This window comes from Gobio gobio, assembly GCF_949357685.1.
Source record: "Gobio gobio genome assembly, chromosome: 24".
NCBI classification, from domain to species: Eukaryota; Metazoa; Chordata; class Actinopteri; order Cypriniformes; family Gobionidae; genus Gobio; species Gobio gobio.
This window is the reverse complement of record NC_137120.1, coordinates 33,061,080-33,133,168: the sequence shown is the minus strand read 5'-3', so window position 1 is coordinate 33,133,168 and position 72,089 is coordinate 33,061,080. Positions and strand designations below refer to the sequence as shown.

The following is a 72,089-nucleotide window of genomic DNA, read 5'->3' as shown; positions in this document are numbered from 1 at the left end:
TTCTCCGTTTAGGATAAGAGCAAATTCAACCCAAGAGCCTTCGATGACGTGGATGATTACGTTACTGTTTATCATCTGTCCATCATCGTCTAAAGCCCGCCCTGACAATTTCATTGGTCCGAACAGTTTCTGTTCGGGCATAATTCCTCCTCTATGGAGCGAGTCCAGACCGAATTGCCCGAGCAAAACAAATTGTGGGCGGGGCTAAATTCGGCTGGCATCCAGGCTAACATCCAATAGATCTCCATTACGTTTTAATTCCTTTAACAAAAAAAGATGTTGAATCACTCTGATCCCAATCATTAGAATATGAAAATATCCTTTACAGTACCCTCTGATCACACGGCAGAAAAGTGATGTTCTTGCTCAGTATTTTTGTCTTGTTTTTCAGTGCTGGCGATTAACCCTAAAACAGGCAACGTGTACCACGAGATGCATACTCTTCAGTGTCTTGTTTAGGGCATAAGAGTCTCTCATCAAATCCTTTTATCGTTTATCATAGACTGGTCTGTCTTCAGTATGCTGGTCACATGATTTGCTTCAAGTTTTCAGTGATCAATTAGTCAGGCTGACCTAAACCTAACATGGGTGTAAAAACTACTGTTTTCTATATAGATCAGCGGATATAACCTGTAAAATGAATGTTTTGCGCTGAGGACGCACACACACGTCTGTCAAAGTTCATGACAGGGTATGTTAAACGCTAATGCATTCGCTTGAAGCTTAAAATAAACAATTCTCATGTTATGGGCACTTGGATCACATACCTTTCCTGCATCAGCTCACTGTGTTTCCACTCCCCTATTTCTAGATGCACATTTTGTCCATAGAAATGCGTTATTCAGAGCTGTAATTTGGCGCGACTGGTGGAAGCTTATCGTGCACAGAGGGCAGACCCGACTAATCGATGATTTTCATTATCGATTTTATCGACTAGTTGTTGCAGCCCTAAATAAAACGTAAAAAGCACCTGCCAATTGCATACATGTGAATGTAAATTTGAATTGAGATGAGAAAACAAGAAATTATTTTCATACAGAAAGATAAAAGTCTACATATATTGATATCTATCACATGCTCCAGGGTTGTTAAATAATGATGTACACTTTTTCACCATGAAAGTACTACACATGAAGGAGAACAGGTGCGATTCTAGGATTTTCATTTTAGGGGGACTAATTCTCACTATTAACTAATAGCTTATTAGTATGCATATTAGGATATTGGATGTTTATTATTACTTATAAAGCAAATATTAACGCCTTATTCTGCATGACCATATTGTACATCCCTTAAATCATACAATGTAGGCAGGTTTATAATCACTGAAATCCCAAATGTGAGGTAGTTAGGGGGGTTCAGGGGCTTGCTCCCCCAAGAAAATTTTGATTTCCATGATCTACGTGTGCATTAAGATATTCTGAACGTCAAAAAATTAGATAATAGCTTGAAAACCATGTCAGTGGGCAGATATGACCATTTTCGTCAGTGAAGACAGTAAACATACGTTTAACTGATATTTATATGTTTTATGAATAATTTGTTAAGGCTACCAGGAAAGCTAGGTAACTAAATGTATTAAATTGATTTACAATATGCACACATTCATTACTATTAATCTTGTGCCTAATCTGATGAAAACTGCTTTGTTAATATTTCTTGTTCGTTAATTACATTATGCATCACTTTATAGGTCTATTTTCAATTCAAAATGGCAAAATTAGACAAAAGTTTATTCATTTGCCTGAATATTTTTGTCATTTGTTTAACATTTCTGACTTAAAGCAGCTGTCAAATATGAAATGTTTAGTTTAGCTACTTGCATATCTTGCACTTTACGTCGAGTCGTGCTGCTAAAATTCGCCCTCAGCATCTGTGTGTACATAAAGCCCGCCTACTCTGATTTGATTGGTTGTGGGATGTGGGAACACAAGCTCAACGAACTTTCAAAAGGGTGAAACAACAGTACCTTTACCCTCCGCGGTAGTTGGTTGGGGGGATGAAGTGAAGAAGTGGCCTCATATCACGTACGGGAGCATTTTTAGCTATTTTCTAGATTCAGTAGCCTGTGATGGTAAGGTGATGAGCAATTTGAAAAGCTCAGAGGCGTATCAGTATCTGTCGGAAACGATCTAAAAGCGGACACAGGGCTCTACATAGCGACCATTTTGGGCGCATTTGCGCCTGAAAATTACTGCGTGCGACTGTGAAAAAATATTTAGGCGCAACGGTGCGAGTGACCCGATCGATTCTCATGAATAAATGTAGCCTTATAATACAATCGGAATAAAAACTACAACTGCCAAAGTGCATCAACACTGACTGAGCAACAGTTGCGTTTCGTTCTGCGATCGACTGCTTGTCATGCCTTCTGTCAGCAGAGCATGTGCAAAAAACGTGTGCGACGGACTACACTTCACAGATTGTTTACTAGGTGAAACAGATGTGACACGGCCATGCGCACTTACCAGACGCCTCGCGCTGATGTTTATTTGCAGCCAAATACAAATTAACTAGAAATACCACATTTGGATTATCATAAACAAGGTCGGAAATTAACGGGGGCTTGGGGCAAAAATGCCACCAAAAATGAATTTTAAATGAATAATTAAAAAAAAAAAACCCTGTATGAGTTCTTGATTTAATCTTTAGGCTATCAGCTTCAGTGCACAACTTCTCATGTTTAAAAATTATTAGATGTATATATGAGAGTACATCATGAATCCATTTTCCAAACCGTGTTTTTATCTTACCCTGAATCACTACGGTACACATATAATAAGCGTTTATATTCAGACTATTTTATTCCAGTTTGGGTCGCAGCGCTGCGGAGGAGCACAGTCCCTGTGTGACTCGCCATAGACACACAGAGAGAAGTAGATCCGGCTGCAGTGTTCTTCCGCGAGACGCATGCAGTTCTGTATTAAGCACCAGAGCACCAAAAGTTACGGACTAATATTGCCTTGTACAAAAGTCCAATAGACAAGCTGATGTTAAGTAACAACGTTTTAGCCACAATAATGTTTATTTCGTGAAAATCAATACAACACCTGTGTTGTGCCACTTCTACAGTGCAAAGATGGATCTTTTGATGCTGATTTAATTAGATTGGTAACAGTCTGATTGTGTCTTATTGCTCTAACTGAATTTATTGTTTAAATTACCATTTTAAAAACAACTTTTCTATTTTAATTGAAGAAATTTATAAGATGATCCATATATTTAATAATATTAGAAAACATTGTCCCTTTAAATTAATGTCCAGGGGCATTTTTACCATTATAAGAGCAAAGATAGTCCTGTAATGGGAAAGTTATAATTGGAATGCGTGTTATTGATCAGAAAGTGCTCCTAAATTTTTGACTGTGCTCCTAATTTTTTTTTAAATTAGGAGCACAAGTGCTCCTCAAGAAAAATGTTAGCGTAGAGCCCTGGGACATTGAGCCGAGCCTGAGCCTACACGTATCCCATCACAAGGCATGGGTGCTAGGATCAGTGACAGGTGAAGTACAGACAGCGGATTGTTCACGTGGACCAGGACTAGGGATGCACCGGTTGACCGTGCAAAAACCGGAACCGGCCGGTTTTCTTTGTATTTTTCTGCCGATTTATCCGGAAGTGCGCCTGCGTGCATATACGCCTATATTGCAATCATTCGCGAACATGTCACTTGTGTGTTACAAACAGAACCTGGAGAACTGAGGGAAGAGACGAGATACGCTGAAGGGAATGAAGAGCCGCTTTCCTGCGCGAGCTGAAGTTGCGTGAGCTTACCTCTCCGCGCCCTGCACAAGCGTAGAGAGTGAGCGTTTGTTCAGCTCAGCTTCTCACGTGTTGGATCGGATGAGAACGAAACAGACTAGCTTGTGACAAAGCCGAAATACTTATTTTTGTAGCCTAAAGAAGAACATGCATGACCTTTTGAAATGGAATACTATCAGTTCTGTAGGATGATCATTTTTATTTGGTAACACTTTAGAATAAGGGTCATTAGTTAACATTAGTTAATAACTACATTAGTTAACATTAACTAATAATGAACTGCACTTATAAAGCGTTGATTAATCTTTGTTAATGTTAATTTCAACATTTACTAATGCATTATTAAAATCTTGTTAAAGGTCCCATGGCATGAAATTTTCATTTTATGAGGTTTTTCAACATTAATATGAGTTCCCCTAGCCTGAATATTGTCCCCAAGTGGATAGAAATGTTGATCGGTGTAAAACCGAGTTGTGGCTGTCTTTCTCTGCCTTTGAGAAAATGACAGGCCAGACTAGCCAATCCTGAAGTCTCCTGGTTTGACGTCCAAGCAGGCACGGTTTCCTCCCTTTCCTCCGCCCAGAGAATCTGGCACGCCCATGCAAACGCTCGTCGAGAGATCATTGCATCATTGCTTGTGAACGAGTGAACGCTGGCAGTTTCTCAGTGTTTGGATGTACAAATGAAAACAGAAGTCTTTTTTCAGTTCCTTCTGATCTGTGATCAGTGATTTCTGATGTGTAGCTAATTATTTATTATTCGTGCACACAATGCGGCTTCTCTCTCTCCAGACAGAACGGTGTTTTCGTGTTTTATATCTTGTGAGTCAGTGTTTTTGTACGTCCTCGTCGCGTCTATCGGTTCTAAAATGTGCATACAGTCATGAGTTTCTGCTCAACATCAGCAGAGATAAACCTCACACACGCCGAAGCTCGGCCTTCAACATCCCCGACCCACAGTACTGCATCTGGCCCACAGCGGAGGCACCAAACGCGGCGTGAGATTAAGCAGACGGGGGGTAAGCTTGAGCATATCCGGGCTAGCCAGCCTATCCCCACAATAAACTGGATTACATCCGATTACTGCTGTTGTGTCTTTGTTTGCGCTGTGTACTCAACGCGCGTCACTGACGCTTTTATTTTATTTTAAAAATAATGCTATTATCAACACTTACTTTTAACTCGTTCATCTCGACAGCTGTAATGGTACTTTGCATGTGTTACAAAGTTGGTAGAATAATGATGAAGAGACGGACTCGGTGTGACTGTTTATTCAGAACTCTCAGATACAAACACAATAAACTCGCGCTGACTGACAGCGCTCTCATAACTCAGTAGTTACTATAAATAACTTTGTTAGCAATCGCTGAGCTCAGTCTCTGATACATTAGTGATGTCCGGTTCGCGAACGATCTTTCTTTTGAACCAGTTCTTTTTAGTGAACCGAATCAGTTCACCAAATCGGACTGAATCGTTCTAAACGGTTCGCGTCTCCAGTCAGCGCTGATCCATAATTTACTAAAGTTACTAACTTTCTGACATGAGTGACAGTCCCTCCGACTAGAAATAGACTAATAACCTAAAGTATATGCTGTAACTAAAACAGTTCAGACATGCTGAGAACTGATGTGAAGTGAACTCAGGTCCATCCGTCTCCCTGGCAGACTCGTGCCTGCTCGTGCCTCGATAAACCACGCCCCCTCCGCTCATATAAAATGCAAAGATGTCAGCCAATCACAACAGTGGGTGTTTTTACTGAAGTCTCACAGCAGACACGCCTCTTGAAGCAGGGCATTCAGCCACAGGGCAAACAGCAGTATAGAAAAAATGCCTTTTATTTCTAAATTATGACATTTTATGATGTAAAAGTCATACTAACAATATAAGTACAGCTCAGGAAACATTATAAAATAATAGAAAAATGCCATGCCATGGGACCTTTAACATTGGTTAATGCACTGTGAACTAACATGAACAAACCATGAACAGCTGTATTTATATTAAAGAGCACCTATCATGGAATTTTGAAATTTACCTTTCATGTAGTGTGTAACATAGATCTAAGTGAACAAAAACATCCTGTGATAGCTTGAAATATGACAGTGCGCCATATATATAGTTATTTTCTTTCAAAAGTAAGAGTCGACTCGGAGTCATTTTTAAGAATCGTTAGAAGACCGAAGCTTTTTCTCTGACTAGATGACGTCAACTTGTCAAGTTATTTGAATACGATACGCCCACTTATTGCGCTCCAAGACGCCAGTGAAAACTAGAAAACATCATGGCGACGAGACGCTGTGTTCTGAAGTGCGACTCAAAAGCAAACTTTTTTCATCTGCCCAAGGATGAGCATTTGAAGACTAAGTGGCTTGAAGACAAACCATACATCGTCGCGATTGAGTGTTTATTATTAGTCGTCAAATGTATGTTTCGCGATCTCAGGAAGCTTTTATTATGGACTTTTATTATGGCACATGGTATCTTCTTCGTCTGTCTGTACCATATATGGATTACATGTGCACAGAGCGCCCTCCGGCTGCCAGTATGAATTGAAAACAACACATAAGAGACTCAATCGCTCATGATTAGGCTATTTCTGCCCATTTTGAGGAAGTATTGAATAAAAAATACTCCTCTGTTTAGAAATTTGACACAGACATATGAGAATCTATCAATATGTCTCCTCATCTGCACACTTTTGAACTAAAAGCCCTGAGGGATGTTGATTTGTCGCGAGTCTTCGTGAGGAGTTTTTTTATGAATGAGATCAGCTGAGGCTCATATTACAATCAAACAGTACCGACGCGGTTTTCATATTCATAACTCCTGACACATATTAACAAATTACTGTCATTATAAGACTTTGATGGGCGTTCCGTTTCCGAGAATATCTGCACAGACTATACCAATCACAACTGACTGGGTCATCTGACCAATCACCGCAGATTAGCGTCACGTAAAGGCGGGGTTTTGAAAAGTGAATCACTAAAGGAATCATTTGAGAATCGCTGTCAAAACAGGTAAAAATAAATGCATATTATAAGAAAACTAAAGTCTTTTTTGTCATTGCATGCATGCAAAACTGTTGTTGGGGACTTCTAAAACAATATTTGGAACATTTTAAATGCCATGATAGGTGCTCTTTAACTAACGTTAACAAAGATGAACAAATACAGTAACAAATGTACTGCTCACGGTTAGTTCATGTTAGTTAATACATTAACTAATGTTAACTAATGACCATTATTCTAAAGTGTTACCTTTTATTTTATCTGAAAATTACATTGACTTAATTTGATTTAAAAAGCACCTACTGTAGCATCTTAGTTTTATTCGTTGCACTAAACATTATTTGATTTAACATTTTGAAACAATTATATACTTTGGTTTTTATTTAATTTAACTGGTAAAGACTTTTTCTTTACACTGAATTTAAAAACAAATGCTGATTTAAGTAACATCTTTGTTTGGATTGCAGAATATGCAGTTGTTGCCTTTAATTTCACCTTTCAATTTAATTTCAATTAAATTTTTTGTAAATTTCAGATTGCGGACTTGTTTTCATTAGCCAAAAGCCAATTTAGCCTGTAAAATACCAAATAAACATATTGTTCATGTATACTTTCATTCTTTTATTGTGTTTAAAAAAAAATAAAAAAAAAAATAAAAAAATCGGGTATCGGAATCGGCCAGTTTTCTTGAAAAAAATCGGTATCGGAATCGGCCATGTAAAATCATGATCGGTGCATCACTAGCCAGGATGCTGTTGTAGTCATGCAGCAGCACTTTTGTGGAATGTCAGTAAAATAAGGACAATTAAGGGCACGAAAATTGTATTGTTTATTGTATTGTGATATTATTAATTAACTAATAAATGTACTAAACTGAAATGTCTAGTGTGTGTCATTCATGTTGCTTCACAGTAACCTTCACTTAACCCTTGCGGCACCATCTGATAAAAAAAATAGTAAAAATGATCATTTTGAAACCTTGCCAATGATCCGAAAAACACTTAGCCTCTTCACTAACTAGCACACAAAATACCATTGGTATACTACTTCCGCCGCCTCACCGGAAGTTGTACCCACGTTCTTTTTTTACAGTAGCGCCCCCCCCCCGGAAACAAGTGGATACTGGGACCAACCACCTGAGGGTGATCGAGACGCTTCGGCTTCACTTTTCAGGACTAGTGCGGCACACTTCGTCCCCTTGGAATTATAAGGTTCTATCTGACATTTTTGTCAAAATTGAGTTATTCACATATTCTTATTCTGTGACAACTCCTTTACATTATGTGATGTTGTTTTTTAAGTTTTTAATTTTTTAAAACTTTTTATTTAGAAAATAAAAAGATTATTTCTACACAGTCAAATGGAATGCAAAAACTTTAAAGCTCAATATCTCCAAACCAGTCAGAATGCAGATAGAACCTTATAATTCCAAGGTGGCGACTTGGTCTACTCACCGAAATACTTATCAGAGGAACCATCTTCATTGAAGACGGTGACTACGCCAGGCCGGAGCACCTGCAGTGTGGGGACGTGGGCCGGCAGGATACCAAAGGCGCCTGTCAGTGTTGGGACGTCAATCTGTTTTACGCTGGCTTCCTTGAAGAACACCTGCAAAAGGCATAACAAGCTTCAACGCACCAGATGAACACAGTTTGAGGACCGCAGAGCAGGCAAGTGGCCAGCGGCAACCGGACGATTCAAAGTGTGGACTCCACAAAGAGCAACACATTAATTAAAAAGACACTTCTCCAATAACTCAAGGGAGATTTATTACAGGTTATGTACTTTAAGCATTAGCTAAAATGATAACTTAATACACAGCACCTGATCAATTGATCATTTCTACAAACTTTCAAAAACTAGTTTGGCTTGAGGCAGATAATACTAATATTATATTTTAATCAGTCCCTCCAGAAAAACGCGATTATGCGATCGCGTGATTTAACGCATAATCAGCCAAAGTCCGCATATTCATGCGGGGGCCGCATTTTTTCAAATACGCCGCACTTTTGCCGCATAAATTGCCTATTTCCGCGTGCAAAATATGCGGGGCTATCATGATTTCATAATCCCCGCATTTTCGTTGCAAAAAAAGTCATATATATTAGCAGAAAGTTGAAACATTTTCGTTTACTTCACATAAGAGCCGCCATTTCCGCCTATTGCCATGGGAACGTTTTGAAGTGACGTGATTACCCGACGCGAACGTCATCGAAAAGCTTCAAACCCCGTGGAGAAACCATAGATACCGGTGAAACCATGATGAAGCACAAACTCCCATTGGCCAACAAAAATAACAGCAAAAGAGCAAAGCAGTTTCCCGGTGTGCTGACTGATTTCAAAACACAGCATCATGAAGCTTTGAAGCGTTATGAATCAATGAGTCGATTCAGTGGTTTGAAGCGTTATGAATCAATGAGTTGATTCAGCGGTTTGAAGCGTTATGAATCAATGAGTCGATTCAGCGGTTTGAAGCGTTATGAATCAATGAGTTGATTCAGCGGTTTGAAGCGTTATGAATCAATGAGTTGATTCAGCGGTTTGAAGCGTTATGAATCAATGAGTCGATTCAGCGGTTTGAAGCGTTATGAATCAATGAGTCGATTCAGCGGGTTGGATCGCCAAAGTCACGTATTTCAGCAGTTTGACACGCGATCTGAATCATGAATCGACTCGATGATTCATAGCATCATGATGCTGTGTTTTGAAATCAGTCATCACTATATAAGTCGTTATTTAGTTTTTTTTGCACACAAAACTATTATCGTCGCTTCATAAAGTTATTGTAGAACCACTGTAGTGAGATGGACTTTGTAACGACGTCTTTAGTAGGCTACCTTTTATGGGTCTTGAGAGTGTAAAATGTGCCAATGGAGGCCTTTCTGAGCCATCGGAATTCAACTAAAATATCTTAATTTGTGTCCAACAACATAAAGGGAAGTCATTAATGACAGAATTTTCAATTTTAGGTGAACTAACCCTTTAAGAGATTGCACTTTGTGCATTGGAAGCACTCAAATGTCTGTTTTGTATAGCGACATCTGTAAAACAGGAAGTTATTTATTAATTTTTTCAGAAGTTGTAGCATATTCCTTTTGTAAAGCTACAGAACTTGATTGACTAAATGTTTTGTAAATTTGAGCCATTATTAAGGTCTTCAATAAAACAAGATGAGAACTTAAATATTCCAGCACTTTCTGTGATGTAGTGCTTTTTTTCTCTCTCTCATCAAACCGCAGTTTTTGCAAGTTCCCGCAATTTTATCGCATAAAACTGCATAAATATCCCGCATTTTTCATCGCATTTTTTAAGAAAACGTGCCGCATAATCAAGGATTTTTGCCCGCAACAATCACAAAAAAAAGCCGCATTTTTCTGGAAGGACTGTTTAATAAAATACCAGATTTGTTTGGTATTATTGTGTGATGATCTTTGTGCATTATTTATATGGATTACTTACTTTTGCATGTGATGTTCTGATTTTATAATCAGCAACCAAATGTACAAATAGTTATTAATACATTTATATTATTCTTTATCATTTCAATTTACAATTTATTTATATTTTACAAGGTTCATTCAAATACACATTCATGTAGCATAATGGCATTTTCTACAAATCACATTTTTTATATGGTTACCCTTATGCCCTTCAATTCCACAAGGAAATATATTAAATACATAATAAAAAAGGTTAATAACTGTCACTGAATTATTATATACATTTTCTTGACTTTTATTGCTTAATTTCAAGGTTTTCTGGGGACCCTGATATTTCCATGCATATATATGCAAACACACACATAAATATACATACATACATTTAATTTCAAGCTTTTATTTCTGGGAATCATTTTAAAATACCCTGATATCTCGGTATTTGATGAGTGTGAACCAATTTTAACGTTGTAAAGACTGCCACAATCACTTGCCTTCACTAAAACACCGATATAACAATATTGTGTGTGAAGTACAATTTGATGGTTTATGATTTCATAAAGAAATTACAAAATACAATATGAGCTGTCCTAAGACATTTAATTGATCCTCCATCTGATCTGTCAAAAAAACAAGTCAAGGTGATCGGTGGCAATGCTAACAGTATGCTAAAGTCATTCAAACTTGTGTCCATGTTTTGCAAACCAGAATTTTTTTTAATTTCTATATATTTGTAAACATTGTATCGTGTTACATTAAATGCATTCGCTGCAGATGCATAGTAATAATCTATACCACAATAGTTTTATATATTTACAAGTTTACCCACGTAAGTAGCACGCGCAACATGCACTCGCCACACAAACCAAACTGTATCTACAATAAAGAGTATATCCATGATACGCTGAATGTAAATCTTGACATAGGACATATAATATAACTGAAACAATCACAGCCGGTGGTTAGCGTGCTAGCAGCCCGTGTAGGCCCGAGGCCGGAGCGTTACCTGTGTCGGCGATGCGAAAGTGAAGGACATCTGAGCGGTGGCCGCGTCGGCATAACAGCGCACGTGCCTCAGCGCAGGGACCGCGCGACGAAGGAGAAACCTCGCTGCCATCATTTTTTTTTTACCACGGAGAAGCGACCCGACCTTTACAGCACGGCAATGCACAAGCCTCGGCTTCCCAGTCCACACACAGGCAGTCAAGTCAGACAGTGCGCGGCTGATAGGACAAGGGCACGAGCAACCTTTCCCGGCAGGCTTTGCGAGAACTGTGGGGCTGATGGGACCTGTAGTTTTCTTTTTTTTTACTGAGCCGGGGCGGAAAATTATTTATTCATATAAGTATCTGGGAAGTTTACATGCCGTTTTTGCATCCATTTGATTGTAAATTTAGGTCAAAATATTTAAAATTGATCATAAAAAAATATTAATTACCGGAATTACACGTTTAAATCTATATTAGACAAGGAGGGAAAATAAACACAAACGTTTTTAATATTCATTGTATCCTAATGTATTTGTAAATCTTTGAAACTAGCATTGTTATTATTATTATTAGTTTTAAATAATAATAAAACTAGCATTGCTATTATTATTATTATTAGTTTAAATATGTACAAATACAGATAAAAATACACAAAAACCTAAAATTTATGTTTACAGTTTTGATAGTTTTCTAACTTGTGAAAATCGAATTTTTTTTCGCAATTCTCAGTTGTGACGTAATTTCCACCAAAACAAACGTGTTGTCCCCCTTTCAAAAAGCTAGTGTCTGTGTTAACAAAACATAGCTTCTATATTCTTTGTCGTTAATCAAATAGACAATAGTGTCGTGAAGAGTATTCTCGAGATCAAATATGAGAGGATGTGTGAAGAAAACAAAGGAAAAAATAAGGTAATCATCACCTGTGAGCAAAATCATTTTATAGTAGGCCTATTGCCAATCCAGTTGTAATTCTGTCAAATTATGAAAATGTGTAGGCCTAGGCCTAGTTTAGGGGACATAATATGCATAAATACTTTAAATTAACCATAGCAAGACTAATTATTCGGTTGTTTTATTGAAAAAAGGGTTAAATGAGGTGGAAATGAGTAACTCTGTGGTGGATTTATATTGTTAAACAATGTTTATATTGTTATAGTACAGAATTCTCCTGTAGTGTGCATGTATGTTCACTATTTTTGTTTTTGTTTTTACAAATACATGATTGTGATGGTCAAACAATTGGTTTGGAATATTACCTTTTCCATTTTTGCTGTATCGTTTCGTGTCATGATTGTTTAACTGTAATCATATATGCCCTGAAACAACCCACATAAACAATACTATAGTATATTATTGTAAAATTACTCTAGTAGATATAGTGTTTTTGAACCATACTATAGTAAATATACAGTAAATTGTAGTATACCTCAGTATTTACTATAGTTTAACAATTGACTGTATAGTTAATTATACAGTAGTATAATATACTACAATATAATTTTCTGTAGTATCTTTACTATAGTATGGTTTTTTTAATAAAAGTAATTGGGGCATGTTGTCACAAACTATATCAATGAGCTGTCTTTGTTCCTTTGTTCGGTATCCTTTATGTATTTAATTATTTTTTGTCTATAACACATTCGTTTATATATATAAATAAAATAAACTTACTGTGAGTAATATTAACTGAAGTTAAAACTAGCCACATTTATTACGATAAGGGTGTAATGGGTGGTACAACCAGGAGGGGGCGCTCAGTAAATATCAATTTAACATATTCATCGCACGAATTGATTATCATATTCGTTCAAAATGAGCATCACTTTGAGACATAATAATGATTCACTTCAAATGGATTTATAGCTTACTGTTTGACATAGCCTGTTGCGTTTTTCTATTCAACATGGACTATATTTAGTTTATTTGAACAGGGACAGTACAAAAAAAAAACGTTTCTATCCAAAAGCTGGAAAATATGCATTGCACATAGTAGGCTATAGCATATGCTAGTTTGCATCTCAGGTCCCCAGAGAGGCTTTTCTAAGAAAACTACTAACTGCTTACCTTATATGTTAACCAAAACTACATTGAGACCAGAGCTCGTGGGGATGCCCGTTACTGAGGATTTTGACTGACTCAAATGGGGGATTACCTCATTTCCATACCATCATCATAGGATGAGGGCGTGAGAGACACACTCGTGATAAGTAACGCTGTACCTCGCTTTGACGTCACACACTGTGCTTCTCACTGGGCGATGGGTTAGTGGGTGTGTTTAACGGGGCACTTCATTCATAAATACAAAAAGATTTAAACCCCCAAATTAAAGAGAAGACCGGGGAATCGTTTGCCTCTTGGATAGCGTTTTGTCTCATGGACCACGTGAATTATAGTTAGGTGAGTTTTGTTCGCTTGTCATTCACACAGCTATTGTTTCCGTGATGAGCAGTCAGTGTCTTAGAATGACATCGTGCTTTAGTATTGGAAACGATGGCAGTCTAAAATGCGGGGAGCATCTTAAAACAGCGAGTTTGGAAAACAGACATGGGTTATCTTGTGTTTTAAAAGGGTATCGATTAGAAATAATAGCCAGGACATCACTGGTTTGGAATTAGATTTAAATTCATATGGGGTTTGTATCGCCTATTTGTTGATATGCACAACAGTAGCTACTGTGGCAAGCGGTTTGAACATTTATTCATGTAGACTAACTCGTTTCTATTTTTATCTTAATAGTTTTTAATTACTAGTAAGCGATCCATCACTGACGAAACAATTTCACTAGTAACTATTCATTTGTTCCTAATGCTAATCTCTGGCATATTCCAGCGTACTTATTTATTAGATTATTGTTTTTAGGCACTAGTTAGCCAACAAGAAATATTTTTCAATCTCACAAATTCTTTTTTTACATGTCATATTCATTGAACACCGAATAGCTTCAGTTACAATAGAAATATATGATTAAATGTTAACAACAACACTAGTCTATCTATCTATCTATCTATCTATCTATCTATCTATCTATCTATCTATCTATCTATCTATCTATCTATCTATCTATCTATCTATCTATCTATCTATCTATCTATCTATCTATCTATCTATCTATCTATCTATCTATCTATCTATCTATCTATGAATTCAGGGTGATTGGGACACTTTTTCCAAGTCATCTCAATGGAATATTTTTGGAATATATTTATATATCTATATTTAGTTAGTATCTATTGACCAAGTTGATGAATGTGATTTGTTCCTGATTCGTGCAACATGTTCCTAGATCAAAATATTTATTGATCCTGGTACAACATTCCAATCGACCAATCAGATTTGAGGGACAAGTTTAGGTTTACAAACAGAGTTGGGTGTTTCTACATCAGTGTTATTCACCTATAATTTTTCTCTTATTTTAGGGATAACTTATGGGTATTGATCGGTTTAGGGGTAGGGATAGGGTTAACACTACATTTTGGAGAGGAATGTTGTTCCAGGATCAACAAAATATGTCGATCCAGGAACGTCTTGGCAAAAAAAAAAAAAAAAAAAAAAACCTGACTATGTTGTAGAAAAACCGCAATTGAACCTTTTTGAATTGTTACAAGTAGGTAAAATATGTAGTACATGATGTATGTATGTGTGTATATATATATATATATATATATATATAGTAGTGGATTAAATACCAGCATCAATTTTAGTACAAATTTAAGTAGGCTACTTGTCTGAATAAATTATAAATTTGAATACATTTGAACAAAATAAAATTTTGCAACTGAACTGAAGAAAAAAAATGCAATTTATTATCAGTAACAATGGAATATTTACTTATTGTTGAAATAACTCCTGCACTGCACAATATTTTTGCCTTAAGTTACCTGGTTGCCTTAAGTTCATTGAAATTAAAAATTTGAGTTAATACAACGAAGATAAAAAGATGTGACAAATCATGAAAATATTTGTTTTGCACAATGTAGAATTTAATGGACAATCAGTAGAGATGATGAAAAAGATACTTATTGGTATTGTACTAGTAATTAATACAAACAAAAATACTAGTACACGAGGATAATACATGACAGTTAGTTTGTTTCAAGGAATAAATATAAATAATCTATAAGAAATGCTTATGGGAGAGATTATTGAATGTGCTACACCTCCGCAGGATCTGCCAGGCAGGAGCATATATGGAGCTACATGTTTCTTCAAGTAACCTAAAATGTAGTTTTATTCAAGCCAAATTGTTAAATATCACCAAATTAACCTGACGACTATAGGCTGCTACACCAACAAAGGTCATTTTAAGGGTCATATCAAGTAAAAACACTCTTATCATACAGCAAAATATTGAATTACAGAGAGAAACCAAAGAAGTGCATTAACAGTAATAAAAAAGAAAATCTGGCAATGACATCTGAAAGAATACTCCATGAATGGTACAAATGGGTCTCCCTTGATTTGTCCCAATAACTATAGCTAATAACGCAGTACATTAGGCGGGAACAATACAGCAGAATGATGCTTCCGAGACGCAAAAGAACAAGCTTAAATGATCTCAGGAATGCCGAATGCTAAAGACTCCAAGAGGGAGAAAGAGAGAGAGAAGCTATGAAAACAGGTAGGTGGGCAGAAGCTGGATGAGTATGCAGTAAGAGCTGAAGGCTTTGCAGTCCGAGCCGTTAAGCACACTGCTATCTCTGCATCTCATGCACACAAACACACACTGCCTTCAGATAATGGGAGAAAAGGCGGCGTCGCAGCATTAAAGAAGCAAGGACTGCTTGGGAGGTGAGTGTGCAGGAGTGTGAGAGAGGTTTTTTTTTTTGCAGTTTAGGCAGAAAGCTGCGGTGTTAATGGCATTAAAGGGAGCATATGCTGCTGGGCCTCAGCCACTGGATCAAAAAGGAAATGAAAAGGGCTTACTTGATGGAAAGGGGGACATTGGATTGCATAAGTATGCGTTTGTATACACGAACTGTGAAGAAAATATGTTTAGAAGGAGATTGGGAACCATACTCTTGTTTAAAAGCTAAGGGAACGGTCATTTGTTTTATTTTCTTTCTAAAAGAGAACTCAAATCCTTCTTTAGTGCCATAACCGGCTTCAAAGCAGCTGCCTGACTTCCTGTAATGTCTTTCTCAGGGGGGACACTCTCTCTGGCTTGGACCATGAGCAATGAGTCTGCCATATGGAACCTAACAGAACACCCCACCGTAAGTACTCCTTCCTGTGCTGGTTACTTTCATTACGTCCATTCCCACTCTTTGCAGCGCTATCTCCAGACATGCGAATCAGAAAATATCCTGTTCTGCATCCCTTGTAATTGGATCCACCGCAAGATCTAAGCAAATTAGCCCTTGCGAGAGAACTTTGTGTCAGACCGAATCCATCGCGCCGTCAGACGATGTGATAGAGCATCAGAACCCAGAGTTACTGTCAGGAACTCCAATTACCGGCATGAGCAGCATCATTCGATTTGATTAGAATAAAGTGATTTATTCAGGAATAGTGACCATTTCCTGGATGTTCTGCCATTTTTGGACCTTATGTAAGGCTTAAAGGAATGATTTACTCAAAAATGATTCATTTACTTGTTCTAAACATGCATGACTTTACTCTTCCAAAAAAGGAGAACTTTTAAAGAATGTCCTAGCTGCTCTTTTCCATGCAATTACAATGAATTGGGAATGAATATTTCAAGCTTCATTTGTGTATTCTTTAAGCAGACATTTTTTCCAGAGAGTCTAGCTTTGTGTGAAGAATGTAGCGATTTGTGAATGAATCATTCTTTTGCGTGTCAGATTTTTTCAATGAATCAATTCACAAAAATTGTTCTTGAAAATTTCTCAATTTTTGTTCCATGGAAGAAAGTAGTACTGGTTTTGAACAACAATTAGTATTGCACCGAATTCTTTTTTTTAACCGAAACAACGTAAAAAACGTTGAAAAAACGTAACTGAAAATAAAGTTTCGGATAATTCAATTTGGGTAATTGAACTCTTTTTGCAGTTCAGGGTGTCATTCGTTTAGGTTAGAATGGAGATTAATTCAGGAATAGTGACTAATTCCAGGATGTTCTGGGAGTTTTGGACTTTATGTAAGGCTTAAAGGAATGGTTTACTCATTTTTTTTTTTAATTTATTCATTCCATACCTGCAGGACTTACTTTCTTCTAAAAAGGAGAACGTTTGAAGAATGTCCAAGCTGCTCTTTTCCATGCAATTACAATGAATTGGGAATGAATATTTCAAAAAGGTTAAAAAGCACCATAAAAGAATCATAAATATGGTCTATGACTCATTTATGTATTCATTTAGCAGACATTGTCTCCAAAGCGACTTAAAAATGAACACGGTAGCTTTGTGTGAGGAACAGAATGATGTAGCGATTGTGTGATTTGTGAATTAATCCTTCTTTCCAGTCAGATTTTTTCAATGAATCTATTCACAAAAATTGTTCTTGAAAATTTCTCAATTTTTGTTCCATGGAAGAAAGTAGTACAGGTTTTGAACAACAATTAGTGTTGCACCGAATTCTTTTTTTTACCAAAATATTAAAAACGAAATTTCAAAATTTCATTTAGTCGAAAAAACATAACTGAAAATAAAGTTTCGGATAATTCAATTTGGGTAATTGAGCTCTGTTTGCAGTTCAGGATGTCATTCGATTAGGTTAGAATACAGAGATTTATTCAGGAATAGTGACTAATTCCAGGATGTTCTGGGAGTTTTGGACCTTATGTAAGGCTTAAAGGAAAGGTTTACTCAAAAAATTATTAATTTATTCATTCCATACCTGCATGACTTACTTTCTTCTAAAAAGGAGAACGTTTGAAGAATGTCCTAGCTGCTCTTTTCCATGCAATTACAAATTAATTGGGAATGAATATTTCAAGAAGGTTAAAAAGCACCGTAAAGAATAATAAATATGGTCTATGACTCATTTATGTATTCATTTAGCAGACATTGTCTCCAAAGCGACTTAAAAATGAACACGGTAGCTTTGTGTGAGGAACAGAATGATGTAGCGATTGTGTGATTTGTGAATTAATTAGTCGAAAAAACGTAACTGAAAATAAAGTTTCGGATAATTCAATTTGGTTAATTGAACTCTTATGTGAAATTATGTAGAATACAGAGATTTATTCAGGAATAGTGACTAACTCCAGGATATTCTGGGAGTTTTGGACCTTATGTAAGGCTTAAAAAATTATTAATTTATTCATTCCATACCTGCATGACTTACTTTCTTCTAAAAAGGAGAACATTTGAAGAATGTCCAAGCTGCTCTTTTCCATGCAATTACAATGAATTGAGAATTAATAATTCAAGCTTTAAAAGGGTAAAAATGCACCATAAAAGAATAATAAATGTGGTTTATATGACTCATTTTGTCATTTAGCAGACATTTGTTTTTCCAAAGCAACTTAAAAACAAAGCCATATGGTAGCTTTGTGTGAGGAATGTAGCGATGTGTGATTTGCGATTGAATCGTTCTTTCGAGTTTTTTCAATGAATCAATTCACAAAATTGTTCTTTGAAAAATTCTCCATTCTTATTTCATAGAAGAAAGAAAGTCTTACAGGTTTTGAACAACAATTAGTGATGCACAGAATCCTTTCTTTTACAGAAACATTCAAACGGAAATTTCAAAATTTTATTTAGCCGTAAAACGTAACCAAGTATTTCGGTAATTAAATGTAGTTTGAGTGACTGGAGCTCTAGCGTATTTCAGGCAGACGACGGCATGAAAGCCAGCTAACAGCTGATCCGTAACTCCTCCCACTATCAATTAAACAAGGCATAAGTTCATCTGTACACTGTATCCTCCATCACCAACTCCTTATGCAGGCACATGATTGCCTTGATGCTTGTCCAAGGAGATCTATCGATCTATCCGGCTCATTGATGCTCAATCTCATTACAGTACTTGTATTGCTTCCGCATGGAATTATGTAAATGTTGCTTTTAAAAATGTTGGTTAACTGCTTTAGTCTCGGGGGGTTTGCAGGTTTGCTTGTGGACAGCTCAGAAGCTGAACCCTTCAGAGTGAAGCCTGCCACCAAATAACATTCAGAGCCTTCACAATAATCTCAATCAAACCAATCTTAATCCTGACAGAAATCACTGTTCTTGGCCACCAATGGGCCACCAAATTGTTCGTATTACTGCTCTAGCATAATTGTGAAGTAGCATCATTTTTGGTTAGTTGTTTTAGCTTATCCATGTTGTGGATAACACTAGAAACGCTAATTTAACACCGCTGCTTCAATCAGTGATTTAGGAATTCAAAAATGTGAATTCAAAGTCCCCATGAAATCAAAATGAAGTTTTTTGACTTTTAGCATGAATTTGTTACTGTCATCTATAAGCTAGTGTGCTCCAAAACAATGACACAATTCGCATTTAGAAGATATAAGCATTCAAAACGTACAGTCTTTCACTTCCGCCATTATGGATCAGTGATTTTGATGACATCACTCTGCACTTCAGCGGCTCATAGGATTTCCTGTCCAATCAAATGCTCTCTAGAATCTAAAGCGTCCCGCCCCCTACATTATAAATAGATAGCTGAAGCTACGGCTTAAATCGGCCACTTGTTAACACATTTTCTATTTTCTACATGGTGAACGACACATAGTTCACTATATAGGGGATAGAGAACGATTCAGACTGTGTTAATATGCTTTCCACTCGGGCAAATGAAGTTGTTTCGCATTAATGTCAGGCGAACCGCCGCAATGCACTCACAGTCTGCTCCGCTCCAGAGACACGACCGCACAGAGCGGATCATATGCGTAAGTCAGCACAGACCACAAAACGTATCGGACTAATTTGTATTCTGCACAGAAAGCTATATATTTTAAATCGGTATGTTGGAGATTAGGAGGAAACTGCGGCTTTACAGAGCTCAACAGCTGACATAAACTAAACCCTATTGGCTATTATAAAAAAGGGGAGGAGCTGTTTGATATGTCCCACTGTGTATTCCTGTTTCAGTGGAAATTGTCAACACATTGAACACTTTTAGCAAAGCTTAGCATAGATCATTAAATCTGATTAGACCGTTAGCATCTCGCTCAAAAATGACCAAAGAGTTTCGATAATTTTCCTATTTAAACCTTGACTCTTATGTAGTTACATCTTGTACTAAGACCGACGGAAAATGAAAAGTTGCGATTTTCTAGATCGATATGGCTAGGAACTATACTATGATTTCTGCGTAATAATCAAGGAACTTTGTTGCCGTACCATAGGTCCAGCGGCACAATGATATTACGCAGCGCCTGAAAATATGTATAATTTCAGGTGCTGCGTAATATCAGAAGAGTCAAGTTTTAAATAGGAAAAATATTGAAACTCTTTGGTAATTTTTGAGCGAGATGCTAATGGTCTAATCAGATTCAATGATCTATGCTAAGCTATGCTAAAAGTGCTACCGCCAGAACCGGAGATCAGCTGAATGGATTCGAAAACGGTAAAACTCTACTGTTTAACTCTAGGGGAGTTGGAAAATGAGCCAGTTTTTACTTTTTACTATTTTCAAAAAAAGTGGAGTGTTCCTTTAAGGTGAAGTTGCATTTTTGACCAAACTTTGCAGGCAAAAAAGGACATCTGTCAATAGTGAAGTGATATATCTGCGCTGGAAACCTTTTTTGGCCCCACGCTGTCCCTTTCTTAAAGGGATAGTTCACCCCAAAAAGTCTGTCATTAATTACTCACCCTCATGTCGTTCCAAACCCATAAGACTTTCGTTCATCTTCGGAACACAAGTGTTCACAAGTGAAACTTTGACTCTTCAAAAAGTACATAAAGAGATCTTAAAACTAATCCATATGAATTGAGCGGTTTAGTCAAAATTTTCTGAAAAGACTTGATCGCTTTATATGATGAACTGATTGAATTTAGTGACAGAATTAAACAAAAACCGATAAATCAGTCTTCCAAACACTTTCATTTACAAAATAATAGACCCGATCTGAATAAACTCTTCCCTGATCTTCAAATGAACAATGTCTTCTGGGTAATTAGGATGTTGTGCGCCACCAATTAAAACTGTATAATGTAAGAGTAATTGTAAGGTGTTACAGATATGGGTCAAAGACTTGTTCAGGCCTTGTTCTTATGCTCTTACTTAGCATTCTTTCCATTGAACACCTCTTCACATACATGAACGAAGATGACAATTAAACAGGTGGCAGGGTGAAAGGTGCTGTATGCCTTTGTGCTTTGAGGAAGAAACCTTCTGTCTTTTTCGTTCTTGTCTCTGTGCCATATCTGCCCACCTCTAGATCTTTCTACCAACTCGTCTTTGGTAAACACTGTACTTAACATCTCAACTCAGACACAAAAGCCTCCACACCTGAAGGTCCACCTCTCCAGAAACTGTGCTTTATGTAATATCGCTAAAAATAAAGGTTCTTTATTGGCATCTATGGTTCCATTAATAACCTTTTAACCATTGGACAAAAGGTTCTTTTTATTAGAGAAATGCCCTTTAGTTCATTCAAATATCCTTGTTCTTTAAAGAACTGTTCATTGAAAGGTTTGAGGAACCAAAATGATTCTTCTATGGCATCGCCCTTTTGGAATGTGGCGGTGCCAATTCTTGCTTTTATGCCAAAAATGTGCATGTGTATGTCAGTAAAATTGTAACACTGAAGGGTTTTTCTATGTTATGAGACCTGAAAACGTAATTGGAGAAACCTGTGTAATGTGAAAATTCAAGTCATGCGGTTTTACTCAGAGAAGGAATTTCCATTTTGACTGGTTTGTTTCTTTCTCTGTTGTTTACCTAGGACGTCCCGTTGTCGTCCGGGACAGAGAATGGCTATGTCCTCCTGCTGGTCCTCTTGTCCATCTTTGTCGGGGGGACGCTGGTCCTGCTCTCTGTCCTTCTGATTGTCTGTCGTCGATGTGAAGGGGACAGACGCCATGCGTGGTAAGACCAATACCTTACAATTTATACATTGATTCCCCTGAAACAACATGCTTAGTTCTGGATGAGCATTTCTGTCAACCAATCAGATTTTAAAGGCCAAAAAAGTGCATCCATCCATCATATGAGTAATCCATACGGCTCCGGGGGTTAATAAAGGCCTTCTGAAGCGAAACCAGGCATTTGTGTAAGAAAAATATCCATATTTAAAGGTGTCATGAACTGGCTTTTAAAAAAATGTATACTGTTTTCTGAGCCAACTTATGACGTCCGCGTGGTTTTTATATTCAAAAACATCATATAAAAACATGTTTTACTCACATTAGTGTGTTGCTTCATTCATTCATGTAATCTCATCCTGTCTGCAAATCCAGTCTCTTGTTTACAAACGAATCCGTGGTTATATGAAGGAACAAACGTGCAATATCTTCTCCACGTGAGCTGGATATTCATTAAAGGGTCATGAAACCGTAAACCAAATTTTCTGAGATTTTAACAGAAGTATGTGAGTTGAACATCATGGAAGACAATGTTACCATCTGTTAGTTTTGATTGTGGGAGACAACTAGTTAATTTTAAACCTTTTTGCTCTATTTTCAACTTCCTGGTTTAAATTAGTCTTCATGTCAACGTCATAGGATGTGACGTTTTCTCGTACTATAGTACGGCGATGAGTCATCTGTGTCTCATAATTATTCATGATACTGCGTGTCTTTGTCCTATGAGAAGACGCGTTGCTTAATTCATGACAGCACGCGCTTAATTATTCATGACAGCACGCGTTGATAGGCATTTTTCTCTGACTGGCGCTTCAAACAGTGAGATCGCACAGTAAGTGAGAGACGCATTAATGGATCAAAAACGAGTGTTTTTTCTGCATTGCCTACATTCTCTTCAATAGATCCTGAGTCTTCACACAAACGCGATTCATCCATACTCTAACCACTCTTTACGGCCATTTAACCGACCAAAAGGCTTATAAAAACTCCATTAAATAAGCCTCAAAAGTTATCAAAGGTATGCAACAGCGTGTTCATATATATTTTCGATGCAGAGAACAAATTGTCATGTCCGGCACGAGTCGGTTGGGCAGAGCTACAGAATCAGGCGTTGATCTTCTTCTGTCGAGGTGATGTTTCACCACACGATGACGTCAAGGTGTGGCATATTCTGAGATCGATCGTTTGCTGGGCCTGGTGTCAATAAAAGCTCTGAAACTTACAGGATATTCTTATATTACCATGACCTTTTATATATCAAACGCTCAATGGAAAGTTGATTTCTCAATTCAGGACCTCTTTAAAACTTATTTAAACGGTTGTTTGTTTTGCTTTCTCCTCTGCGCTTCCGCCTTCATCACCAGAGCTTACGCTACGTCATATGCTGGAACGCCACTCTCTCGTGAATGCGTGTACGACACTTGGCGGGTGCTAGAGATTACAGTTTATAAAGTTTTAAATATGGATATTTTTCTTACACAAATGCATTGCTTTGCTTCAAAATCTCGAACCCCCCCCATTCACTGCCATTATAAAGCTTGGAAGAGCCAGGACATTTTTTGATATAACTCTGATTTTATTCGTCTGAAAGAAGAAAGTCTTTCACATAGACATTCACCTAGTGTAACGTAGTGTACCCTACCCATTCACCTAGTGTACACCTAGTGTAACCCCTTCTGTTCGAACCGCCCCGCTCTAAGCGGGACTCGAACCCAGGTCTCCCGGCATGGGAGTCGAATGCTCTAACAAGGAGGCTAAAGGCTGCAACCCCAAGCATCAGTTGCTAGAGCGTCTCTTGAGATCAGAGGAGTGAGGTTTACTCGCAAAGGGACTAGTAGCTGGCCTCCGGCACACTCACCCCCTAAACCTCACTCCCATCCGGGTCACGGCACCAATGTAACCCCTTCTGTTCAAACCGCCCCGCTCTAAGCGGGAGTCGGACGCTCTAACAAGGAGGCTAAAGGCTGCAACCCCAAGCATCAGTCGCTAGAGCGTCTCTTGAGATCAGAGGAGTGAGGTTTACTCGCAAAGGGACTAGTAGCTGGCCTCCGGCACACTCACCCCCTAAACCTCACTCCCATCCGGGTCACGGCACCAATATAACCCCTTCTGTTCAAACCGCCCCGCTCTAAGAGTTAGTCGGACGCTCTAACAAGGAGGCTAAAGGCTGCAACCCCAAGCATCAGTCGCTAGAGCGTCTCTTGAGATCAGAGGAGTGAGGTTTACTCACAAAGGGACTAGTAGCTGGCCTCCGGCACACTCACCCCCTAAACTTCACTCCCATCCGGGTCACGGCACCAATGTAACCCCTTCTGTTCAAACCGCCCCACTCTAAGCGGGAGTCGGACGCTCTAACAAGGAGGCTAAAGGCTGCAACCCCAAGTATCAGTCGCTAGAGCGTCTCTTGAGATCAGAGGAGTGAGGTTTACTCGCAAAGGGACTAGTAGCTGGCCTCCGGCACACTCACCCCCTAAACCTCACTCCCATCCGGGTCACGGCACCAATATAACCCCTTCTGTTCAAACTGCCCCGCTCTAAGCGGGACTCGAACCTGGGTCTCCCTGCATGGGAGTCGGACGCTCTAACAAGGAGGCTAAAGGCTGCAACCCCAAACGTCAGTCGCTAGAGCGTCTCTTGAGATCCGAGGAGTGAGGTTTACTCGCACAGGGACTACTAGCTGGCCTCCGTTACACTAGGATGGCTTGCGGGTGAGTAAACCATGGTGTAATTTTCATTTTTGGGTGAACTGTCCCTTTAAGGTTAGGATGCTTTCCCACAGGATGTGTGTTTACATTCAGAAGTGTATTTAACTTAAAACACCTCATAAAAACACTGAAACAATGACAGTTTATACAGTAAAAAAGATGAAATGAGAATGCTTTCATTGCGAATATACAATATGACAGATTTCCTCATCGTTGCATGGTGTTTGCATGTTGGTGTCATTTCTGACAGATGATGCATATGATTATGTTTGACGCTAAATTATACATCAAATAGAACCGCGACGCAGAGATTCAACTGGAATAAACAGATGAAGCCAAGGATGCTCAGCCCCGAAAATGTTTTCAGTGCACATTCGTCACAGCTTGGCTCTATTTGTCGGTGGCTGCTGAGAGGTGTAGAGTCTGTCTGCTCTCCAGGCAGCCTGGAGGAGTGCAGGCTCACACAAATGACGAGTATAATGAGATCTCATAGCAGCCATCAGCCACGATAAATCACTCCTGGTGCGGGAGAGAGTGCACTCTAGCCAACACCCACTAATACACACACACTCACAGTGTGGCACCGTGCACTGTGGTTAGAGGACTGGAAACTCATTTCCAGTTTCTCATTACCCACAGTGCCTTATGGCGAATGAAATTGTATATTGTCGCAATAAAGCCGGTGTTGTTATTGTTCCTATCATATGGCATTTAGTTAGATGTCAACGCAGGTGAATGTTCCTATGTGTTTTTTTCTTTTTCTTTTTGAATTATTCCCAATTGGGACATTCTCACAATCTTGCAAAACCCCATAAAATGTTTCCTATTGAAACAGGAAGTTTAGGGCTGGACATCTCAGTTAGTTTTAAATTACATCACAGCCATGAGCTATGATTTACTACTTGTTGTCTGGTTGCAGGTGGCATTAGGGGAAGGGGCAATTTCATTCCAGCATTTGATTGGACTGTAAATTATAAATGTGTATTTAAGTTTTTAGGAACTTTCAGGGGTTAAACTAGCATATATATTACTTGAACACACATGGACTAAAAGCCACTTTAATTTTTCATGTATTTTTATTCTTGCTTTGAGTATTGACTAACATTATTTATCGATTTCTCCTGTGCAAATTTGAACAGGAAGTACTTTTTCACAACTTTTGGATTATTTCAAAATACAAGTTTTTAACATTGACAAAACCAATAAAACCAAATATAGATATTATTGTTACAAGTTAAATATATTACTATTTAATGTGTAATATAACAATATATTAACAAATAATACATGTGCAAAACAATAGAATAAAATCCTTTTATATTATTTAATTTGTAATATAATATAATAACAAATAATACATGTGCAAAACAATAGAATAAAAACATTTCATATTATTTAATACTAACTTAGTGATATAATTTAATAATATAAAATACATTTAACAATAAAAATAAAATGTGCAAAACAATAGACTAGAACCATTTCGTATTATTTAATAAACTTAAAAAAATAAAAAAAATAAAAAATTTCATATAACTGAATCCTAACTAAATATAATTGAATACTAACTAATATAATATAATATAATATAATGGGATTTTCAGTGCTAAATAAAATAAAAAATGTGCGCAACAATAGAATAAAACCATAACTGAATATTAACTTAGTAATTTTGTAATATAATATAATATAATATACCATAATATAAAATAAAATAAAATAAAATGTGAAAACTCCAGGGACATGTTTGTCTCCATATTTTGAGAATGACCCACTTATGCATGCTATGAATGAGATCTACATAAATTTTGAATTTGACTCATTACATGTTTGCATTGAAGGTTCATTGTTTGCCTCAGGGCTAGCGATGACACCGAGAAAAGTAATACCACCTATATTGAGGAGGCCCAGCCAGTGCATGGTAAGAACTTCACTAATAAAGTTAATGTTCATATTATATGTCAACCTTTAAGTTAATGCATTTCCATAAATGTATTTACATATAGGCTTCAGGTAAAATGTCGAGGTCAAGTTTAAGTGACATTTATACTTTATGCACATACACATACATCAGCTGAGGGCATCATGTGAAAAACAAATACGTCCTCTGGTCTAATCTGTCTCTCCACGCACAGAGATTACGATTCGCATTGATGAGTCAGACTGCCTGTCGGCAGCCAGCTCCCACGACATGGAGACAGAGCGTTTCCTTTCCACGGGCACAACCGGCCGCCGGGTCTCCTTCAACGAAGCAGCACTCTTCGATCATAGCAAAAAAACACAGGAGAAAGGTCGAAGGTCAGCCGCCCACTCACTCATGCCGCCCACTCTAGACACACAGAGCAGCTCCTATTCACAGCGCTTACTGCCGCAGCAGACTGCAGCTTTCATTATTCCTTTATGTATGCGATTTACATTTACATCTGTCGCATTAGCTCTATATGAATAACATCAAGATTTTGGGTTAAAATGAATGAGAATGTATAAGGGAAAGTGTATATTAAAAAAGTGTATTTTGTAGTAATTAAGCCATGTCATTTGACAAATGAATATCTGAAAGTACACATTTTTCACATAGTCTCTCATTTATTTGTAACGTCATAAAAATGAATGCACAACAAGTATTAAATAATTAATTGTATATTGCAAATGTGTATATATAATTGCAATTTTGTGTGAATTATTACATTTAAGAGTATTTAAAAAAAACATTTAATTATTTAATTTTAATATATTTAAAATATTTCAATTGTATTACTTTATATGTATACTATATACGATATGTTTCACTCTGTGTGTATTGTTATATTATTAATATGTATTAATTAATCATTAAGTTTGAGATGTACTTCATCTAACACTATTTTTAATTCTTTAATACTTGTACCTAATTTACTTTTGGAAAAAAAAAAGTGTTTAAAATGGTGTTTATTCGACTGGAACGATGCATAAATCTAGCACAGTTAGCTCATCGACATTTTCAGCAAACACTCCCGTGATATATTTGTGATGTGAATCTATAATGAAGTGATAAATAATAACAATGTGTCATTTTTCCATCTCACCTCAGGTACACGCTTACGGAGGGTGACTTTCATCACTTGAAGAACGCGCGGCTCACCCACCTCCACTTCCCTCCTCCCGCCCTCCAGATACTCACCATCCACGAGTGTGAGTCATCAGAGAACAGTATTGCCATGACAACGCGCCCCGTCGCTAAATCCAGCCTCTCAATTTTTCAGGTGACAGTCACATTGCTCTGCTAATACGAGAGTATGATGTCAGTCATAAGAAGGGCAGCATGAGTTTTTTTTTAGATCCGTTTAAAGCATTGAGGTCAGGATGGATTGTCCGTTTGTCAAATGATGTGGTGTGTAAGGAGACTTCCATGCTGTGGAGCAATTGATTTATGTAGATATTGGGGTCATTAATGTTTTTACATGTTAGCTTTTATTCCTACTTTACCTTAGACACGTCATTATGAAGCGACATGAGATAAATCCTACTGTATACCTCAAATTGTATGTTTGAAAAAAGAAAACATTCTTACTGACACCAAACTTTTGACACTTTAGTGTATTTGCATTCATATATTTCTAAGAAATAAATACAGCTATTTTGGAATTTTTTCTCAACTTGTGTAAGAATGGCAGTCTAATCAACTAAAAAAGGATAAAAATAGCAGCTGTTTTATTAATCGAGCTGGAAAAGATTGTGGGGAATTGGCGCTGGAAAAATAGGTTTCATCATCATTACGCTAGGAATCCCCTCCCACAATCAAATCTCATTGGTCTAAAATAATGTATAAGAAACATCAAATATAATCTGATAGGCTGTCGCATTTTAAAAACGCGTGTCATTGTCATTTCACAAGGAAGCCCCTCCCACAATCAAATCTCATTGGTCCAAAATTCCATATAAGAAACATCAAATATAATCTGATTGGCTGTCGCATTTTAAAAATTGGTTTCATTGTCATTTCACAAGGAAGCCCCTCCCACAATCAAATCTCATTGGTCAAAATTCTATATTAGAAACATCAAATATAATCTGATTGGCTGTCGCATTTTAAAAATGTGTGTCATTGTCATTTCACAAGGAAGCCCCTCCCACAATCAAATCTCATTGGTCCAAAATTCCATATAAGAAACATAAAATATAATCTGATTGGCTGTCGCATTTTAAAAATTGGTTTCATTGTCATTTCACAAGGAAGCCCCTCCCACAATCAAATCTCATTGGTCCAAAATTCCATATAAGAAACATAAAATATAATCTGATTGGCTGTCGCATTTTAAAAATTGGTTTCATTGTCATTTCACAAGGAAGCCCCTCCCACAATCAGATCTCATTGGTCCAAAATTCCATATAAGAAACATAAAATATAATCTGATTGGCTGTCGCATTTTAAAAATTGGTTTCATTGTCATTTCACAAGGAAGCCCCTCCCACAATCAAATCTCACTGGTCTAAAATTCAATATAAGAAACATCAAATATAATCTGATTGGCTGTCGCATTTTAAAAATTGGTTTCATCGTACCTGGTTAGTATATGATGTTAGAATGCTTCTCCAATAAAGTTATTCAGTCTGAAGCTTTTGATAAGCATTTGTATATATCTGTACTAGAAAAGTTTCGAATGACTGCATGATTATGTTTGTTTAGGTTTGTTCCTCATTACTGCTATAAACAATTAACACACATTGTGTTTGTCACATGCACAGCCACCAGTATGTTTACTGCCACAGACTGCCCTGACCAGCCGGAGTCTCAGTCCCAGCTCTGCCCTTCCTGGCGATTCTCTCAACTCCACTGTAGACACAACGTTCTGTGAGAGCATTGCAGTGGCCGGTCCTGAGCCCTCCAGTCCATGTCTAGTGAGTCACACACACTGATACACTCACCACCCACTGACGCATAATAATTAGCAACTGATTTCTTCATTGCCGCTATTTTAGAGAGGAGGGCCGATATTTAGCCAGTATACGTGCAGGCATTGACGTTCTCAGTATTTTCAAAATAAAAGTCCTGCTTCCGACACACCGGCCAAACAGTTGAACGTATCGGCCGATGTCGATAATTAGAAAATACCAAATATCGGTCAATATATTGGCCTTGGTGTTCAACATCTAATTATACAATCCAACAAAACAATCCATGCCAACTGACAATTAAAAGTTGATCACAAACTCATGCTGAATACATAACAACAGATCATCTGATTGTTGATCTCTTATAATTTATGTATCGCTATTATGTTATCTTGCGAACAACAGATGGAGGTCAGAGGAGTCGGCAGGAGCGCAGGCATCATGGGTAACGGTAGAGAGGGTGCATCGGCCTCAGCCACAGCCCTGACCTCATCTGGAGGAGCCCCTCAGGGCCCCATGCTGCAGTTCTTCACCAAGCTCCGCCGACACGCCAGCCTTGAGGGAGCAAGTCCCTATTTCAAGATCAAGAAATGGAAATTTGACAGCAGCCAGAGAGCTTCAAGTCTAGACATGAGAGGTCAGTGACACATCCAGAACCAGTGTGAATTTCATTATAAATATACAGACTGTACAGAATGATTTTTTTGTGTTTATAGTGCATATTGTAATTAAATTGCTATATGATTATGATTTGTAAGGAAAACAAAAATTTGACTGTATTTAAAGGATTATACTATAATAATATAGTATAATAATACTATATAATAGGACTCCCTTCTTAAAATATACTATATTCATGGACTATACTGATTATTTACATATTTACATATATAATATACAGATATTTTTAGGTACTTTAGTTAGCTTTAGCTGTTAGAAAGTTGCATTTTAGATTGCTTTACTTTTTTGGAAAATGTTATTATTTTTAATAAGAAAAATAATAATACAAAGGTAACATATCAATATGTGTGTGTGTGTGTGTGTGTGTGGGTTTACTGTATACACACACACACACACACACACACACACACACACACACACACACACACACTCACACTCACACACATATTGATATGTTACCTTTTATATTATTATTTTTCTTAATAAAAATAATAAAATTTTGCATATATATATATACCCACAGGTGTATAAAATCAAGCACCTAGGCATGCAGACGCTTCTACAAACATTTGTGAAAGAATGGGCCGCTCTCAGGAGCTCAGTGAATTCAAGCGTGGTACCGTGATAGGTTGCCGCCTGTGCAATAAGTCCATTCATAAAATTTCCTCACTACTAAATATTCCAGTCAACTGTTAGTGATATTATAACAAAGTGGAAGCAATTGGGAATGACAGCAACTCAGCCACTAAGTGGTAGGCCACGTAAAATCACAGAGCGGGGTCAGCGCATGCTGAGGTGCACAGTGCGCAGAAGTCGCCAACTTTCTGCAGTCAATAGCTACAGACCTCCAAACTTCGTGTGGCCTTCAGATTAGCTCAAGAACTGTGAGAGCTTCATGGAATGGGTTCATGGCCAAGCAGCTCATCCAAGCCTTACATCACCAAGTGCAATGCAAAGCGTCGGATGCAGTGGTGTAAAGCACGCCACCACTACTCTAGAGCAGTGGAGATGTGTTCTCTGGAAAGAGTGGTTTGGTGGTTGCCAAGAGAACTGTACTTATATATATATACACACACACACACACACACACACACACACACACACACACACACACACACACACACACACACACACACACACACACACACACACACACACACACACACACACACACACACACACACACACACACACACACACACACACACACACACAATATTATGTAAAAAAAAACAGTTTATGTTAGATGTGATTAATCGCGATTTAATAGATTTTAACACACACACACACACACACACACACACACACACACACACACACACACACACACACAAATATATACAATACATTACAAACACATCTTGATCCCTGTTTTTGTTCCCTTCTGTTGTGCTCCATGTCGCTGTTTTGGAAAACAAAACCGAATTATAGCAAATTATACAGGACTTCCTCAATAATGATTAGTGGGCTGTGTATTTAGACAACTCATGAAAAGCAGACAATTTTGAAAAATGTTGTTGTACACATTTGTGCACTAGTTTTAGGTCAATTATATAATTGACAATACCGTTCAAAAGTTTGGGGTCAGTACAGTTATGAAATGTTTTTGAATCTCTTATGCTCAGCAATGCTGAATTTGTTTGATCCATAATAGTTAAACAGTAATGTTGAGAAATATTATTACAAATTAAAAGAACTGTTTTCTATTTCAATATATATTCAAGTGTAATTTATTCCTGTGATTTTCAGCATCTTTGAACCAAATTTGAAACATCTGAAGACTGGAGTTATCTCGCCATTTTCTGTTGTCTCTTGATTATACACTTCAGGGCAAAAAAAGAGCCACGCCAAAAATGGCAAAATATTTAATGGTCTTCCAATGGTCTCAACCATTTTAATCCCAAATCACTGGTCAGGAAGATAGCAGGAATTACACAAATACTGTAGATATAGTTTTTCTTTTTTACAGGAAGAAGAGTCAGTGTTGTGTCACTCAATGTTAATGGCTTCAAACAGTCATTGAGTAGTTGACAAATGTCTCCCAGTTCATTTGAGTTTAATGTGAGACAAAATATTCACTATACACTCTAAAAAAAAAGGCTCGTAATCATAGGGGAACCTTTTTTAGTGCTATATAGCACCAATTTTGGTGCTTCAGTGGTTCTTCAGCGGTTCTTCAGAGGTGCTATATAGCACCTTAGTCAAAGAACCGGTGAAGAACCTCTGAAGAACCGCTGAAGAACCTCTGAAGAACCGCTGAAGAACCACTGAAGCACCAAAATTGGTGCTATATAGCACTAAAAAAGGTTCCCCTATGATTACAAGCAAGAACCATTTTTGGTGCAATATAGAACCCTTTTTTTTTTAGAGTGTAGGGTTCAAATCTGGACTCTGACCAGGCCAAAACATGAGCCTAATGGACAGTAACATCTGATCATTCCTCTTTAGATAACAGCTTTGCCATTCTGCAATATTCTCCTGTATCCAAACCATAAAATGACTTTTCATAGTGAAGGATCTCAACAATACCAGCAGCTAAAAAGTCTCCCCACACAATGACACTCTTCCACCATTCTTCACTGTGCTAGAGATACAGTTATTATTATATTATAATGTTCATATTGCTCAGCAGATATTCGAAGACACCACTGCGGAGCATCACCGTGCAACTCGTGTTTCATTGTGATTCATCACTCCACACTCAACCTCCCATATTATGCCATCTGTGATGTTTTTCTGAGATAGCAATGGCTTTTTAAGTAGTGCATTTGCTTAAAGTTTAATTTCCTGACCAAAAATTTGTGGTCAGAATTTAGCCATTTTAGGCTTGGCCCATTTCTTTGCCCATAAATTGACAAAACGCTCTCTGATGCTTGCTGTGCAAGTATGATATTATTCTGGCTAATATTTAAATTATGAGAAAAGCGCACGGTGTAGCTAATGGGACTGGATGAATGAATAAACATGAATGAATAGATTAACTAGAACGCTGTTGTTTGATTATATAAGTTTTACTGTAAAACTCTTTTGGCTCCTTTGTCAGCATGAAAGGAAGTGAGATAACACTCCTGTGGAAAGTACAGACAGTGTTATGAACATGTGAAGCGATCAGTTTCCTAGCCTTAGGGGATGCAAAGCAATATTGAATGTTTCTTTGCTTTTCATTTAGCCCCTGCATTGTGTATTACCTTGGAAAATGATTGAAGACCTTAATAGAGTTTTAGTGCCTTCGTGTAGCATGGAGCAGAGAAACAGTTCGGCGTGTGTGTGTGTAGCAGACTATAGAATATTCTCTCAGCCAAGACGGAGCTGCTGTATTTGTGTGCCAAGACTCACTCTCAAGCAGATGGCCGGTTGACGCAGGGCTCTTCCATTCCAAACTTTTTTTTTTTTTTTTTTTAAATGAGAGATAGCGAAAATGAGCGTTCCAAACGCTCAATGTTTTTTGTTTAATTCTGTGGAACAATAAGGTCATGATTAAAGCAATGCTCTCCATCTAATGGATTTCCATTGTAGAGTGCCCAGGTTAACTGATTAGATCAATATTATATTGTTAATATGTTAATTATGTTTTTGAATGCATTAAAGCTAATGCACTACATTTAGGGCTAGATGTACTAACAGCTTGCACCAAACCCTCTTTTTGGCTTAAAAAAAAAGCATGCAGTGAAACATTTGCGCTGAAAAGGCGTGGACACAATTTTTCATCTGTCCTTATTGCATATGCATTTGTAGGAGTTTCCTGTTCAGACGCAAAATTTATGGGAGGAGAGTATTTAAATGAATCGAAGGTGATTTACCAAGGTTTGCGCTAGTCAATTTACTGGTATTTGCGCAAGGGATGCACGATATATCGGGCACCATATCGGTATCGGCCGATATATGTTAATTTTTTTATGTTATCATTATAAATAATGGATTATTTCCTTCAGCTGAGACACTTCAGGTACGCACTCTTCACCATGATGGTTTTGAATTGCTTGAAATATGATTGGAATCACTTCAAAAAAGGAAAATACAGTTAAGTGCAACATGTGCAGTGCAAGTCTGTCATATAGGCTACATAAAATTATAATAAGAATGTAATTTTGTGCTTGGGACATGGCTTTTAATGGTTAGACTTTTGTTTTTGTAATCAGGCTCTCAAAAAAGTATTTAGATTTAGATTTATCGGCCAGTATATCAGTTATTGGCTTTCAAATGAGAATTATCGGTTATCGGTATCAGCCAAAATGTTTATATCGGTGCATTCCTAATTTGTGCCATCATTTTCCGCCCAAAAAAGCATATCTACCAGACGCTAATTTGCGCTGCTCTTTGGGAAATTGCGCTCTTATGATGCTAATTTGCCCCTTTTTGATAAATCTGGCCCTTAAGGCTTATGCACACCGGGACGATTATTGCATCCGCTTATTGGCAGCTTTTTCGATACTTTTTTCGGCACGTTTTTCTGTTCACACCCAAGCAATTTTCACTGGCGATGCGCTGAGGGAACGTGCAAATTCAGTAGATGGCGCTCCCGGTACACAAGCTGGTGCGGCGCCACTTTACGCTTCTGACACTCGCTTGTCACGCAGAAGAAGAAGAGAGACAATATTTACTTGCTTGCCAAAACTATTCACACACTTTTTGCTAACTGGCAAGCAGCATTAGCAGCTCATCTTCTTCTTTGTCTACTTAATTCCTCTTTGTCGTATAAATGTGTGCTCGGCAAGACCGTTTTGTGCTTGAGTGCCACCAAGTCCTGTTTTACTGTAGCTTCAGGCATGTGAACTAAAGCACCAATCTCATTGGTCGACCAGTTTTTAACATGCCGCATCAAAAAAAAAAAAAAAAACGAACCCAAGGCGTTTTTTTTTTTTTTTTAAATGACGCTTCTACGTCTGCCGTTTTGCGCGTCGGTATGCACACTCACATTGACGCCCTTTGTTTAGTCACGAGGCGTTAAACGTCGGCATTAAAAACACGAGGAAATCGTCCCGGTGTGAACAGGCCTTTAGAATGCTAAAAAGGGCAATTCATTTTCAGATAATTATTACATTATTTTATAATATGTACATTCAATAAATTTAAAAAAATAATAATTGTCAGTTAAAATCCAGTAATTTCAAATTAATAAAAAATGTAATGTATTATTGAAATGTATAATTAAATACAGTTTATTGACAACTCTAATTATATACCAAAATGGAGCCAGACCAATTGCAAGTTTGCTAAAACAGTTCCTAAATAACTTACTGTTTTTCTTTCTAACGTATTAGTGGTCATATTTTTGTTTTGCGTGGATATATTCATACATTAATTTTCCAAAGGATAACGACTAATTTAAAAGGGTGGAAATGTAACGTTGGAGATAGTGGAAAGGTGGCTTAAGTGGTTTGAGAGGAAAGCAAGTTATTGCATTTTGATTAGAGATTACAAAACCTGTGACCATAGTTGGCTAATACCAACAAGAACCTAGTATGTTTGCGAATGTTCATTGGAACTATGGTTTTGAGAAAAACAGAATCGCTGAAATAGGTTGGTGACGACGGAACTTGTGACCATAGTTGGTCAAGAAACAAGAAACTCATTTTGGTGGATCAATGAATCGTTCACAATAAAACCTGGAATGTGTTTTAAATTGCTTTGTGAGACTATTGACGTAAAATTCATGTCGTCCCCAAAGGCTCCCCCAAACGGAGGCAGTTCCAGAGGCAGCGTGCAGCCAGCGAGAGCATGGACCAAGAGGAGCATGACGCCCATCACATCGACCTCATACAATACATCGCTCGCACAAAGGATGTTACCTACTGCCCCACCCGGCCCAGTCCACGCCTTCTGTCCCCCCCTTCCACACCCCCACCCTCCCTCGGCAGGTATCTTTAATTGCCTCGCCCATGCATTCGCTATAGCAACCATCTGCCACGCCACTCCTCATACAGCAGACCCCATTCCATGCTGGACTGATCTAAGCACGCTGATCGCACTGCCTTATCATGGCATCATCAGCTTACAGTGCAAAACGCTTTGCTTTAGAATATGGAAGTTGTTTTGAATGTGGGTATTCCACAGGTGTACCTTTTGGTATTTGTAGCAATTGGTTTGCATATGTTTTGCAAAATGGACCAGGAAGGTCAATACGCATGGTTTTGATCATTAGTATATTTGTTTATATTTGCTTAGCAATTACAACTGACTTTCTTGTATCTGTTGCTGTGCAGTGGTCTCCTCGCATTAACCATCACAGAGTGAGTCACAACCATCTGTGCGTTCATGGAGGCATCTGTTTTAACATCTCTGAATCTGGGCCTCAAAGCTTTAACAGAAAGGAAAAATAAACAAGCATAATATATTTGATATACAGTACCGTTCAAAAGTTTGGGGTCAGTAAAATTGAAATTATTTTTGAAAGACATTAATACTTTTAAGCGAGGATGATTAAAGCGATCAAAAATGGCAGTAAAGACGTTACAAAAGACTTCTTTTCATGAAAGAATCTTGAAAAAATCACAGTTATCATAGTTTCCACAAAAATATTAAGCAACACAACAGTTTTTACCATTCATATTCATACAAAATGTTTCTTTAACTGCATATCAGCATATTAGAATGATTTCTGAAGGATCATGTGATGCTGATACCGATAACCGATAATTCTTTATATTTGAAAGCCGATAACCGATATATTGGCTGAGAAATCTTAATCCAGATTTTTATATAATTTTGAGAGCCTGATTAAAAAAACTAAAGTCTCACCACTAAAAGCCATGTCCCATGCACACAATTATAATTTTATGTAGTCTATATGAAAGACTTGCGCTGCACATGTTGCACTTAACTGTATTTTCCTTTTTTGAAATGATTCCAATCATATTTCAAGCAATTCAAAACCATTATGGTGCACAGTGCGCATCTGAAGTGTCTCAGCTGAAGGAAATAATCCATTATTACTGTTTTTACTGTATTTTAGATCAAATAAATGAAGCCTTGGTGACAATAAGACTTCTTTCAAAAACATTAAAAAAAATTACTGACCCTTATACTTTTGAACAGTTGTGTAGAACCACGCTGACATAAAACATATTAATATAGTAGGGATGGTTTACAGTGGTTGACTACTTGGCTAGTTTAGACTAGTCAGTTAGGTTGAATAGTTTACCTTAGTTTTTATTTATTTATATTTTTAGCAGTGCTACTTTAATTATCGTGCGTTGCATTTTTTTTTTTTTTTTACTGTTTTTGGAGCATTGCCTTTTTATATTAATAATAAAATTATCTAAAAATATATATAAGATACAATAAAAGTTAAAATGTCTGAATCTGGGCTCAAAGCATTAATGGAAAGGAAAAATCAATGTAATTTATTTGACAGATCCACACTGACATGTTGTGCTACATTGTGACATTTTTTTTTTTTTTTTTTTTTTACAGAAATACTGTCTATATGTAGGAATATGAGCTTGTCTGATTTCATATGTGTGCTGTTCTTCAGGTTAGAGGTGGAGGTGATGGTGGAGCCCAGCTGCAGCAGAGCGATGGGTCCTGGGGTGATCGGGCTCACCTCCGAGCCCCCAGATGAGAGTCTTGTAATGGGTTGTCATCAGGAGAGTTTAGAACCTCAGACATTGTACCGTGATATCTGGACTCTTCGCGCCTCACTCGAGCGGTATGTTTCGTCCGACCAGAGCAGCAACAATGACAAAGACTCGGTCCGTAGTGATGCAGACAGCATGTGCTCTCTAGGGGGTAAGACCGAGATGGGAGGACTACCTAGGTACCCCTCGCAGGATATTGGGGATGAGATGGAGGGGGATGCGGACTTGCCTCTAGATGAGGGATCAGAGAAAAGTCGTAAACAGGATAGCGTTGATTCTGAAAGAGGAAGTGATGGGGAGCCGGGAAACCGCAAGCTCCTCCAGATGGACAGCGGCTACACCTCAATAGAAGCACCTTCGCGTGCTCCTGAGGAGCTGCGACTTTTCGGAAGTAGCAGTAGCAGTAAGGACGGCTCCGCCATGGAGCGCAGGCACTTCTTCAGTTCCGGCCGCAAAGGGACCGTGTGCGAGAGCTTTGACACGGACATCTTTGTCGAAGAACTCGAAGAGGAACCCGCAGGTGCCAGCGGTGGTGTGGGCGGAGTGGAAAAGGACAAGAACACTATTCTGTGGTCCCCCTACGGCCAGATGTTCACTCAACGCAATGATCAGCCTCACCCCCCTGTCCTTTCCCGCCGCGACTACAGCATTGACGAGAAAACCGACGCACTTTTCCACGAGTTCTTGCGGCACGACCCGCAGTTCGATCAGCAGGAGTCCCCGCTACGCTCCAAGCATCGTTCCCGCGTGCACCTGCGCAAGCAGTGGCAGCGCTCCAAACAATACAGCGACCCCGGCCAGCGCTTCCAAACCTCTTTTGACCGGTACCGCACTCCGCTCCGACGTGGCGAAACTGTCAACTATCCTTTAGAGACTAGCTACCAGAGCACGCTCCCACGAATCATTAGTGCACCTGATGAAGAGAGCAGCGAAGGTGCAACCAGTACTCCTGAGACACCCAAGGCAGATCAGGATTCCGCTACTGATGTGGATCCAGACAACATAAGAATATCTTCCAGCACCGAAAGCATTGGAACCATCAACGAAAACGAAGTCCTTGAGGCATCGCAGCCCCTTCCAATAACTGACATTGCTGGAGAGCAATTGGTGGGCCAGGAGAACTCTAGGCAAGCATTGCCACCCCCTGAGCCTCCTGATGAATGTATGCACAAATATACAAGCTACGGCCCACAGACAATCACAGAAGAGCTGAGCGACAAGCTTGCAGCTACCCTCGAAGAGCGGCTGTACCCGGATCTCCGCAGGACCAGGGAACCGTCCGAGTGTAGTGCAGTGACTATGACCTACACATTGCCCGATCACAGTCCAGTGTAGCATGTGGCTCCCTTCATCTCCTCGTACAAGAACACTTTGCAACATCTACAGGTCCAAAGTTTTGATCGACATTGGCTCCGATCTGGAAAAGGTTTGCTTTGGTCATTTAATGACGTTGAAATCATTGTCATTATGTCCTAGACCAGTGGTGTAGAGACGTTTCTTCCATGCCCATTGTTACATAAAAGGCAGTTAAGGCGCATACCTCACGTTGCTCAATGGACCAAGTCTTAAACAAATGAAATGTCAAAGTCTGTTATTAGAGCTCTCCATTTAGCTACGTGTTGACTTCAAAAGCCAATATTTTCTCTGCACTAGGTAATCCACTGTGAATTTGGGTGCTATTAGATTAAAGATTGATTATATTTGTAAGTGCATGAATTATATTGCAATGCTGCCTATCCGGATGTCTGTTCATAACCCAAATTAATATTATTATTATTATTATTTTTAAAGTACAAGATAGCCCTCGATTTGGTTTACTATGTATTGCTTTCGGAAGTTGTGATGAAATGAAAAACTAAATACTAGCATCTGGGTTTTTTGTTGTGTAGCTAAACCTGCTCTTTTAATAAATCAAATTGCAGAAAAAATCCTATAAATTATAAATAACAATTAGCATAAACTGTAGAAATTTCCTGGTATGGGTAGACGTGTCTAATTATGTCACATAACCTGTATTTCAAAAACAACAGCATTATCAACGTTAATGGCAAATTCCAATCGGAAGTGGGCATTCCTATGCCCTACTCTCTCCGAAGGACCAATCCCTTGAAGTGGGAACTTTAGAGGGAGCAGGGCATAATGAAGCCGTTTGTAATGCACATGGTGAAGGGAGCAATGAAAGACCCCGTAATTTCCTCATTAGCCTGATATGGAATGTTGTCGCTGCCTAGCGTTTATTTGATACAAATAAAACATTTTTTAAAACATGCTTTATATGTTTATGTGTTCCCAATCTGCTCTTAACTTTATAAGTTAAGCATTAAACACATAAAGCATTAAACACATTTCTTACCTAATGAAACTTTTTGGAACTTAATATGAAATGCATGAAGAAAATGTGTGTAATATATCGCAACAACAAAAAAACAACTTGAATTATTCTGTTTATACTAACTCTAAGTCTCTCGCCATATCTAGATTTAAAATGAATCACAAGGACATGACCATAAAAGATTAAATTACTTCCTTGAAGCAACCATTGCATGTTCCCTTCACTAACGGATTTGTGGAAGGGCCCTCCGCGAAGGGATTCAATTGTTCACTTCTGTTTGCAACGCTCATACAAATGTGGTGTTCCAAGTTTGAAATGTCCCCTTTCCGAAGTGCCCTTCAAGGGTGCAAACATGCCATTTGGAATTTGCCATAAATGTCTTGATTTATCTGAAATACCATTGCATTGGTCCAATTCCTAAGTTAACTCTTTCCCAGTGTTTGTAATTTGGGTTAAACAAGATAGGATTAGTTGAAGGGTCCTCCGTGAAGGGATTCAGTTGTTCACTTCCATTTGGAACGCTCATACAAATGGGATGTTCCAAAATTGGAAAGTCTCTACAAATGTGGTGTTCCAAGTTTTGAATGTCCCCTTCCCGAAGTGCCCTTCAAGGGTGCAAACACACCATTTGGAATTTGCCCTAAATGTCTTGATTTATCTCAAACACCATAGCATTGGTCCAAATCCTAAGTTAACTCTTTCCCAGTGTTTGTAATTTGGGTTAAACAAGATAGGAAGATAGGATTTGCTGCACTAAAACACTAGGCGTGTTAGCTTGTTTCGAATTGACACATTTGCAATCCATTATTAAGTGTCCTTGTCATTAGGGGCTTTCACACGGGGTAGTTCTTAGAACTTAGTTATAGGAACTAACCACCAGGATGGTTCCCCTAGGAACTATTTTCCTGGTTGCATTCGCACCGCCAGTAGGAACTCTGAAGTGACGTAATTCACACTTGTTGTTGTGACTTTTATTTTGACTGAGCTCTTACGTTCTCCGTCTTCATTAGTTTACGATCTGTTTAACAGTCCTTTCTAATGCATTATTAGATACAACTGTTATGCAAAGAAAGAAGACGGCATATGAAAAAGTATTAGCGTTTGCCGTGTGGTTGATGTCCAATGTCGCTAGCTGAGCAGAAATACATAATCATGTTTTGCTTGGTCCCCTCAAAGTTGCGTTGGATTTTCTCCTTCGTGTAAAGGTTGAGAGGTCCATCGATCACAGTTTTCCATGTTCGTAGAGTTAGTTTCTGGAGTAAATGTATAGACTATAATCTGTGTGTGTAGGCTGCTTTTTTAAAAATGGCTGGTGCTGGTATTTCACGTGCGTTCGGCCAATCAGCGTCCACTTACATCACTGATAGTTCCTATTGTGCTGAGTTAGACCCTACACTGAAGTAGGCGCTAAATTAGTTCCCCCAAAAGGAGTTCCTAGGACTAAAACCGCTCCTAGTTCTTGCGGTGCAAACACGCCAAAATCCAGGCACTTCCGCCAATAGTTTGAATTATGAAAAGGTTTCTCCGGTGCGAAAGCCCCTATTTAATACCGTTATTTTATCGTTGAATTACTGAATGGCTAAAACTGCCTCTTTGTGAAATACAGTAATTTTATGACCATTGAATTACAATTGTGCTTTTCATCTTTTAATTATGTAATTTGTTCTGTACTGTTGATCATATCTGTGAGTCTGAAATGTAGAGTGAACAAGTTTATAGTGCCAAATTGTTGTCAGGTAATACCAAGATCAAACATGAAAACACTGTAAGCAACAGTTGGGAAAGAAAAAAACAGTCCTGCAAAATAAGGATCACAGATATGCCTCTCTAAGGGTTTGAATCAAGCCTGAGACATTTGAATGAATTTCATTGAGAGAAGCGCATGCCTTTTCTTGCATGTACTTCACAAAATGAGCTCGGTTCATTAGCATTACTTCACATGAAGAGGACCTAGACAAGAATTCATAGAGGTGAACGGCCGCACACGCTGCCTTTGGACAAAACCGTCATTTAGAGTCCGTTAGAGCAAATCCCACTGCCCAGCATAAGCCATTGTTGTATCTAGGTACAAATGCCACCATTCCCATTAATCCGACCTATCCACTATGCTAGTACACCCATCTGTCAGCAGCTGCTCTTGGGTTGAGCCCACAGTATGGGTTTGCGTATTGATCGTCCTGGGTTTGATCTTCTCGTAAGCATGCAAACAAAAGGCTGTCCTCTGCGGATTCTCAGTTGTGATGTGTTAGAAAGTCTATCATTGTGAAATGGTGACATAGAAGCTCTTGATGTAATGAAGCAAAGCTTGTGTAGCATCCGTAGGCTTTGTCTATGAAGGCTCACAATGTCGTGTGCCCTTTTAGGGCGATTGTTTGAGCTGTTGAGTAGTACACTGAGGACTACATGTGCTATTTAGGCTGCAGCTGAAGTGCCCTGTCCAGAAATAAAACGATTTCATTATCTAGGAGGTGAACAATGGCTGATGTGCTTCAGACTAGCTGATATTGTTGATTGATTGTTACGGGTTAAATGAAACGTGCAGACCATCTCACATGATTAATACGGTGCCTTCCTGTTTGTTTAACATTTAAAGGGATAGTTCACCTGAAAAAGTCCATACAATGAAAGTCAATGGGTTCCAATCAGAGTTATTTTAGAATAATTAAGATAGATATTATTCGTTTTTGAATTGCATTTAGCATATTTAATATTAGTTAAAGTTTTAGTAATTCGGTAGCCCAACAAGCCAGTCCCACATCAAGATGTTGGGTCTGGGAACACACAATTGGCAGGGCTCAATCCGAGGTGCGGGATAAACGGTTGTCTTTCAAATTCCCTTTGCACGCAATAGGATAGCGCTACAACCAACCACAGCAATGCAGAAGATGAAGCGGAGCTAGTTGATAGATTAAACTTTCGCCGTATCCGGTCGGCAAAACTCCGAACACATCTTCCTTTGTTAAGAATGTCTTCAGTGCCGTTCTTTGTTCTTTCCTCAAAGAAAAGCTTAACTCCAAGTCTTCCAGAGTCGCAGCCAAAGCCGATTCGAAAGACCGCTGTTCACCAGCTTCTTTGTTTACGAGTAGCACGCGGAACCGCCACAACTCTGCCGTCATTATGTTAAGCCCGCCCACCGACTCTATAAACAATGTGATTGGCCTGACCAGAGTTTGGTTTTTCCAGCTCGCAAGCAAACGGAGAGTTGCTAGACACCCCTGGCTGCAAATTAGATTCGCTAGGGTGCGTCTAGATATCTAGGCTAGTAATTTGGGGGGTTTTTTGGTTGTATTTTTCATAAGATTTTAAGATGTCTATTTAGTTTTTATTCTTTTTTTTGTTTGTTTGTTTTAGTTATTGGTAACACTGTTCACACTTTAGATTCTCACTATTAACTAACTATTAACTACGACTTTTGCCTCAATAAACTTCTAATTACTGCTTATTAATAGTTAGTAATGTAGTTGTTAAGTTTCGGTATTTAGGGACGTATAAAAAGGGCATGCAGAATAAGGCATTAATATGTGCTTTATAAGTACTAATAAACAGTCAATATCCTAGTAATATGCATGCTAATAAGCAACTAGTTAATAGTGAGAATTGGACCCTAAACTAAAGTGTTACCGTAATGCTTTACAATAAGGTCTCATTTGTTAACATTAGTTAATGCATTAACTAACACAAACTAACATTGAGCAATATATTTTTACAGCATTCATTAACACTGTATAATATAAATAATTCACCCGCTATATTGCTAAATGTACTGGATTTTTCATATCAACAGAAAAATATACGGGATAACCTGGCTTCTCTTGAGACTTCCCTGCTCCAGAGCAGTCATAGTTAATGATATGCTAAAGCCCGCCCACACATTGATGTGATTGGTTACATGGAGTTTGTGACTAACAAGAAACCGTGTTTTTGAGGGGTTTTTTCATTGCAGTTCTAATGAGAAAATACTCAGCAATGGTGTTCACTTGTGAATTTGCACATGGTTTGTCTTAGGGCCCTTTCACACCTACCTTATTTGGTCCGGATTTTTGGACTTTTCAGTTTGATCCGAATCAAAAATACAGGTGTGAAACCTGCCCCGGACCTAACAGCCGAAATTTGGTCAGACGAAAAGAGGTAGTCTCGGTTCGGATCAAACTGAACAAAGGTTTGGTTAGTTTCTAGTGTGAAAGCATTTTCCATATGGTTCAGACTTTCAGACCATTTACAGGAAGCTCCGGTGGAAAAATTAGCCATGGTAGCACATGGAGAGAGGAGGAGACAAGGTTTTTAATTGACATATGGTCTGACGACATAATAAGAAGTCCAAGTATTCTCCACGTTTCCTGCCGGCGGTGATAAAATGTTTCAGGACGTTCATTTGGCAAATTTGAACTAGCCACAAGTATAGTTGGTGCTGCAGGTAGTAATGCCATAATAATAACAGTATAGTGGCAACGATATGCGTCTGTTCATTCATTCTTTTCAAAGTTACCCGCCAAATTGACAACACGCTGGCGTCAGACGCACGTCCGTTTACAAAACAATCAATGTCAAGATGCAGCCCACATAGATGATGACCACAGGACGCAAGTATGTCATGTAAATTTCTTTAGTGCGCTCGCATAATTGCAATGTGAAACCAAACCAAAACTAACCGAATGTATAAAATGTATCAAAACATGAACTTTGGTTCGGACCTGGGTTCGGACCTTCAGGTGTGAAAACGCACTTAAACATATTAAAACACCACATAGACATATAAACAACTTTATATTCACCACAGGGGAAAATATTAAGTTAGGTGAACTTGACAATTCCACATAACTTAATTTTTTTCAATTTCGCATTACGTTTATTTACTTAATAATTTTAAGGCAACGGGTTTCCTCCCTTTTTTAAGTTAAGTCAACTGATCACTTTTTACAATGAACCTATTTAATAAAAATGACTATGTTAGTTCACAGTGCATTAAAGGTGGGGTAAGTGGTATTTCAAAAATGCTTTAGAAAAGTGTCTAGGCCCGAGTACCAAAACAAACGTATAGCCAATCAGCAGTAAGGGGTGTGTCTACTAATGACGGGGAAAAGAGATTGCTCAGTGCACGTCATTATTCAAAAGACACGACACAGGACGGACATTAGCCGAGCGACGACAGAAAGAGAGGGATGGCAGATTAAAAAACAAATGTGGAAGATGTCAGTGAAACAAAAGAAGGCTTACGATCAGGCAAGAAGTATCAGCTTTCCAGCGCTGGAGAGAACTCAAGGAGTGAAGGCCGAGGTTGCTTTATTTCTTCTCGATTTTGTTTTGTTTCACAGAACTAGTATATGCTGGATTTTACTTGAATATGCTCATGTGTCATGTTCGCTTGCTTGTCCATTTGCGATCGTATTGTCGTTCACTTCAGCGACGATAAAGACCCATTCATTTCCACACCGTTTAAGTCTGGAACGTCTAAACCTCCTCACTGTCTGTTTCAAGCGTCAGCTCCCAACGTGTGTCCGAAAATATACTCCTAATATATGTTTGTTTCCTTTGGTTCCTCTTTTCGTGATCGATATAACCCTCTTATCGTGTTTAATTGTAATTAGTTCGTTAGTTGGTCTGTCGTGCTCGTGCTATCGAGTTGTTCGTGAGAACTGCGTTTGTGTTTTGGGGATGGAAGGGATGGCTTTTTCACTCAACATTCGATCTGGATTACCATAGTAACACACATTGCTTTCACTTGTTGATGACATCATATCCACAGCAGATTCCGCCATAGTCGTTGCCTGGGTTACGTATATGTGGGGCGGAGCTTTCAAAATAGGGGAGTGTTTGTTTTGGTGATTTTGAAATCAACATCAGCACTTAACCCACCTTTAACTAACGTTAAAAGATACTTTTGATCTTAAAAATGTATTAGTAAATGTTGAGATTAACATTAACTAAGATGTTAATTTTATATATCATTTTAATTATTATTTATGTTTTTAGTTTTATTTCAGTTAAATATAATAACCCAGTTTTAGACCCCCATTGACTTTAACTATATGGACAAAAACAGTGGAAACATTATTCAAAATATCTTTTTTTTTCTTCTGTTCAACATGAATGTAAGGAAATTATGCCAGAATTTCCATTTTTGAGCGAACTATCCCTTTAAGAGAGTGTTTGGGCGGAGATCCCACGAGAGCACTTATTTCTTAAAACTCATTTTGAACATACATAATTGAATAGGCCGAATTACCTTACAGAGGTTATTTAAAAAAAACTAACAAAAAGCTGTTATTGCATTGTGGATTGTGGTACATTTACGTGGCATTGTCAAATACACGTACACAAGGGTTAGCGGTTACAAAACCAGGCCTTGGTTTTGATTAACTGTAATCCGTAACATGTCAGGGACAGCTAAACCTGTACAAAGGATAAAGTAGAGTTGTATATAAGCACAATGATGTCCCATTTCAGGCACTAGATTAGTATGTCCTGGATTTGACATAAACCTAGTTGGGACTTTTGGGTGATATGTGCACAATCAAATAGCCTGTCAGTTGATGGATTACTGTGTATAGATTTGCATGTGATGACAAATTATTGTTTAGCAGAGCCAAAATGAAGCACCAAATCATAGATATTTTTTGTGTGAATCCGAGAATGAAAAGAACTAGACTTGGTACTAAAATATTGTAAAGTATTTTAACGGAGTCTGTTATTATAGAAGTTCTGCTTTGCTGACTTGATGAGATTTTTTGCCATATTTCCATGGACAAAAATAATTATTTCTATTGCTGGGTATATTTCGATGAAAGAGGAAATATATTTATGTGCAAATTTCCTTGTAGAAAAAAAAAAAATCTGTAAAAATCTGCTTGACTAATTTACTGAGTCAAAAAAGAGAGAGCGAGGTGAGCTTTCTGAACGCTTGTTTTGTTTACCTGGATCTCTTTGTTCTAGATCTACTGAGCCTTGAGGGACCAACTAATCTAAACATTTATTTTCATGTTATGTTTTTCCAACTAGTCAATAAAGAATGATGCATTATGACTTTGCCTGAGTCCGTTTCGTTTTTATTTCATCTCAAGATCAAGAGATTGCCGGTTTCGCTCCGGCAAACCGCTATCTGCACCTGCCTATGTTCCATCCTGCCGTTCTCCATTTTAGGCGCTGAAATATCCCTTTGGGAACATCAAATATTCATATCAGCCAAGCTAATAAATTAAAGATGGCTGTACAGTCATTATGATTCTAAATCAATAGCAACCCCATGTAACCAGGGAGAATGGGAAAGGGTCTTTACTCTTGTGATAGTTGCTATCAATCATCTGCGCGACAACGTGAACAATGGCACTGACGCATCCTATTTATACATGTCCCTGTGTTGTACTGAATGTTCCTCATCTGAATTGAAGATGACTGACCTTATGGATGTCATAGGCGTTTGAGATTCATCTCTCCACTGCGGGCCGAATGTTTGATCAGGATTCAATTTGACATGAAAACTTGAACCGATCACAGAGGTGTACAAAGATGATGTGGTGATTGGAATATAAAAGAGAAAAAAAACACTGACAAATTCTAGATCTTTTTTTGTCAAACAAGCATATTCCTAACCCTATCACTAACCTCAACTCAAATTTCGTGATACAAAATGTTGCCCAAGGCCCAACTCTAAAATCTGATTGGTCGATTGGAATGGTGTTCCAAAACCCACTGGAAAACACACTTCCTGGTACATCTTTTGAATAAGTCGACCCTGTACAGGGTCCGGAATGACATTATCAAGTATATACTTTATATTTTAAATGTCTGTGGAGGAGCTCTGACCTCATGTGTGGTACCATTTGACAGCTTAGAATGTCTACTCTCTGGAGACATCCCTCACTTTGGCATTTGTTCTACACAAAGTAACTTATTTACACTAAATTACTCTGGGACTATTTCCGTCTGGATTTGGCCAACCCAAATTGAAAAGCTTCCCATACCCACACACAGAGGTCTAAATACCAAATGTTGGTGTCCTTTTACAGGAAACCCTTTAAAGTTACATAAACCACTGCTAAAAGTAATGAACAGTATATGTTATCTGAGCTGTAATACCCCCCCCCCCCCACCCCCGGCCCCAAAAAAAGGCGCTTTTAGATTTTTTGGTTATAAATTCATTGTTGAAAGGATATAACTCAGGCCCTGTGTGCTCTAGCACCCTGCAGAGAGTTTTGGCTGTTTCCACTAGATTGCAGAAAATACTGGAAAAAAGATTTTTGTCTGTATCATGCATTCAAGATTTATTAAAATGGATCTGAATGGAGGAATATGACCTTTTTTATGTAATTTCCGCCTGAACCCCCCACCCCATACCCATATACAGTGGTATAAATGCAATATCGCTGTGTCATTTTACAGACAACCTTGAAATTACTTAAAACACTTCTGAAAGTGATAAATATAAATATTAAAGTATATATTGTGTGTGATATAATAAACATATGAAATATTAAAAAAAAAAACAGACAAACAAAATAGGCGTAATATAAAGTAATACATTTTTGAAAGTGTATATCTCAGGCCCTGTGTGTTCTAGCACCCTGCAGACAGTTTTGGTTGTTTCCGGCATATCTCAGCAAACACTGGAAAAAATAATTTAATGATACTGGGATATTGCATTTATACCACTGTACACTCACCTAAAGGATTATTAGGAACACCATACTAATACTGTGTTTGACCCCCTTTCGCCTTCAGAACTGCCTTAATTCTACGTGGCATTGATTCAACAAGGTGCTGAAAGCATTCTTTAGAAATGTTGATGGATATTTGTGGGATGCACATGCAGGGCATGAAGCTCCTGTTCCACCACATCCCAAAGATGCTCTATTGGGTTGAGATCTGGTGACTGTGGGGGCCATTTCAGTACAGTGAACTCATTGTCATGTTCAAGAAACCAATTTGAAATTATTCGAGCTTTGTGACATGGTGCATTATCCTGCTGGAAGTAGCCATCCGAGGATGGGTACATGGTGGTCATAAAGGGATGGACATGGTCAGAAACAATGCTCAGGTAGGCCGTGGCATTTAAACGATGCCCAATTGGCACTAAGGGGCCTAAAGTGTGCCAAGAAAACATCCCCCACACCATTACACCACCACCACCAGCCTGCACAATGGTAACAAGGCATGATGGATCCATGTTCTCATTCTGTTTACGGCAAATTCTGACTCTACCATCTGAATGTCTCAACAATGTCGAGACTCATCAGACCAAAGCAACATTTTTCCAGTCTTCAACTGTCCAATTTTGGTGAGCTTGTGCAAATTGTAGCCTCTTTTTCCTATTTGTAGTGGAGATGAGCGGTACCCGGTGGGGTCTTCTGCTGTTGTAGCCCATCTGCCTCAAGGTTGTGCGTGTTGTGGCTTCACAAATGCTTTGCTGCATACCTCGGTTGTAACGAGTAGTTATTTCAGTCAAAGTTGCTCTTCTATAAGCTTGAATCAGTCGGCCCATTCTCCTCTGACCTCTAGCATCAACAAGGAATTTTCGCCCAAAGGACTGCCGCATAATGGATGTTTTTCCCTTTTCACACCATTCTTTGTAAACCCTAGAAATGGTTGTGCGTGAAAATCCCAGTAACTGAGCAGATTGTGAAATACTCAAACCGGCCCGTCTGGCACCAACAACCCTGCCACGCTCAAAATTGCTTAAATCACCTTTCTTTCCCATTCTGACATTCAGTTTGGAGTTCAGGAGATTGTCTTGACCAGGACCACACCCCTAAATGCATTGAAGCAAATGCCATGTGATTGGTTGATTAGATAATTGCATGAATGAGAAATTGAACAGGTGTTCCTATTAATCCTTTAGGTGAGTTTATATGGGCAATATAAAAATGCAATATTCCTCCCTTCAGATCCATTTGAATAAATCTTGCATACAACATGATACAGACACAATTCTTTTTTCCAGTATTTTCTGGAATCTAGTGGAAACAGCCACAACTATCTGCAGGGTGCTAGAGCACACTTTCACAACTGAATATATAAGTAAAACGTCTGTATTACAGCAAAACAGGGGTATTACAGCTCAGACAATATACTTACATGTTTATCACTTTTAGCAGTGGTTTATGTAACTTCAAAGGGTTTCCTTTAAAATGACACCAAAATTGTGTATTTATTTAGACCACTGTATGTGGGTATGGGAAGCTTTTAAATTTGGGTAGACCAAATCAACAAAAATGGTCCCAGAGCATAAGTGGTTAAAAAAGTAATTTTTATATAGTATGAATGTGTGTAATATGAATTTAATACGGATGTACTACATTTGCCATGTTGTCATTGTCATGTGACCTACCAGTGTCAGTTGTGAGAAGATCCCGCTGCCTCATGGGATAGTAAATTTTCCATCGATGCACGCCTAAAGTAGAAGACCATCCAGAAACTTTTCACCTACTGTTATGAATACATGCTGTTTTTTACATGCTCTTTTTTACATGCTGTGTTTTGTCTTAGTTGGAAAGTATGTAATTTTGGATGCAGCCATGGTATATGTTTGACAAAGTTCGAGCATGTGGATTGTTCAGGGCTAAAAAGGACAACAAAAAGTTCTGCAGTCAGTTAAAGGTCCCCTAAAATTGTTTGACAAGCACTTCCTCTGTTGATGTATTTTCTTATTCAAACTAGTTTGGGTGGGAAAATATTGAAGGCCTTGTCTTTGCCTTCACTTGCTATCGGAATTAACGTAAATAAGAATTTTCTAGTCAAAAATTGGACATGAAGCCTGGGAAACTCTGGTTAAATTAGCTAGTTGGGCTGGCCATAAACTTTAAACATGGCGGAAGAGAAAACCATTTCTGTAGTGAATAGTTGCCATAACAGTCATATTTATGTTTATTAGTTCCAGTCCTTGATTATGATTGGTCAATAGCTGTGTTTTATTCGCGATAAAACATGGCTATGACCGCTTCACCCAACGGTTCTCTGTATCACTGCACAACACCCTTAGCAACCACTCTTAACAACGTAAACAAAAGTTTGTTCTCATTGATATTGTTAATTGAAGCTTACTGTATTATGTTGAGTAGTATTGAGAGAGAGAGAGATCGAGTGAGCGAGTGTATTACCTGTGTTTAGATATAACATTTTCCTTCAGGTCAGTCCTATGTTCATAATAAAAAATGAGTTTGAATGTCCGCTGCAATATCTTGTATTTTTAACAGTTAAGGGGTTTTCCAGTGCCCTGACTGACAGCGCTAGTCAGTTGCGTCTTGCTCCGTGTTGACAACAAGTTTCAGTCCTTTCAATATAAAAGTCTTCGCTACTGACTCGCTCATAAAGACCGTCTTTGTCGCCATCTAATGTCGTAAAAGTGTAACTTCTGTTGCTGTTCACGGTCAGGGTCTCTATTTTTAGTGATTTTACTTCATGAAAGTTGCATTGATACATACTTTTGGTTTTAAAATATGTATTGTGTGTAATCGTTTTATAAAAGTAATAAGGGACTCGAAGCTAGTGCTGTATCGTAAATAAGTCACGGCTGCTGTGCTCAATGATTTCTGAAGTGGCAAGTAGGACATTTCCGATAGTACATGAAGGTAACATTATTTTCCAACAAATAAAGTTCTGTCATGAAACTAGATGGCACAGGCTGATAGGTCCTTAACTCAATCTGCTTGCAATCACATCATTCTCTATAGGACAGAGCTGATTGGTTCTTGCAGTATCAGTAGCCAATGAGCTCCGCTGTTCAACCTTCAAATACTTGGGCATTTGCCTCAGCTGTGCTGCACAATTTCAGAGACCCTCCACCTTCCCCAGCTCCACCTGTATAGATCTGCTAAGGATAATTAGTGTATGCTAAATTGTACAGCAGCAGCAGCATGTCTTACTTGCTCACAGCAGTGTTTTTTTGTGCATGTATTGGCAGTAGCAAGTCCCTTACTTGCCCTGCACCAAGAGCAGCAATAACCAACAGCAGCAGCGTAGCAGATCTATTCTGCCAAGACCAATATATCAACATTGTCATTCCTATTACCATGCCAAACACCCAGAGAGTTGACAGAACTCTAGTTTATGTCACATAAAATGAATCATGATTACTTGCTAGTTGGAGGTGGTACTAGAGGGAGGGTTACAAATCTGTGTAGTGCAGGAGAACATCATCAATATCGCAATATCACAATTTTTGGTCCACTTTCCTCGAGGAGAAATGTTATACATTTTTTCATTTTCTCAACTTTTCAGTAGTGTGCCAGCTAATAAACATTGCCCTTTTACTCTTATTTGAGTAGAATGGTTTCTGCGTGGTCACACATGTAATTTATTGCATTTTAAGCTAATTGAAACCTCATTCGGTGCCTAGGCAGAAAAGCTAAGAGAAGAAAAAAGACTCGTCTCACCCTTCGGAGCTTGGCACTCATTAGGATGACTGTACCCTGTGAAGCGTGCTTGGTGTACATATGCACCGCTCGAGGCAACAGAATATGATGTGCTTCTCATCATCATAGTGACAGCACATATGGTTTCAGTGGAAAGAGCCTTCTAACACTATCATTTCATAGTGTCTACTGCTCTTGCAGACTTATCTGCGCATATCATTTATTCTTAAAATGGAAGCGTCAACTGTGCCTACAAACCGAAATCCCAGGAACAAATGGTGTCTGAAATATCTAATAGCTTTGTGAAACAATATCCTGTGCAATCCATTAAGCAAAGATGGCCAGTGAGTCACCAGCAATGCACAAATTAATGGAGATGAAATGTAACTCGCTCCCCACCCCATCCCATCAAGAGACAGAATGGTACTCTGAAAAGCATCAACATTTCAATTGCCCCATTACCTTCTACGAGGGAAAGAGAGCGAGAGAGATAAAATGCGTGGGAGACACCAGTGACTCAGACAGGATAAGACACACTTTTATCAGAAGGTCACTCAGGCTCTCCTCTCCAATTAAGCCGTGCAGAAAATGTTAAAAACTGGTTACTGGACTTGTCCATGTACCAGACTTCAGAAGCATCGGAATGTACGTGCCAAATATAATGCGGTTCCCACAGGAAAGAAAAATTCTGAACTTTTATATCTCATTTGTTTCTCCTAGACAGCAACCAGATTAGCTTTTTTGCTTAAGTCTCCTGCTTACGAGATGTCTCTAGAAAAAGATGGCATAAGGTTTAAAGTTTTAGAGAGTTTTAGAGGTCATTGTGCTCAACCAAGAAGTCTGCAATGAAAGGTCAGATATTTCGATATGAAGTCAAATACATCTCATGTTATCTACACTCACCTAAAGGATTATTAGGAACACCTGTTCAATTCCTCATTAATGCAATTATCTAATCAACCAATCACATGGCAGTTGCTTCAATGCATTTAGCGGTGTGGTCCTGGTCAAGACAATCTCCTGAACTCCAAACTGAATTTCAGAATGGGAAAGAAAGGGGATTTAAGCAATTTTGAGCGTGGCATGGTTGTTGGTGCCAGACGGGCCAGTTTGAGTATTTCACAATCTGCTCAGTTACTGGGATTTTCACGCACAACCATTTCTAGGGTTTACAAAGAATGGTGTGAAAAGGGAAACACATCCAGTATGCGGCAGTCCTGTGAGCGAAAATGCCTTGTTGATGCTAGAGGTCAGAGGAGAATGGGCCGACTGATTCAAGCTGATAGAAGAGCAACTTTGAATAAAATTACCACTCATTACAACCGAGGTATGCAGCAAAGCATTTGTGAAGCCACAACACGCACAACCTTGATGCGGATGGGCTACAACAGCAGAAGACCCCACCGATTACCACTCATCTCCACTACAAATAGGAAAAAGAGGCTACAATTTGCACAAGCTCACCAAAATTGGACAGTTGAAGACTGGAAAAATGTTGCCTGGTCTCATGAGTCTCGATTTCTGTTGAGACATTCAGATGGTAGAGTCAGAATTCGGCGTAAACAGAATGAGAACATGGATCCATCATGCCTTGTTACCACTGTGCAGGCTGGTGGTGGTGGTGTAATGGTGTGGGGGATGTTTTCCTGGCACACTTTAGGCCCCTTAATGCCAATTGGGCATCGTTTAAATGCCACGGCCTACCTGAGCATTGTTTCTGACCATGTCCATCCCTTTATGACCACCATGTACCCTCTGATGGCTACTTCCAGCAGGATAATGCACCATGTCACAAAGCTCGAATCATTTCAAATTGGTTTCTTGAACATGACAATGAGTTCACTGTACTAAAATGGCCCTCACAGTCACCAGATCTCAACCCAATAGAGCATCTTTGGGATGTGCATCCCACAAATCTCAATCAACTGCAAGTTGCTATCCAATCAATATGGGCCAACATTTCTAAAGAACGCTTTTAGCACCTTGTTGAATCAATGCCACGTAGAATTAAGGCAGTTCTGAAGGCGAAAGGGGGTCAAACACAGTATTAGTATGGTGTTCCTAATAATCCTGTAGGTGAGTGTATATTAATTTTATGCATAATATTGGTATTATTTTATATATTTGACATGCATTCAGATATTTCTCTTCAAATTCAACCAAGACCAAATTATCTGAGCTAAATATACACAGTTCTAGACAGAATTGGTAAATATGAACAAAAAATACTTTGTGCAAATAATTCTGCATTGTTAAAGGATTAGTTCACTTTTAAATAAACTTTTGCTGATAATTTACCCACCCCCATGTCATCCAAGATGTCCATGTCTTTCTTTCTAAAGTCGAAAAGAAATTAAGTTTTGTGATGAAAATATTCCAGGATTGTTCTCCATATAATGGACTTCAATGGGCTCCAAACGGTTCAAGGTCCTTCAGTACAGCTTCAAAGGGCTTCAAACGATACCAAACGATGAATAAGGGTCTTATCTAGCGAAACGATCCGTTTCTGAAAGAAACCGAGCAGTATTTATGCTATTATTTTACCTCTTATCAGACAAACGTGATCTTCTCTGAGCTCCGCCATAACTTCCACTAAGTGAGGTCAAAATACGAGCCTGGTCATAGATGTATACGTAGATGCCTCATTAGCGCTTGTACGGATCAGTAGAATGAGGCATCTACGATCGATATATCTATGACCGCGCTCGTATTTTGACCTCACTTAGCGGAAGTTATGGCTGAGCTTAGAGATGATCACGTTCATCTGATAAGAGGTAAAATAATAGCATAAATACTGCTCGGTTTCTCGGGGAAACTGATCGTTTCGCTGGATAAAACCCTTATTCGTCTGGTATCGTTTAAAGCTCTTTGAAGCTGTGCTGAAACTGTCTTTTGGACCTAGAACCGTTTGGAGCCCATTGAAGTCCATTATATGGAGAAAAATCCTGGAAAGTTTTCATCAAAAAACGTAATTTCTTTTCGACTGCAGAAAGAAAGACATGGACATCTTGGATGACATGGGGGTGAGTAAATTATCAGCAAAAGTTTATCTAAAAGTGAACTAATCCTTTAATCCTTTTGATCTTTTATTTAAAAAAATCACAAAAAAATCTAACCTTTGTTTTATTGAAGTAAAACAATTGAAAATTGGGAGAAGATCTCATTATGAAATAAATGTTTTATTGGCACAATTATTGGCACCCAATTATTGCAACACCCTTTTTCCAAGATAACAGTCTTCTTCTATAATTGCTGATGAGTTTGAAGATCAGAGACCATTCCTCAATACAGAATCTCTCCAGATCCTTCAAATTCCCAGCTCCATGTTGGTGCCTCTCCTCTTCGGTTTTCTATATGACAGTCAGGGGACTGGAATGGCCATGGCAGAACCTTAATTTTGTTCTCAGTTTTGTGTTTTGGATCATTGTCCTAATGGAAGATTCAACCACGGCCAACCAGATTTCTAGCAGAGGTTTGGATTTTTTTTATCTGTGGGTATTTGCTAGATCCATGATGCCATGTATCTGAACAAGAAGTCCAGGACCTCCATCAGAAAAACAGGCCCACGACATTAAAGATCCAGTGGTATATTTAACCGTGGACATGAGGTTCTTTTTATCATCTGGTGGGTTTGCTGCCAAAAAGCTCTTTTTTAGTTTCATCTGACCATAGAACCAGGTCCCATTTGAAGTTCCAGTTGTGTCTGACAACTAAATATGCTAGAGTTTGTTGTTAGAAACCCAAACAACATGTGGTGATATAGGGGCTGTTTGATAATTTTTGAGACTTTCTGACCACAAGACTCAACAAATTTCTGCAATTCTCCAGCTGTGATTATTGGAGAGTCTTTGGCCACTCAAACTCTCCTCCTCATCGTGCATGAGGACGATATACACAATCATTCCAACACAATCACATTTTGGCGTATACATTCCACGACATTGCAAACGCATTTTCGTGTGATCGGGCTCAACATTCTCTTCCATACAGATGTGTAACATCTTTAGTTGATTGAAATTTCTTAATAATTGCCCTGATGGTGGAAATTGGTGGGATGGTGGGATTTTCCCCTGCTTTAGCTATTTTCTTACAGCCACTTTCTATTTTGTGACACTCAACAATCTTTTGCTGCACATCAGGACTATATTCTTTGGTTTTACCCATTGTGATGAATGATTAAAGGGGTGATGAATTGAGAAATCAACTTTCCCTTGAGCCTTTGATATATTAAAGTTCATCGTGACATAAGAATATCCTGTAAGTTTCGGAGCTGAAAACATCCTTGTTAGTCAAAGAAAAGTTTTTATTGACACCAGGCCCAGCAAACGCTGGATCTCAGAATATGTCGACCCTTGATGTCATCATATGCTGAAACGCAGCCTCAACAGATAAATATGTACACCAGTGTTCATCACTGAAACCTTTCATGCAACAGTCTTAATATAATGCCATAGATCTAAATGCAATGAAACACTTTTCACAATTAGTTAACCATGAGAGCTGTAATAGTAAAAACAAGCAAAAAGAGAGAGTAATACTTAGCTATTTCAAATGGAAAGACGTTAGCCAATCACAGCAGGGGGCGTTTACACTGAAGTCTCACAGCAGACACGCCCCTTAAAACAGAGCGTTCAAACCAGAGGGCTAAAATCAGGGTAGGTAAAATGCCTTTTATTTATAAATTATGACAATTTTTTATGTAAAAAGCATTCGAACATTATAAGTGCACCCCAGGAAACATCATAAAACAATAAACCAACGCAGTTCATGACCCCTTAAAGGGATTTTTTTTATCAGAAAGTCATGGCTAATTTCATGTTCCTAGTCACTCTGGTGTGCTAAAAATATGGGAATATACTTCAGAGATATTTTACTCAGACGATTTTCTAGGGGTGCTAATAATTGTAGCCAAAGTGTATTAGAGGAAAAACATTTATTTCATGTGATTTTCCCCCCATTTTTTATTCTATTTACTTCAATGAAAGGTTGGATTTTTACAAATTCTTTGAATGAAAGATCAGTAGGATAAACAATGCAGATTTATTTCCACAAGCTTCATATTTACCAAGGATGCCAATAATTCTGACCACAAGAATACATATATTGTGTGGAGCTGAGACAAAGATGACAAACGATTGAAACGAAACTGAGAAAAGAGCAACCTTTGTCTTATCTCTTCGTTTGTCTTATCTACCCTGCATTCGTTGTGACGTCAGTGTGTCATCTTACGTTTGAAAACACTTGGAATCAGATAAAACACGGACGGACTTTCAGATAAGTCTGTCACTTTAAAACTATACTTGTTTGTGCATTTTCCCCCCAGATATGAGATGCTAATGCTTCCTGCCATGTTATCCCCAACCCTCTTTTACATTCACTGTGATGAATGGTAATGGCTGTATAGGGAGCATGATGTGAGGTGATTTTAGCAGATGCTTTCCTAAGGGGCCGGGTGGGCAGAGGAAAGTGGGAACTTGTTAAGAAATTGTGCCGGTGCTTATGAATGAGTCATAGGGAGTGTTGCCCACATGAATGGGCAGGTGCCACTGCGACGGAGAAAGAAATAAAAAGAGACAAAAAGAGAGAGATGAGGGGGAGACCGAAAAGTATAGAAAGAGAGAGAGAGAGATCCCTGGAAAGCTGATTAGGATCCAGCTCATGCCCACACATCCACCCACACACTCTCCCTCCTCCGCCTCTCTTCCTCCTCTTATGAGGATGATGCGCGTAGGGTTCCTCTTGTCTGCGTCCACCTCCATAACAGCCCCGTTGCGTCATTCTGCTGTGATAGTCTTTATCTGTTGTGGTAAAAAAAAGAAAATACACTTGAATGATGCTAATCTAAAGAAAGCACAAGCAAGTAAACGTTTAACCAGAGAAGAATGCTTACCATAAGAAGCCTTTAAATTTTGTCCATTACTGATAGTTACTATAACTTTATATATCTTTCTGGTTCTCGAATTTGATTGGTTGAGAGCCTTTTTCATATTACCCCAGTATCAGCCCTGGAAACGTTTTGACCGTTTGTATCACTCTGTTTGCCGTGACTGTCATGGCGGTTGAGCAAACCCCCCTTTTTTCTTTTCTACAAATACTACTGTTATTGTGTCACTGAATGTTTTAAGAGTTTTTTAGGCGAGAATGTATAGTTATTTAGAACTCAAATATGTAACTCATATATAAACATAGCAGCCATTTTATGATTTGTTTAAAAGCTTGTGCAGATGCGAGCACCAAGTCATCAGTGGCCGTTCAGCGCTCATGTACCCCAAGTACTGGATCTTACTGTATGTAAATAAATAGTGGTTAAACATGAGATATAATTAATTTGGGGTATATCGTACAGGCAATCTTTGGTCTTATTAATCTTGTTCCAGAGCAAATTTGGGTTAAGGGGAAAATTATGTAAAAAAGAAAAATAAGTGGCCGTCAGTTTTTTGTACCTCTAAGTCAGGGGTAGGCAAGTTCGGCCCTAAAGAGCCGCAGAGTTTAGCTCCATCCCAACTAAGTCATTACAGTAACTCGTGGCTCCCAGCATGCATCGCAGCATTAAGTATTTCACCATTGTTGAGATTCATTTGCTGATTCTTGATATCTGTGTCCCTCTAAACGTTTTTCCCCCTAGAATGCATCTACAAATCAAAATTCAGAATGTCTGAACTGTGGCAAGAAATTATTGTTGGTGAATATTATTTATTAACATTTTTAGTCAGGGATGAGTTTAGTCAAACATTGTTCTTCATGATAATTATTGTTTATGGTTTCTTTTGATTTGAACAGATTATGTATTTTGATAACACTGTAATAAAAACCACAAACTCACATAAAAAGCCAAGTCAAACTGCCCAACTAAATGAAACACTAATCACCATAATGGTGACCAAACATTTTCAATAAAAGATCAACATCTGAACCTCTGTTAAATCTCAATAAGAGCTTAGATGTCTTTCAGGGTTGGAGTCAAACTCTGGATTCACTAGGACCGAATTTGCCTACCCCTGCTCTAAGTAGAGGAAAACAATAGTATAATTGTACCCTAAGGACCAATTGTGTACCTTTAAAGGTACAGTTATACATTTTGTTCCCCAAGGAACACTCCTCTGAAAGTGTAGGTGTAGGTACGTGTTAAAGTAACATCCACATGGATGGCAGGACCCAAGGTTTCGAAGCAGAACATTTCCCAAAGCATCACACTGCCTCTGCCGGCTTGCCTTCTTCCCATAGTGCATCCTGGTGCCATGTGTTCCCCAGGTAAGTGATGCACATGCACCCAGCCATCCACGTGATGTAAAAGAAAATGTTATTCATCAGACCAGGCCACTTTCTTCCATTGCTCAGTGGTCCAGTTCTGATGCTCACGTGCCCACTGTTGGCGCTTTCGGCGGTGGACAGGGGTCAGCATGGGCACCCTGACTGGTCTGCGGCTATGCCGCCCCATACGCAACAAACTGAGATGCTCTGTGTATTCTGACACCTTTCTATCAGAACCAGCATTAACTTCTTGAGCAATTTGAGCTCCAGTAGCTCGTCTGTTTGATCGGACCACACAGGCCAGCCTTCGCTCCCCCCATGCATCAATGAGCCTTGGCCGCCCATGACCCTGTTCACTGTTCCTTCCTTGGACCACTTTTGATAGTTCTAATAAAACTGACCACTGCAGACCAGGAACACCCCACAAGAGCTGCAGTTTTGGAGATGCTCTTACCCAGTCGTCTAGTCATCACAATTTGGCCCTTGTCAAACTCGATCAAATCCTTATGCTTGCCCATTTTTCCTGCTTCTAACACATCAACTTTGAGGACAAAATGTTCACTTTCTACCTAATGAAGGCTGTGATGAAGAGATAATCAGTGTTATTCATAATGTTGTATATATATATGCATACACACACTGCCCGGCCAAAGTAAAAGTCACTGTGTGGATTGAAATGGGCAAATGACTGGATCCTTATTGCAGTGATGGTTGGATGTGGGACGAAGAATCATTTTCACACATGAATTGGCACCTCTGAGTCCAGATTTTAAATCCATTGAAAGTCTTTGGTATGTGCTCGAGGAGACTTTACAGAGTGTTGGACTCTTGCATTGTCAATACAAGATCTTGAGCAAACATTAATGCATCTCTTGATGGAAATAATATTTATTTCCATACATTATTGATCAAGTTCTTGCATTGATAGTCAGAGTCCTGCACTTCTACATGGTTGTTTAAGAAATGAAAAGCTACAGACTCCATCAATTAGAGTTAGCAGAACCACAGTCTCTATTGTCTGTCGCAAGTGCGCTTACTAGCTGGCCTCCGTTACACAAGCAGTGCTAATATGAAACAAGCATTCAAAACATGGCTTGGCAACATAATGAATGGCTCTCAATTATATCACAACCATGACAGAACCTTCCGCTCTGAAAACACAGAGTGATATAAGCACACTTCACATAGGCATACGCCATCAACCTAATCAGACTGTCTCATAATCAGCAATGATAGCAGCACTGCCATTGTAGTCTGTGGGTGTAACTGCAACTATTAGACTCACAAATATGAAATAAAATCTGTCTAGCACAAACAACAATGTCCCTCTTTCATGTGTACTGCCATTTAAAAGCAATTGACCTCTGCGCCTGTGGTTTATAGAAAGTCATTTCCCTGTCTGACACCGGAAAACACAAAAGAAAGCATACCGAACAGACGATACGGCCGTGTTGAAAGAAAGACACAAGGGGGGAGCACAATCTATTGTAGAAGTGTGACTATTCCGCTTGCTGCAGAATGACTCACAGTTGCCATGGCAACTTTACCACTCACCACTTTCTAATCGGCTATTTCAACAGCACGACGGAGAGAGCCAGAGCTGAGTAAAATGCTACATGCCGGAAATAATCAACGCACGGCGCTGGACAAAAATGGTGCTGCGACACTTTTTGACAGGTGTTTGAACACTAATGGAAACGGAATGATGGCATGACAGTGAAAGTGGGAACAAAATGAACTTACTGGAATCTTAAATAGGTAATATTGATGACTGTGTTGGAAACTGGCACCATTTTTTCTACACACTCAAACTGTTATGCAACAGAGAGTGCTTGTTGTGGTTCAGTTCGAGTCTACTTGAAAACGAGCCAAAAGTATATGTTTGTTGAATTTAGGGTCGGACCAAGCAATCGAATGTGTAAATTGATTATTGACTTGTATGTTTTTATCTATATGTGACCCTGGACCACAAAACCAGTCTTAAGTCGCATGGGTATATTTGTGGCAATAGCCTTTTTTGTTGTTGCCAAAAATCATTAGGATATTAAGTAAAGATCATGTTTCATGAAGATATTTTGTAAATTTCCTACTGTAAATATATATAAAAAAATGTATTAGTAGAAATAATATGCATTGCTAATGACTTCATTTGGAAAACTTTAAAGGCTATTTTCTCAATATTTCGATTTTTTTGCACCCTCAGATTCCAGATTTTCAAATAGTTGTATCCCAACCAAATATTGTCCTATCAAACATCAATGGAAAGCTTATTTATTCAGCTTTCAGATGATGTATAAATCTCAATAATAAAAAAAAGACCCTTATGACTGGTTTTGTGGTCTAGGGTCACATATTTATATATTGTCTGTGATGTACTGTATTGTATGGTGAAACCAGAGACAATTTTCCACAACATGGATAATAAAGTAAACTAAACTAAAAGCATATACAGTGAGGAAAATAAGTATTTGAACACCCTGCTATTTTGCAAGTTCTCCCACTTAGAAATCATGGAGGGGTCTGAAATTGTCATCGTAGGTGCATGTCCACTGTGAGAGACATAATCTAAAAAAAAATCCAGAAATCACAATGTATGATTTTTTAACTATTTATTTGTATGATACAGCTGCAAATAAGTATTTGAACACCTGAGAAAATCAATGTTAATATTTGGTACAGTAGCCTTTTGCAATTACAGAGGTCAAACGTTTCCTGTAGTTTTTCACCAGGTTTGCACACACTGCAGAAGGGATTTTGGCCCACTCCTCCACACAGATCTTCTCTAGATCAGTCAGGTTTCTGGCCTGTCGCTGAGAAACACGGAGTTTGAGCTCCCTCCAAAGATTCTCTATTGGGTTCAGGCCATGCCAGAACCTTGATATGCTTCTTACAGAGCCACTCCTTGGTTATCCTGGCTTTGTGCTTCGGGTCATTGTCATGCTGGAAGACCCAGCCTCGACCCATCTTCAATGCTCTAACTGAGGGAAAGAGGTTGTTCCCCAAAATCTCGCAATACATGGCCCCGGTCATCCTCTCCTAAATACAGTGCAGTCGCCCTGTCCCATGTGCAGAAAAACACCCCCAAAGCATGATGCTACCACCCGCATGCTTCACAGTAGGGATGGTGTTCTTGGGATGGTACTCATCATTCTTCTTCCTCCAAACACGGTTAGTGGAATTATGACCAAAAAGTTCTATTTTGGTCTCATCTGACCACATGACTTTCTCCCATGACTCCTCTGGATCATCCAAATGGTCATTGGCAAACTTAAGACGGGCCTGGACATGTGCTGGTTTATGCAGGGGAACCTTCCGTGCCATGCATGATTTCAAACCATGACGTCTTAGTGTATTACCAACAGTAACCTTGGAAACGGTGGTCCCAGCTCTTTTCAGGTCATTGATCAACTCCTCCCATGTAGTTCTGGGCTGATTTCTCACCTTTCTTAGGATCATTGAGACCCCACGAGGTGAGATCTTGCATGGAGCCCCGGTCCGAGGGAGATTGACAGTCATGTTTAGCTTCTTCCATTTTCTAATGATTGCTCCAACAGTGGACCTCTTTTCACCAAGCTGCTTGGCAATTTCCCCGTAGCCCTTTCCAGCCTTGTGGAGGTGTACAATTTTGTCTCTAGTGTCTTTGGACAGCTCTTGGGTCTTGGCCAAGTTAGTAGTTGGATTCTTACTGATTGTATGGGGTGGACAGGTGTCTTTATGTAGCTAACGACCTCAAACAGGTGCATCTAATTTAGGATAATAAATGGAGTGGAGGTGGACATTTTAAAGGCAGACTAACTGGTCTTTGAGGGTCAGAATTCTAGCTGATAGACAGGTGTTCAAATACTTATTTGCAGCTGTATCATACAAATAAATAGTTAAAAAATCATACATTGTGATTTCTGGATTTTTTTTTAGATTATGTCTCTCACAGTGGACATGCACCTACGATGACAATTTCAGACCCCTCCATGATTTCTAAGTGGGAGAACTTGCAAAATAGCAGGGTGTTCAAATACTTCTTTTCCTCACTGTACATTTTGTAACCTGAAATGGAAATGGTTTGAACATTCATCTTTGGATCTCCTTGGGAGAAAAAGCACAATTACCACCTTAATATACAATTGAAATGATCATTGTTCCATGATTATATGAATACAAAAAAGCTCTTTTCAAACCCAGGGTACGCTTTTTCATAATCAAAACAGGACATTGAGGAGTTAACATGTTCCCAGAAAGAAAATGTATTTTAGGTGTCCCGCTAGCATTATGCACTGAGGAGCAAATTAATCAATATAGTTTTCTTGCTGTTTACTAAGAAAATTACACTCTCTTCAAAAACGGTATCCTGATTTGTAAAGAAAATCAAGCTTAGATTATGAGATTGGAACACATAATGAAATGTGTAATGTTTTTGCCCTGTCTGACCTTGGAAGCCTTCATTTATACACTGACAAAATAACGAATTTTTCAATTTTGAATGGATGGACAATTGCATAGGTCTCCAATTAGCAGATTGAGGTGTAGGAGGCAAGATTGGTCACAAATAACCTTAAATTAACTAATTGCAATTCCGTACTGGATAAATGAACACAATGTAAAATCTAATTAGTCACACTCTAAAAAATGCTGGGTTTAAAAACAACTCACGTTGGGTTGAAAATGGACAAACCCAGCAATTGGGTTGTTTTAACCCATGCCATAACTCTGTCTGGCGCACCCACCGCTAGCCTTGCTTAGCACAAAGACTGAGCTCCAGCTAGCCTACTGCTCAATAAGTGACAAAATAACGTCAACATTTTCCAATTTACATGTTGTGATGTGTATTGTTGTGTACTAAGACAGACGGAAAATGAAAAGTTGCGATTTTCTAGGCCGTTATGGCTAGGAACTATACTCTCATTCCTGCGTAATGATCTTAATCTAAACTTGGGTTTTCTGAGTAAACAAGGAATAGTATGTGAATAGTACAGATTACTAGAGTTTACAATTAAGTTAAGACATTAAGTAAAGTTCACTAAAAAGTGATAGTTAGAATCACTGTTGGATTTTACAGTGTTTATAACTGTTTATAATGTAATATTTTGGGTCAAAAACATTAAGTTTGAAAAACTTTAACTTAAGTTGAAAATTAGAAATGTTGCCTTGGAGTTAGTTGGAGATTCAGATTCGGTTTCATGCATTGATGCACTAAAACTGACCCTGTAAAACCTCTTGCTGAAATTACCATACAGTATGTTTTATCATATGCGAGATCCTGCCTGCCTGCAGTTAAGAACAGCTAAGAGATGAAAATGAGACCCTGCTGTTATCCTTAAATTGAAGAGATTCATTTTAATATATACAGTATGTTTGTCCAACTTCACCTTGAGAGTTTAAAATACTTTTTCAGTCACAGCAGCACTTGCTGACAATTCGTTCGTCATGACCTCAAAGAAAAGGTATTTTAGCCAGCTCTCGATGTTATACAAACTATAACTAATATTGATTTTACCTTGTCACAAGGGAATAAAGCTCAATGTTTTGTCTAATCAGACGCTAAACATCAAATGGTGGAGTGATGCCTGCCTGAAATTGTGTATGCTTTGGTACAAACCTTAAAAAGCAAATAAGGAAGTCAAAGATCATTGAAAAAAGCTTTTCAAATATCTCACCAAGGACAAATCTATGAGTGTGTGTATTTGTAAGCAGGAGGTAGAAAGAGAAGGCAAAGAAAAAAAGAGACAAACCCAGTGAGCATCTATCCATCAAATAATTCCATTTAAGAGAACATGTAGGTTTGTCCCAGTTACAGTGTTTTAGTTTAACAGTAGGTGTTCAAAAGATGCAGTGTTTTCTCAATTTAACCCGAACTGATTGCCCCAGCAGATGCCTTTGTACCAAAAGTCATTAACTTTTGAGAGTGATTCGTTTGAAAGGACAAACTAATCATGTCCATAGATGAAAATGTCCAAGGAGAATAGATTAGCATATTTAGCATGAAAATAAATAGAAATGAGTCACACTTTTGAAGTATTATCATACCGCGGAACAGTTTGGCCTTTACTTACAAGCGGCAAAGGTAGGCAATGAGTAATTCTTTGACCATATGGTCTCTAACATCAGCTACAAAAGGACATAACTATGTGTACGGAATGTGAATATTTTTATGTTCCCTAACCATTACCTTGTGACAAGAAATGCGAGAACTTTGCCGTTTCACTGTGAGTCATCAAACCTTGCTTAGTCCCAAAAGGATACAAACACAGAGTAAGGTCAAAGTTTCTTAATGAGGAATTCAGATAACAGCTGATTCACTCAGACAACACGGTCTTTATGAATATGTAAAAGAGCATACCTGATCCATGTTAATCATGCAGAATGTAAATTTCAGCTTCGCAAATGTGACCCATAAAAGTGAAAAAGTTCTAAGATTTGAATATATTCCATTCCAAAAGAACATAAAAAGGATATAGACACATGCTGTGCATACGCACAATAACTTTGTGCTTAATGCTGTTCCTCAAGACAAGGACATTTTCTGAAAGATGTCATTAAATATGCATATGTTACAGCATGGTGCATACATCCTACGGTAAATCCCCTTAACGCTGCTATCTGCATGGAGCTGTGCTGTTAATTTTAAAGACCTGTCTGCCCTTTTGGTTGTTTAAATATTTATAAAGTTTTTTTTCTTCTTTCAACCTTTGGCTCATATCCTGCTTCATGTTGAGTACTGATGTGCCTCTGTGACTGAAGGGTAATTTATTTCATAGAGGAGTAAATAACGGCTTCCTCCTTCAATACTCTGTGTAATGGTAATGAAGTTTTAGAAATAAAACATAATAAAACGGAAATAATTGGGGGAAAAGAAGTCAAATTCTGTTTCTGCTCTGCTATTCTGCTCTGATTGGGATATTGATTAATAAATATCCCAATACAACAAAGAAATTTCATTCATTCCTTTATTTGTATAGTAGATTACGGTAACACTTTAGATTAGGGTCTAATTCTCTCTATTAACTAACTATTAACTATAACCTTACTGCTTATTAATAATTAGAAAGGTAGTTGTTAAGTTTAGGTATTGGTAGGATTAAGGGATGTAGAATATGTGCTTTATAAGTACTAATACACAGCCAATATCTTAGTAATAAGCATGCTGATAAGCAACTTAAGTTAATAGTGAGAATTGGAAGTGTTACCAATATTACTGATAAAACTGACTCAAAAACCAATATTACTGACAAAACTTTAATAACACATGATTAAAGATAATGAGTATCTTTAATGTCATATAGGCTAAACAACCAGTTGCAACAGGGTATCGGTTATTTTGGATCCGGAACTTTGATGTGGTGTCATGGAGTTGACACTACGGTGACGCCCTCGGAGACACCGGTGTCTGAACACGTGTACCAAACATGGCAATTGTATTGGCCAACGACAGTCTATGACATCTTGAGAGGAGCACCCGTGAGTATAAGAGGGTGCCTGCAAAATACGTCAAAATGTGTGATCTGTCTCGGACTGGTGCGCACTCTGTGATAAATTCACGGTAAGAAAGCTCTGTTTATGTTTGTCACTGTATTCGAGGGGAGAGGGGCAATCGTCTGAGGCTTGCAGGTCAGGCCCTGTGGCTGCTGATGCAGCGTGGTGGCTACACTCGTAAGGTTCGCAGGTTGAACTGGCTGAGGAGTTTGAGGAAGCAGTGACTATTTCCCAATGTCCTCAAGCTTGTTCAAGTGAGCTACTGGATCTAGAGGCATGCTCTGTGGATTCCTCTCATCTAACAGAAAGCATGTTGCTGACACCTCCAGTTCTGAGGAACTGGATGTGGTTGGGGAAGCACATGATGACATCTCGGTTGAATCTGCTCCCCCCGAAAGCTCCACATAGAGGGAATTGTTGGATGTAATGGCCCGTACCACTCACTGGTTAAACTTGACTTGGTTCCTTGTGGGCCATGAGCGTCCATCCCCTGTGAACCTGCCATTTCTTCCTGACATTTATACTGAGGTAGAGAATCCATGAAAGAAACCAACTTGGCTCATATTTTTCCATTCCAGTATTTGAGTTATTCGAATGTGAATGGATTGTACAAGCATAGGAATGTGAAGATGCCCCCTGTGGAGCAACCACAAGCTGGTTATCTCTCAAGCGGCGGGGCATCTTTACTATAGAATCTAGCTCTCCCTGCGAAGCCGTGCCAGACCATCTCATGGCTCATGTGCATGCCGGTGTTACAAGCATATTAGGCTGATCTGCTTAAGGACTTGGACCAAGAAAGAAATTTGTCTTCTGAGGTGGTCTCAGAACTGTGCCGTACCACATATCTGGTTCTCCGGACCACAAAGCAAACTGCTGCGAACCCCTGGGTTCTTCTAAGCCCTCTGACCTGTCTCCAGGGGATTCTTGGTGACAGAGTAAGAAGGCTATGTGTGGCTGCATGTTTGGCTACATGTGCATGCAGAGCCCCCATTGGGAGGGTGCTCTACAAAGTAAATAAATAGAAGAACTTTGCTTGTTGGGCGTCCCTATTTGTTTTCTGGCTCATACTATGGCCTGGTGCCGATAGAGAGACACAATACACTAGCTGTAGCGGATCTTAGGTATAGTACCTTCACTCAAGGCTACACTGGGGTGTTTAGGTAAGGCCTAGACCCTTTGCGGCCTTCTTGAGGTCTAGAGTCTGGGTAAAAAAATCACTGTGCACACTGCTTAATGCCTTGGTTTCATTTTCCTCCTCTAAGTGGGAGTAAGGATTAGGCTCCCCCTTGGAGGGGCATACTCCCTTTCGTTAGCTGCTCTCAAGATACCCTTTAGGGTCGAGGAGGATGAATGGAAATAGGTTTTCAAAAAATTCCCTCAGTTCAATTTATTTCGTCCCCAACTATGGTTGGGCCTTGAGGTAGGTTTCCCCTGAAGCTGTGCATCATGTAAACTCTCTTGTTGACCTTTGCTTGGTATATTTGGCAAGTAGGGGCAGCCTGGCTGGAAATGGCATCCCTTCTTGTTATGGCAACACTCTAATCAGATGAGTGCATGGAAGTCTCCAGGTGGGTTCTGGAGAATGCTTTGCAAATTTGCAATAGAGTTGAGCGCTTCTCCCTATGACTTTAGGGTAAAGGTTAGGGTTAGAAGTAGAGTTTAAGCTCTCCTGCGGTTCATTTAGGGGTTGAGTGGAGATGGCGAGAACCTTTGCTCTATGCCCCTTGTGTATCTGCATCCTTTCAGATGGAGTGAGGGCTATATTCTCCCCCTTGGAAGTAGTGCTAGATCGGAGGTTATAGTAAGCCACTCCCTAAGGGGTTTGTCAAGACTGCTCACAAAGTTGCCCTGTCTATAATCACCTTTAGAATAGAGCATAGAAACTGAGATTCATTCTCTTGCTAGTAGAGAATTTAAGCTTAGGGAGTGGCTCCACTAAGCAGTCTATGAATCGCAGTTTGCGCCCTTGGGGTTGACACACTTTGACTCCAGCTAGGTGATTTGTACACAGCCAAGTGAGCCATGCACCCCCTCAGTATGGCGGAGTGGATATTGGTTGCCCATAGCATGAACTCCATGACGCCGCGTCAAAGTTCCAATTCGAAAGAGAACATCTAGGTTACGAATGTAGCCTTGGTTCCTTGGTTCTCTCGTTGCCATGCATCAGTTTTACCTACATGTCTTCTTACAAAATAATTGATGATGTATTTTGCAGGCACCCTCTTATACTCACGGTAGCTCCGCTCATGATCATAAACTGCCATCGGTCAATAAAATTGGTTTGGTACATGTGATCAGACACTGGCGTCCCCATAGTGTCAACTCCATGACTCCGTATTTCGTTCCCCTTCTCAGGGAACCAGGGTAACATACGTAACCTAACATTTTTAGTTAATGAAGTCTACACTAATGACTGTGATTAAGTAAAATTCCGTAATGCTTTTGATTCACTAAGAAGATCCGCCCGGACTTCCCTATTTTGTGGTAATGCAGCAGACACTTTCAGAATACTGTAATATAGTTCTGCATCTGCGGATAAAGGCATGTGCGAGAATTGCTAACGGATCTGAACATCATGTTCCCTTTTTTAAATAAGGTTTCAATTCTCCTTTTTAAAAAGTATGTTTTTCATATTACATTGTAACAATAACAAATAAATATGAGATGTTAAGAACTTAATAAAATAAGATTTTATCAAATTTAAACACAATCCCTGTCTTCAAGCTATATAAAATCTGAGGTTTATAATGGTTTAATATAAAAATTCTAACCATATATGCTTTCTATATTCCCTCAAACATCAGTTGCTTAAAACGTTAGAAAATAGCCTATACATTTATTTAGTATGGGAGAAAACCTCCGTCTTTCTCACAAATTACTCCCCACTAACCTTAGTTACAGATACACTACTCTCCACTAACCTTAGTTACAGATACACTACTCTCCACTAACCTGAGTTACAGATACACTACTCTCCACTAAACTGAGTTACAGATACACTACTCTCCACTAACCTTAGTTACAGATACACTACTCTCCACTAACCTTAGTTACAGATACACTACTCTCCACTAACCTGAGTTACAGATACACTACTCTCCACTAACCTGAGTTACAGATACACTACTCTCCACTAACCTTAGTTACAGATACACTACTCTCCACTAACCTTTGTTACAGATACACTACTCTCCACTAACCTGAGTTACAGATACACTACTCTCCACTAACCTTAGTTACAGATACACTACTCTCCACTAACCTTAGTTACAGATACACTACTCTCCACTAACCTGAGTTACAGATACACTACTCTCCACTAACCTTAGTTACAGATACACTACTCTCCACTAACCTTAGTTACAGATACACTACTCTCCACTAACCTTAGTTACAGATACACTACTCTCCACTAACCTGAGTTACAGATACACTACTCTCCACTAACCTTAGTTACAGATACAGTACTCTTCACTAACCTTAGTTACAGATACAGTACTCTCCACTAACCTTAGTTACATATACACTACTCTCCACTAACCTTAGTTACAGATACAGTACTCTCCACTAACCTTAGTTACAGATACACTACTCTCCACTAACCTGAGTTACAGATACACTACTCTCCACTAACCTTAGTTACAGATACAGTACTCTTCACTAACCTTAGTTACAGATACAGTACTCTCCACTAACCTTAGTTACAGATACACTACTCTCCACTAACCTGAGTTACAGATACACTACTCTCCACTAACCTTAGTTACAGATACACTAGTCTCCACTAACCTTAGTTACAGATACACTACTCTCCACTAACCTGAGTTACAGATACACTACTCTTCACTAACCTTAGTTACAGATACACTACTCTCCACTAACCTGAGTTACAGATACACTACTCTCCACTAACCTTAGTTACAGATACACTAGTCTCCACTAAACTTAGTTACAGATACACTACTCTCCACTAACCTGAGTTACAGATACACTACTCTTCACTAACCTTAGTTACAGATACACTACTCTCCACTAACCTGAGTTACAGATACACTACTCTCCACTAACCTTAGTTACAGATACACTAGTCTCCACTAAACTTAGTTACAGATACACTACTCTCCACTAACCTTAGTTACAGATACACTACTCTCCACTAACCTTAGTTACAGATACAATACTCTCCACTAACCTTAGTTACAGATACACTACTCTCCACTAACCTGAGTTACAGATACACTACTCTCCACTAACCTTAGTTACAGATACACTACTCTCCACTAAACTTAGTTACAGATACAGTGGCAGCCATCAGTCCGTGTTGGAGCTGAAAATACAGTTCAAAGAGTTTAATCGTTTCGTTTCTTATTTTTACACCATTAACAGGTCATCGAGTCCGTTCACCTCATAAGGGAAAGGGAAAAGCTCCTGCTCTCGCTCCGCCACAGAAGCTCAAACGCTGGCCCAGCGCGAAGATGTTACGCTTCAGTCATTTGTTGCCATGGCAACTGTGTCCTGACCGTCTGAGCTAGCAAGCTTTCAAGAGTTGTGAACTGTCTAAATATATTAAATTAGATATTTTTTTCACTGAGGTGTTAAAACAGAAATGATTCTACTTCAGTATTGCCAGAAATAAAAACAATGAGCCAATTTTGTTTGATTTTTTGATAAACCCACAAAATACAATATAAAACGTTTTATATAGCACATTTCCAGAACATCAAT

The 72,089-nt window shown here is 38.7% G+C and overlaps 2 protein-coding genes across 3 annotated transcripts in view; one reads left to right on the top strand and one right to left on the bottom strand.

Annotated features, from left to right (window-relative positions):
• Positions 1 to 11,470, bottom strand: part of atp5f1d (ATP synthase F1 subunit delta) — a 16,534-nt gene extending 5,064 nt beyond the window's left edge. For both annotated transcript variants that reach the window (XM_079807110.1, XM_079807111.1), the window contains exons 1-2: positions 11,216 to 11,470; positions 8,227 to 8,380 (exon numbers count right to left, since the gene is read on the bottom strand). In XM_079807110.1, coding sequence (XP_079663236.1) covers positions 8,227 to 8,380; positions 11,216 to 11,329 — 268 coding nt within the window. In that variant the 5' untranslated portion in view covers positions 11,330 to 11,470. The remainder of the gene's footprint in view (positions 1 to 8,226; positions 8,381 to 11,215) is intronic.
• Positions 11,471 to 19,938: 8,468 nt separating this feature from the next.
• cbarpb (CACN subunit beta associated regulatory protein b) lies at positions 19,939 to 40,384 on the top strand (the record flags this gene model as incomplete). The annotated part of the gene is made up of 9 exons (XM_079807080.1): positions 19,939 to 19,995; positions 21,997 to 22,139; positions 26,682 to 26,761; positions 26,976 to 27,138; positions 27,911 to 28,082; positions 29,566 to 29,718; positions 30,118 to 30,349; positions 36,062 to 36,251; positions 37,868 to 40,384. 9 exons carry the CDS (start codon positions 19,939 to 19,941, stop codon positions 39,303 to 39,305), a joined length of 2,628 nt encoding a protein of 875 aa, XP_079663206.1. The 3' UTR covers positions 39,306 to 40,384.
• Between the last annotated feature and the right edge of the window lie 31,705 nt (positions 40,385 to 72,089).